General features: G+C 37.7%; 4 protein-coding genes across 4 annotated transcripts; 1 reads left to right on the top strand and 3 right to left on the bottom strand.

The window, feature by feature from the left end:
• Positions 1 to 38,838: 38,838 nt before the first annotated feature.
• LOC145009736 (uncharacterized) lies at positions 38,839 to 39,303 on the bottom strand. Its single transcript, XM_078968376.1, has one exon. It carries the CDS (start codon positions 39,301 to 39,303, stop codon positions 38,839 to 38,841), a length of 465 nt encoding a protein of 154 aa, XP_078824502.1.
• Positions 39,304 to 39,336: 33 nt separating this feature from the next.
• On the bottom strand, positions 39,337 to 40,125 carry LOC145009735 (uncharacterized). Its single transcript, XM_078968375.1, has one exon. The coding sequence runs from the start codon at positions 40,123 to 40,125 to the stop codon at positions 39,337 to 39,339; it is 789 nt and encodes a 262-aa protein (XP_078824501.1).
• Positions 40,126 to 44,208: 4,083 nt separating this feature from the next.
• On the top strand, positions 44,209 to 45,584 carry LOC145011747 (protein LIFEGUARD 2-like). The gene is made up of 4 exons (XM_078970479.1): positions 44,209 to 44,657; positions 44,756 to 44,869; positions 44,962 to 45,119; positions 45,214 to 45,584. The coding sequence occupies exons 1-4, from the start codon at positions 44,399 to 44,401 to the stop codon at positions 45,418 to 45,420; spliced, it is 738 nt and encodes a 245-aa protein (XP_078826605.1). The 5' UTR covers positions 44,209 to 44,398; the 3' UTR covers positions 45,421 to 45,584.
• On the bottom strand, positions 45,473 to 50,890 carry FKD1 (FORKED 1). Its single transcript, XM_078970478.1, has 6 exons — positions 50,458 to 50,890; positions 49,835 to 49,957; positions 46,973 to 47,402; positions 46,629 to 46,844; positions 46,423 to 46,530; positions 45,473 to 45,989 (listed from the first exon to the last, which is right to left on the bottom strand). Exons 1-6 carry the CDS (start codon positions 50,800 to 50,802, stop codon positions 45,775 to 45,777), a joined length of 1,437 nt encoding a protein of 478 aa, XP_078826604.1. The 5' UTR covers positions 50,803 to 50,890; the 3' UTR covers positions 45,473 to 45,774.
• Positions 50,891 to 72,089: the final 21,199 nt, after the last annotated feature.

The following is a 72,089-nucleotide window of genomic DNA, read 5'->3' as shown; positions in this document are numbered from 1 at the left end:
TGCTTTCCGCATTTGAAACAAGTGATCCCTCCATCACACTTCCCAGAGTGCTTCTTCTTACACTTGTCACACCACTTCGCTTCTGATCCTCCTCCTCTCGAACCAGACTTCGAGAATCTACCTTTCTTACCGGACCTCGAGGATCCGTCAAATTTCCTTTTCTCTCCCACTTCCGATCTCTCCAGACCCTTTTCTCGTATCTGGGTCTCCACATTCTTAGCAGCCCAGATGGCAGCTTTCAGTGTGGTATTTTGCTTGACCATTGGACCAAAGTCCGCTGGTAATCCGAGGGAAAATTTGTTAACCTTGGAGAGTTCAGTTGGGATGAGGTGAGGAACAAGCTTCATTTTCTCAGTAAAGCTTCCAGCATATTCAGTAACGCTCATTCTTCCCTTCTTCAGATTCTGGAACTCGTTGTTGATCTCCAGAAGATCCTGCTCAGAGCAGTATTGCATCTTCAACTGTACCAAAAAAATCCTCCCACGACATCTTGCTTACTTCACCTATGGGCATCGAATCAGCTAATAGCTTCCACCAGCTTAGTACTCCATATTTCAACAAAGGAACTGCAAGAGCGGTCTTCTGCCTATTGCTACACTCCCAACTCTCAAACATCGTCTCCATCTCAGAGATCCAGTTCATGACTTCCACCGGCGTCAGGCTTCCAGATAGACTCGGTGGATTGGATGCCACGAAATCCTTGTATTTGCATCCATGTCCATCATTTCCTCCATTCTGGTGGTTTTGCCTAACTATCGGTGGGTTGGCTTGACCAACAGTCCCACTGTAGTTTCCCTCCTCAGTCTGCCCTTCATTCAACTCAGGCTGTTCGATATGTATAGTCGCTTCCTCTCGATTTTGCTAGAGCAAACGCTTGGTTTCCTCCATTTGACGATCCAACATTGTCTGGATCATCGCTTGCACTCTGGCCATCGTTATTGGCCCAGCAGCAGCTTCCACAACTAGTATTTGCTCGATCACTGGGGGTTGGTTTCTGTTCCCATTTGCATTCACGTTTCTGCTACGCGTCCTTGCCATCTTGATCTATACACCGAATAAGGTGAATTTAGATCTTTATTTAGGAATGATGTTCAAATCATCCTTATCTCTCTGAAACATTTACATGCTAGTTCTAATATCGTAGTCGTACATTTAGAATCCTAAACACATAAGGTTTCCAGATCCGGTCAGCAACAGACCATAGATCCGAACAAATAACAGCATATCATGCACAAAGCATTTAGCACATAAAAGCATTTTAGGCACAATTCCTAAAATAAGCTAGTGCTCACACCTCACGATCATCGCTTAGCATTCTAAGTTTAAGTCTATAAATCCTACGAATTCCTAGTTCGCTTAAACTAATGCTCTGATACCAACTGTGACATCCCCAAAATCATGGTCAGAAAAGACCGGTTTTGTTTATACTTTATTTGAAAATCAGAGTAATCTTTTAATAAAAGAGTTGCAGAATTTATCCCAAAACAATAATATGATAAAGAGTTATCAAAAGCATTTCCTTAGAAATGTATTTCATTAAAAGACTCGGGATGTCATGTTCGATACAATACATAAGTATAAACAATACAATATAAGCCTTACTACATTATTTCATATCTACAGGCTTATATCCGTAATCCCTCATCCCAACACATCACAACTATGCTCGAGCGCCACTACCTGTAATACATAAAACTGAGTGGGTCAGGCTTGGGAGCCTGATGAGCACATAGGGTTTTAAACCCACAATAAATAAGTTTATTAATTTCATCGACCAACAATAACCCGATTAACCGTTCCCGTTATCCTCACATTACGTCCCTAAACACCTATCATAAGGGACCTATCCTAAGGATCATCATCGGGATGGACACTACTGCAAAGGGGGTTCCTCAGCAATAAATGTCCTAAAGGCAACCATGAGGGGGATAGAGTACACCAGTGAACACATCGTTCATAAACACCTACAGGTTGCGAGCCTGCCAGCGTTCCACTGGACTGTCTAGAACAGTCCGTGGTCGTCATCTATACTCCGCTAGATGACTGTATCAACAACAACAACATCGAGGCCTCTCGTCATTTTATCACACATCACCTATTGCATCTACCATGTTTTACCCCAACATTTTCGTAGATATAAAATACATATATAGTTTAAATCATTGAAAACATGTATAAAAACGTTCATCCAGCATAGATAGCAAGTATTCAGATAATATGCTCACATAGCACTTAACTTATATAAAATACTTCATATCTATGTGTAAGATGAAAGTAACTATGCACTCACTTGAAACGTGGTGACTCAGCACTCGGACAGCGCTTCGATACTCTCAAAACGATTTTCCTTCGATAAAACCTAATACCAATACCACTAGGGTTTAGTCTAACGATAACCACGATTAATTAATAGTCTAGCTATTATTATTATTATATAAGCATTAAACGATACTTATATAACCCATAATAATAGCCCAAGTACTTATTATAAGGTCCTAATAACATTACTATATTAAAACGTAAGCTAAACTAAAGATAGGTTAGGTGTAGCTCACTTACAACGGGTTTTCTCAAAAATCGGGCTTCGCTGGAGCAGCGTTTCTGAGCCGAAAGACCCTTTTTCTCAGGACTCCAGGAGCCTCAGGGCTTCCTTCGGGTGCTAGGGGGTTTACCTAGGCTTTGGGGGGGGGGGGGGGGTTGGGAGGCTAGAGAGAGAAACTAGAGAGAGAAAGTGAGCTTGGGAGGTGTGAAGAGAAGTGAATGCCCGACACCTCTATTTATAGTGAAAATATATGATGGAATCGCCGAGTAGAGGGACCTACTCACCGAGTTGGTGCATGTGGTGGCCTTCTGGTGGTGCCACGTCACCCCTATCGCGTATCAGCCTTCAAACTTAGAAAAATCATAACTCTCGCATATGAGCTCTGTTTTCGATGTTCTTTATATCCACGCGTAGTTAAAATCAAGATCTACAACTTTCGTTTAGACTCCGTCGGCTAATTCTTGACCGATCTCAAATTTAACAGTAGGAGGCGTTTAGACTGTTAAATGACCGCGAAGAATTCATAACTCCTTCATACGGACTCCGTTTTCGTATGTATTTTTACTGTTGAGTTCCTATTAATGAGATCTTCAACTCTCATTTAGGTCGCGTAATCCAAAAACTGCTCGAACTAAAATTCGAGTTTCGGGTCGTGCACTGCTAAGCCGAATCTTAGAAAAATCATAACTTCTTCATACGAAGTCAGATTTGGGCGTTCTTTTTATGGGTTTTCTCGGTTTAACATATTCTACAACTTTCGTTTAGATCACTAAGGCTAAAAAGTCCTCCATCGTAAATTCACTATTTACGTCTCCTGGTGCTGTGCCGGTTTTGCCGTAAAACTTCGATGGGTCATAACTTCTTCATTATAACTCGGATTTCGGCGTTCTTTATACCCCCAGAATCCTTGTTTGAACCACTACAACTTTATGTAGAGATATAGGGCTTATCTCACACTTTAATTTTGACGCTTATTTTTATTCTTTATTAATTATATATTTATAATTAAATACTAAGCACATAAATACACATAATTCACATAATACTCAAATATTTCATATTTATTACTTCAAAAAGAGTTACAAGAGTTGACCTAGACTATTACATTGTCTAAAATGCTTAGCCCTGAAACCCGGGCGTTACAAGATTGATCTTTAAGAAGGTATACATGAAAGAGTAGCAATAACGCTTACTCGTAAATGAAAACAAGATATGAGTAGTGCATGCCCTACTCACGGTGGGTGGTCCCTTACGGTCCCTGAGATGAAGTCGAGGCGTTCTGTATCTCTTCTAACTAATGCTCTGTTGCAATCACTATTTTTTCAAGAACCGTTTGCCTCTCCTGGTACTCTCTCACTTCTGCTCGAGCAGTGGTAGGGACGTAAGGTCCTCGTGAAGGATGTCAATGAGGTGGCATGTCCGATGGTAGTCCCGCTCCATCCATCGGGTTCGGGCGTCTGTGGCCTCAACAGTTGCCCCTAGTTCCACGATGTGGTTTGCTGATGCCCCCGTCTAGTCCCCGAGGTGCGAGATTCGTTGTACCATGACAGGAAGGGCCCTGTCAGCCGGACCCCCGTGGTGGAGGTTATAGTAACCTCACTCCATCCCATAAGAAGAATGACGATGCTGTTGCCAGCTCCACCTCTCCAGGTCTTCTGCCCAACAAGGCGTGGGCCCCTAGTATCCGATTTGGTGCGCGGGAATCCTAGCAATGTAAGGAGGATTTATGACTTCGGACTCCACGTTCGATTCCTCCCCTTCCTTTCCCTTGTTTTCCTATCCCTCCACTATTGGATCCTCTTCAGGTTCCTCCTCCATTATTTCCTTAGGATCCTCCTCGAGATCCTCTTCGATCCATCCACCATTTCCCTGGTTAGCGAAGTAAGGGTCTCCAGGCATGTGAAATCCTGGCATGTTGTCTGTGCGAGAATGGAGATGTGAGAAATACATGAAAGACTTAAGTGTATGGTTTTGTAGTATGCTAAAATACTCCTATAGTATTTTAATATTTATGTTTGATTTTAAGGTCTCTTAGTATTTAGGGTTGGTAAGTTTTATGATTCATTACCCACTACGACCATTTCTAAACACCTGATGATCATATCTTGTAAAAATATAGTTGATCAGACTATATTTATCCCATATATGATTACATAACTGCTCAGGCTTAATCACAGTGTTTAACATATCTAAATACTTTTGTATGTTTTCTTATTACGACACTGCCCTAGTATGTATGTGTAACACCCGCAGATTCAAGCTAGTCAATTAAGATATAATAAGCATTAAAAATGATTTTTTGATTATTATCTAGGATAAATAATCTTAACCAAAGTAATAGTTAGGGTTAACAGTTGTAACCTATTTGACGTAATAAAGAAGAATTATTGAATATTATATGTTACATGATTATTATACTATAATAAAATAGGAAATATTAGTTGAATCGTCCGTAAATCGTAAAAAATAAGTGCGCTAAAACATAAATTTTGTCGTCCCGATCCCGAAAATATAAATTTCGTCGAAATCCAAATCGTATGAATGAGATATGATTTTGATAAGATATAAAAGTCAGTCGCACACAACAAATGTATGATGTAAAAAACTACGAAGAGAATGGTTGACTTTTAGCTAATGCGACCAAAATGAAAACCGTAGTGCTCCTTAAAATATGAATTTTGAGAAAAAGAATGCCAAAAACGGAGTCCGTACAAGGGAGTTATGATCTTAGCAAAATTATTTAATTTTATAAAAATATGGACAAAAATAAATTCAAAATTAGCTGATGGAGTCTAAACGAAAGTTGTAGATCTCGTCGATAGCTAAGCGTAGATATAAAGAACATCAAAAATGGAGTTCGTATGAACGATTTATAATTTTTAATAGCACATTTATATATTAAAATAAAGTGTAATATATATATATATATATATACACACACACACACACACATGTATATATCATTAGAAAGGTATCGACGATGCGGTCGTTATAAGACTAGTGTTGAGTACTTTTGACATCAGTTTAGTACAAATATCAATGAATCTATTTAAATTAGTATTATAAATAAGTGTTTAGTCATTTAAGTAAATATAGAGGGTGGTTTTTGAAAATTTAATTACTATAAATAAGAGCCTATAGACTCTCATATTTCTTGCACCGTTCTCTTGATTCAAGAATGTTTCTCTTCTTATCCCTGTAACTGTAACATCCCGAGTTCAGGAGTGCAAGTTCAGGGTTCAAAGTGTAAATATGAAAGGGCAACTCGGCGAGTCCAGGAATGGACTCGGCGAGTAGGGTCGCGACTCTGGTCGAGGGTTAAGTGGCCAATGATGTGTGTAAAACCAACTAGTTTTAATCCTACTAACTTAAACACAAAGACAAACACACGAAAGACAATGTACCTATCGATTAGCAGTTTAGTTCAGGTAAGTAGGGTATCGAACACAGGGAACGGTAAACAATTAAAATAAATGCTAATATTATCTAAATAAAACAAGTAAAAAAAGGGTTTTCTCTAGTTTTGCAAGACTAGAAACTTAAATACTTTACTAACACGCAAACTAAGCAACTAATAGCTAAGAAAACAAAGATCAACTAAATTCAATGATTAAAAAGGCCTTCTGTTTAGGTTCAAATCATTTGTTCCCATGGATGATTTTATGGTAAATATATCGGATTAATTCTTCATTGGTTACCGACTAAAGTGATTAGATTCACATTCGCTATAGCTAATCCTTAGAAAACATATTAATTCAAGCAATGGCCAGTTGTCTAAATTAATGAATTTCCTAGTTTGTTGATTCGGGTTTAGAAAGACTTGTAAATAGCTGATCAAATTGGTGATTCAATTAACCTCTTGTTGATGGTGTATTACACAAGCTCACACATTAACTTACCTATCTTCAAGTTAATTCTAGTTTCACATTCGTTATTCCTAGACATACAACTATGTGGTCACGTAAATCATATGAAATTAGTAACTAAGAGATGTTCATACAACTTAATTACTGATTTATTAACAAAAGAATAGTTATTGTTAACACATAAGGTTCTTTAACAAGCTTAATAAAACATAATCACCAATTAAAATTAATCCTAATCAAATAATCAATCCATGTTCACAAATTCATCTACTTAAACCGAAGTTATGAGTTTTTAGCTCATAATTACAGCAGAAACAAGCTCAAAAACGAAATCAATTGGTGAAAACATAGTTCAAACAAGATATTAGGTAAGAGTAAACTTGATTTTGACTTGATTCTCCTTAAAATTGAATGTAGGGTTGATTCCCTTGCTTCCCACGCTCCAGCAGCACCTTTAGTCGACAATTGGCCTCCAAGGGTTCATCTATATGCTATGGTATCGATCTGAAAGTCCCTTTATATAGATTTTCACAAAACAGAGGCTACTCGGCTAGTCCAGTGACCTACTCGGCGAGTCCGTCACTTAAAACCCGTGTGCGGCAAGTCAGCGCGTCCAGAATCGCGAAACTTCTGACCAACTCGGCGAGTTGATGGCCTACTCGCCAAGTACGTTTGGAATCAGCATTTTCTCAAAACACGAAAGTCGTCCAAAATTGTGTCTAGTTTTCAGAACATTTTGAGTCTCATCAATCGGAGTTAACGTTCATGAGATATGGCCAAAACACTGACGAGGGGTCAAGCTGTCCAGCAACGTCCTTCTTTCTTCAAAATCCAAGATCCATGCGTCCAATCGCCAGTTCCGCTTCCTTTTCCATCCGAGCATGTCTTTGTTACTGAAAATGAAATATTTAAGCTAATTAAGCACCTTTGGTTCATTATTTGAGATAAAATTAACATAAAGTATTAAGATAATGCATGAATTTTATAACTAAATATACTCATATCAGCCAACTCGGCGAGTCGGAGGCTGGACTCGGTGAGTAGACGCTAAGTGGAGAAAACCCTAATTTCGAAGGATGAGCCCTATATCAAGGACATTATACCCTCTCCCCAGACTCTTTACCCTCTCTTGAAGTCCAGAAAACCCTAAGACGCGATTGTGAGGGATTTGAGTGCATTTGAACCTTGGAGAAGAGATTTTTGGAGGAGATCTTGGAGAGAAAGGAGGCTTGGAGCAAGGGGCTTTGCTAAGATTCAGATTTATCTTCTGTTGGGGCTTCCTCTTGAGGTATTACTTCGTTTCTTGGCCTGTTATTCATCTAGGTTCATCATATTGGAATGGGTGGAAAGTTTAGCTTATGGTATTTCGGGTTTGAAGGTTAGATCTGAGGTTGCTACCTCTGATCTGGAATGGAAAAGGTCTAGAGTGCATTAAAGTCCCTGTTCTTGAGTGTTTGGTGAAGTCATCTTGTCCCAAACCCTAGCCCTAGAGTGTAAAATGCCTAGATCTCTTTGGATTCACGTAAAGATTTCCACTTTACGTGATGGATGGGTTGTATATGGGTAGATCTATGTTTTGGATCAACTGTATGGCCTGGAAACCTTCTGCATGGGTTAAGATCTAGAGGCACTCAGCGAGTCACAAAGGTGTACTCGGCGAGTTGCTTGAAGATGGACTGGAACTCGGTGAGTTGGAAGAACAACTCGGCAAGTAGGTTGAAGATAGCCTCGGACTCGGCGAGTCTGTTCTTGGACTCAGTGAGTCTGGTCATGAGGTCCTAATCTTCTTCTGGTTGAGCCATGAATCGGCGAGTCAAGGGAGGACTCAATGAGTTGAGTGCGAGGGGACTCAGAGTTGTGAGACTCAGCGAGTTAAGTCGCGAATTGGGGAAGTTCTGAGCATAGGGACTCGACGAGTCATTAGGTTGACTTGGCGAGTAGAGTCAGTCAGGAGGTTGACTTTGAATTTGACTTTGACCAATGGTTGACCAGTTGACTTCCAGGGGCATTTTGGTAATTGTTGACTTTTGTTTTGAGTTCACTGTTGGTGTTGGCCAGTGGTGGAGATCGTGTCGGTGGTCGGAGCATCTCGGTCTTATCTTTTCAGTCAGCAGTTGTGAGGTGAGTTATCCTCACTATATCAACAGGGTCTAAGGAACCAAGGCCGACCCTTTATCGGATTGTAACCCGGGTATTGTTGTTATGTTGCTGTTTTACTATGTTTGCATCCTGGTAGTTAGGATGGTATATGTTAGAGACCTGGTTAAGGTCGGTATCCTGGTATATAGGATGATACTATGCTAGTGACTGGTTAGGTAGGTATCCTGCTTAGAGTATGTCATGTTATGTGATCTGCTAGATCAGTTTGATTGAATGTGAATTGTTATATGGTTGTATGTTGATGTGCACATGGTTGTTTAACTGGGGTTGGGTTGAGGCGGGTCACGCTTTGTGCTGTAGGCCAACATACCCAGGGCGGACCGGTTGTCCCGAAGGCCCAACGAGCGGTCCAGATAGGCTGTAGGCCCCAAGAGGGCGGACCAGACGTGCCGAGGCTCGGAGAGTGGACCAGGCCGACTGAAGGCCCAATGCGGGCGGACCAGTCATATTGTAGATTCAGAGAGTGGACCAGGTAGGTTGAAGGCCCGGTGCAGGCGGACCAACCATACTGCAGACTCCATGGATAAGGCTAGACTCGGAGGGTGGACTAGGTGGACTGAAGGCCCGGTGCGGCGGACCAGTTACACAGTAGACCCGAAGTGCATGGCTGTTCTATGTTCTGTTCATTTATGATATGTTATGCGTGGTATATGATGGGTTTTGAGCATTCTAACACTTCCTAAGTGTACATGCAACCCTAATAACCTTGGATCTATGTTTGTCTAATTTGTCATGCAAAGTTGATTTCCAAGGTTATATTCCTATCTAGCATACATGGGGAACAATTTTAACATAAAGTATAGATAGAATATCTTACCTTGTTGTTTCTTGTGTTCCTTGAAACCTTGTGAGCCTAGCACCCCAAGTGTGATGCCTCAAATGCTTCACACAACACCAAATGCTCTTGGAAGAACTTATGAGAGAATACTCACTTCTTCAAAATCGGCCAAGCCCTCTTGATTCTTAGTGTGTATGTGTAACCGATTTGGGAGGAGATCATATTACTTATATAGTGTTGACACATCTAGGGTTAAACCCTAATGTGTCATGACTCTTCATTTCCATGACCTATGGGTTTGTAACTCCCATGGAGCATCCATGGAGCATCCTATGGGTGGAACCCAACTTGATGATCCATGGAGCCTTTTAGCCCACTATACAAGATATGGATGATTTACTTAATCAACCCATATATTTAATTAGTTATCTTTTGATCACTTAATTAATTCTAAATTAATTCTTGATCAAACTAATCAAATAATATTATTATTAATATATTAGAACTTATAATATATTAATAATCTCCAAGCGTTATTTCTCTCATTTAGTCTATCCAATTGCATGGTGCCATGCAACCCAAATGGACCATGCCGGGTCGGGTCAAGTACATACCAGAAATAGTTATGGACTTAGACACCTTATCCAACAGTCTCCCACTTGGATAAGTCTAGTAACTATTACTGCAAGTATGACTTCAGGAACCGATCGGCAATCGTAGCTCTTTACAAGGTTTCTCGAAACTTGAGAAGACGATGGTACGCCATTTAAGATAAGTGATCATATAATCCTCTGTTCTAGATATCAGTCGGACAAATACATGGAACAATGTCTTACTTATTGTCCAACATTTGTTTCCCGATTTCCGATTTGTTTGACAAAGAACTTCATTGAACACATCAATTTAGTTCTGACCGGGCCTGGTACATAGGTCAAAACAAAATCATCGAGGGGCCCAGATATCAGCTTCTAATCCAAGAAGGAACAGATAAACTTCGACTCATATGTTTGTTCTACTACTCATTGAATTACACATAAGAGCACGATTTTATAACATCGAGTTACCAATGCGTTTTTCGTACAATCAATGCCTAACCAACTTGTAAGTAACAAATCATATCTCTAGGTTTAAAGACTTATATGATATTACCGTCTCACGATCACTCGAGATAGAATTCCATGAAGTGATTCCAGTGAGCGTGGGTTGAGTCCAATGCTCAGAACTTATGAGCACTCATGATTGTTGTAGCCTTGTCCCAGACCTTCTACAACCAAACATGACAGTCTTGATTCATACCTACTTCCGACATATGACCGACTGTGGAGGTTTGAATAATGTGTTATTCCAAACAAAATTATTCTGGAAGTCAAAACATGCAAAAGAAATATAGTAAACGATCGACAAGAGATAGCAACACTTTACTCATAAATAAAACACTTTTATTCATCATCAAATGTCAATTACACTTTACAAATTTCGAGATTATCTAACTACTAAATCTAATATCATCCTTCAACCCTATGCTCCGAGCATGCTGGAGATGCTTAATCCGAGTCAGTCCCTTCGTGAGAGGATCTGCCGGATTCTCATCTGATGATACCCTCTTTGCCACGAGGATTCCTTCTTCGATCCGATGTCTGATGAAATGGTATTTTCTGTCGATGTGTCTGGATCTCCCGTGATCCCTTGGTTCCTTGGCTAAGGCAACAGCACTTTCACTATCACAGAAAATTTCCATCGGCTCTTTAATAGCTGGTACAACTCCAAGGTCTCCAATGAAGTTCCTCAGCCATAACGCCTCCTTTGCCGCTTCGCTAGCTGCAATATACTCTGATTCACAAGTAGAATCTGCCACTGTCTCTTGCTTGGAACTCTTCCAAGAAATTGCTCCTCCATTTAGGGTAAAGACCCAGCCCGACTAAGAGCGGAAGTTATCCCTATCAGTCTGGAAGCTAGCATCACTATACCCTACAACTCTCAAGTCATCACTCCCACCGAGGGTAAGGACCCAGTCCTTAGTCCTTCGTAGGTACTTGAGAATATTCTTTACCGCAATCCAGTGTGCCTTGCCAGGGTTCCCCTGAAACCTGCTAACCATGCTCAAGGCAAAGGCTACATCAGGTCGAGTACACGTCATAGCATACATGATCGAACCTACAGCCGAAGCATAAGGTATTCGACTCATTTCTGCTATCTCAGCCTCAGTGCTAGGGCTTTGTGTCTTACTCAGCTTGGCGCTACTCTGGATGGGCAACTCTCCTTTCTTGGAGTCTTGCATTCTGAATCTCTTCAGAATCTTCTCCAAGTAGGTACTTTGACTAAGTCCAATTAGTCTTTTACTCCGATCTCTCAAGATTCTTATCCCCAAAATATAGGCAGCTTCACCAAGGTCCTTCATAGCGAAACACTTTCCAAGCCAGGACTTTACTTCCTGCAAGGTTGGAATGTCGTTTCCTATGAGTAGTATGTCATCCACATACAATACCAAAAAGCTAACTATACTCCCACTAGCCTTGACATATACACAAGATTCATCTTCACTCCTAGAAAAGCCAAATTCCTTGACCTTTTCATCAAAGCAAAGATTCCATCTGCGAGGTGCTTGCTTTAATCCATAAATGGATTTCTCAAGCTTACACACTCTATTAGGGTACTTGTTGCTGACAAAACCCTCTGGCTGACTCATGTAAACATCTTCAGCCAACTTCCCATTAAGGAAAGCGGTTTTGACATCCATTTGCCAAATTTCATAGTCATGAAATGCGGCTATGGCTAACAGAACCCGAATAGACTTAATCTTGGCTACCGGAGAAAAGGTCTCATCATAGTCCACTCCAGGAATTTGAGAGAAACCCTTTGCAACCAGTCTAGCCTTATAAGTGTGTACTTTACCATCCATGTCGGTCTTCTTCTTGAAAACCCATTTGCACCCTACAGTCTTTCGACCTGGTACATTTTCAACCAAGTTCCAAACTTGATTGTCATACATGGATTGTATCTCGCTATCCATAGCCTCTTTCCATTTGGCAGACTCGGGGCCCGCCATGGCTTCCTCGTAGCTGTTAGGGTCATCTTGACTTACTAGTGTCTCATCACTAATAAGTGTCTCACCTTCTGCAGTAATATGGAATCCATAGTAATGCTCAGGTGCACTCCTAACTCTCGTGGAACGCCTCAGAGGTACAGATTCGTCAATTGGCTCAACAGGAGTTTCCTCCTCAAGTTGAGGGCTAGAGTTTGAAGTTCCTTCACCACTTGATTCTTGAATTTCTTCAAGATCAACTTGCCTCCCACTGTCTCCTTGGCTTATAAACTCTCTTTCTCGAAAGACTCATCTTCTTGCTACAAAGACCACATTGTCACTAGGTCTGTAGAAGAGGTAACCAAAGGATTGCTGTGGGTAGCCGATGAAAATACACCTCTCGCTTCGGGGTTCGAGCTTATCATGAGTCTCGCGTCTCACGAAAGCCTCGCATCCCCAAATCTTGATGTGGTCTAGTTTAGGTACTTTACCAGTCCACATCTCGTGAGGAGTTTTGGCAACTTTCTTTGTAGGGACTAGATTAAGGATATGGGCGGCAGTCTCTAAGGCATACCCCCAGAATGAGATTGGTAGCGAAGCTCGACTCATCATGGAACGAACCATGTCCAACAAGGTTCGATTACGCCTCTCAGCCACACCATTCAACTGCGGTGTCCTGGGAGGTGTCAATTGTGAGACAATCCTACATTCCTTTAGATAGTCGAGGAACTCTGAACTAAGATACTCACCACCTCGATCGGATCGAAGCATCTTAATGTTCTTGCCCAATTGATTCTCGACTTCCTGTTTAAATTCCTTAAACTTCTCGAAAGTCTCTGACTTATGCTTGATTAGGTAGACATATCCATATCTACTGTAATCATCGGTAAAAGTCAAATAATAACGATTAGCATCCCTTGTGGCATGTTTGAATGGTCCACACACATCCGTGTGTATAAGGTCCAACAAACCTTCACCCCTTTCACATGAGCCTGTGAAGGGTGACTTTGTTATTTTTCCAAGTAAGCATGATTCGCAACTATCATTTGACTTTAGGTCAAACGACTCCAAGACTCCATCCTTTTGGAGTTGGCCTATGCGTTTCTTGCTTATATGTCCAAGACGACAATGCCATAATGATGCTTTATCCAAGTTATTATTATTAGTAGAATCAATACACAAAACATTATTTCCTAAGTTATCTACAATAGATACAGCTTCATACACACCATCACAAGGTAATGCTTTAAAATAAAGTACATTATTAAAGAAAGCATTAATCGAACCAACTTCATTATCAAACGAAAAGGTGAAACCTTGTTTGTACAATGCATGAAAGGAAATAATATTTCTTGCCATTTCTGGCGAATAACAACATTTATTCAAATCTAAATTTAACCCACTACTTAGCGATAAAGTATAAACTCCAATCTTGGTGACAGGTGTAACTTTCCTATTCCCCATGATTAAGTTTATTCTTCCTTGCTCCACATTCTCACTTCTTCCTAGTCCCTGCAAGTCACAACAAATATGAATACCACAACCGGTATCAAGGACCCAAGATTTCGATTGGGGTGAGTTATTAGAAATGATAGTGTAAATACCTGCATGGTTGGGTTTGACTTTCCCATCCTTCACATCTTGCTGGTACTTTGGGCAGTTCCGCTTCCAATGAGCTTTTTCGTGGCAATAGAAGCATTCAGCCTCTTTTGGGTCAGAAGAAGGAGTAATGAAACCTTTCTTGGTTCCACTTGAAGAAGAGCCATCAAGGGTCCGAGCCTTGGTACCCTTTGAAGATCTCTTTCTCTTCCTCCCTCGACTTTGCCCGATTGCCAAGACTGGAGTTGAGTCTGGAGTAGGAGTGATAGCAACCGACTTCCCCTTAAGACCTGTTTCTGCGGTCTTGAGAAGTCCCTGAAGTTTGCTGAGGGTGACCTCTTCCTTGTTCATGTGATATGTCATGCGGAATTGATCATAGCACGATGGTAAGGAGTGCAAAATGATATCTATTGCAAGCTCCTCAGGGAAGTTCACATTGAGCTTCAGCAACCGATCCACATACCTTTGCATTTTCTGCATGTGGCTCGTGACGGACTCTCCGTCCTTCATCATGGTCGTTATCATGGAGCAGATGACTTCGTACCTCTCTTGTCGTGCACTTTGATGGTATCTTTCCATCAAATCTTGGTGCATTTCATAAGGGTAGAAGTCTTCATAAGACTTTTGGAGTTCAGCTGTCATAGTGGCTAACATGATGCAAGCCACCTTGGTTGCATCTCTTTCATGAGTATGAAAGTCAGCGATCTCCTGGGGAGTTGCAGTGGACTCGTCAATTTCCTTAAGCTCCTTGTCAAGGACATATTCTTTGTCCTCGTAGCGGGTAATCATCCTGATGTTTCTGATCCATTTGTTGAAGTTGGATCCATCAAAGGTGACTTTCCCACACAGACTCATAAGAGTAAAGGAGCCATTAGGATTCGAGCCAGAAGCATTAGTTGAAGACATCTGAAAAAGAAGGACAAGTTTAGTTTAGATTTAAGAGAGTCCTTAATAAAACACCCAAATGTAATATTAAGGCTAGGATCCAATCACAACATAATATAACTTAGAAGAGGTATGCCGTAATCTAAGCTATATCATATTTGAAAGGTAGGTGAATGACGATTCACCAATTTCCACCATGAAAACCGAAATAATAAATATTTAGTTTTTATTGGTTTTAGAAATTCCTAGATTCTTTGAGATCCAATGAACTTTTTCAAAGGCATGTTTCAATCTCGGGAGTGCCCTCCAGGTTTTGTGACTGGGATGCCGAGGATCACAAAACGAGGTGTGAAGTAACCATGCAAATCACTTGGTACCTTTAAAGTTTATCACTCAATCGATGTGCCGGTAAACCACACACGCTCCACCGATACTATAATAAACCTTAAGTCACCCTTTACCTACCTTGTTAAGTCCAAGTTAGTGTGCCGGTTAACCACACACGCTCCACCAACGACTCAGACAAAGTGTAAAGTGTAATTTCATGGATTAGCACCTTATTCACATTTTTCCTAAAGTAACTAAGATTGGGAATTTAATAAACATTTAGTTACTTTATTTATTCATCATACTTTGAATGAGAATTTATAAGTCCTTGTCTTACCCGTTCGGCTAACGACCCTCCACCAGTCAAGCAAGCGGTGGGTGAGAATATTCACCCATTAAGTCACCATTTTATAGGCAACAACCTTATACCCACCTTATAGATCGGCTTCGTGAATGAGGCGTACTAGCGGTAAGACGGCTTTATTCTTATACATATATATATATATATATATATATATATATATATATATATAATTATTAAATTATCATAATATAAGTATAAGGGTTGAATTTTAACTTTTTAAAATTCTAGGGGTTGGAACTAAAGTTTTAACTTAACTTTACTTGTTCCAAAACTTGAGGGCAAGTTTTGTAACTTTCAAAACTTTTCATTTCTTGTAACTTATGAGTTTAATAGAGTCATAAAATGAAGACTCTTCATTTTTATAACTCTTGTGTTTTCTTAATGGTTTTAACTCAAGTGTGACTCTTGGTTTTCCATAACTTAAGGATAAGTTATGGACTCCATTAAAACACATTATGATCAAGAATTAAACTACCAAATAGGTTACAAATAATTCCTATGATCATCTAAAACATCATAAGAACAAGAACATGAATATGAACACAATCAAAAAATTACATAAAACTTTGTAATTTTTGATAACTAGTTGTTGTAAATGAATTAGCAAGACATTACACCACCAAAAACAAGTTTACATTTACTAAAACAGTTTAGGGTAATGTTTCTAATTCATTTTCCAGCAACTGAATCGAAATTCTGCACTCATTCGACCCTACTCGCCGAGTGCAAGAACATGACTCGCCGAGTTGGTTGAAGATACACATGGACTCGACGAGTCCCCCCTATGGACTCGACGAGTCTGTTCGCAGACAGCAAATTTTCGATTCTGTTTTCAACTTTTAAGCACAAATAAGAACAAACAAGCCTAGGCTCTGATACCACTGATGGGTTTTGAGCATTCTAACACTTCCTAAGTGTACATGCAACCCTAATAACCTTGGATCTATGTTTGTCTAATTTGTCATGCAAAGTTGATTTCCAAGGTTATATTCCTATCTAGCATACATGGGGAACAATTTTAACATAAAGTATAGATAGAATATCTTACCTTGTTGTTGCTTGTGTTTCTTGAAACCTTGTGAGCCTAGCACCCCAAGTGTGATGCCTCAAATGCTTCACACAACACCAAATGCTCTTGGAAGAACTTATGAGAGAATACTCACTTCTTCAAAATCGGCCAAGCCCTCTTGATTCTTAGTGTGTATGTGTAACCGATTTGGGAGGAGATCATATTACTTATATAGTGTTGACACATCTAGGGTTAAACCCTAATGTGTCATGACTCTTCATTTCCATGACCCATGGGTTTGTAACTCCCATGGAGCATCCATGGAGCATCCTATGGGTGGAACCCAACTTGATGATCCATGGAGCCTTTTAGCCCACTATACAAGATATGGATGATTTACTTAATCAACCCATATATTTAATTAGTTATCTTTTGATCACTTAATTAATTCTAAATTAATTCTTGATCAAACTAATCAAATAATATTATTATTAATATATTAGAACTTATAATATATTAATAATCTCCAAGCGTTATTTCTCTCATTTAGTCTATCTAATTGCATGGTGCCATGCAACCCAAATGGACCATGCCGGGTCGGGTCAAGTACATACCAGAAATAGTTATGGACTTAGACACCTTATCCAATAGTATATGTGGTTGGTATTTTAGGGGTATCTCACTAAGCTTTCGGGCTTACAGTTGTGGTTTAATGTTTTTCAGGTTCTTCAGGAGACCGTGGCAAGGTAAAGGTGTGATCGTACCGCTCCTCATGATTATGTTTTATGATGTGGTTCTAGGAAGACTCTGATAATAATTGTATTGAAAACCTTTTTGTAATAACATTATGAAAATGGGTTGTTTTTGAAAAGTTAAAATTGGTTGAAATTTTTATGGTCGTTATAGTAACACCCCAAATTCCAAAGTTGTAGGGTTTAAATTGTAAATTAAGGAAAGGGACTCGACGAGTAGGCATGCTTACTCGCCAAGTCAGAGTGGGATTTGTTGCGGGTTTAAGCGGCCAACTCGCCGAGTCGGCGGCTTGTACTCGATGAGTTGGTACTGAAGGGAGAAAACCCTAATCCCGGGGGTTGTGCCCTATATAAAGCACATTATAACCCACCATCAGCCTCTTTGTTACCCTTTTGGGATCTAGAAGCCCTAATTTCATTTGTGAGAAGACTTGGAAGCAAATTGGTGTGATTTGTGAAGGGATCTTGAAGATCAAGAAGCTTGGATCAAGGAGACTTGAAGAGACCCGGATTATACTATAGTGGGAGGTCATTTTGGAGGTAAGGAATCGTTATCCTTGGCTTTCTCCTTTCTAGTTCCATTTTCATGGTGTTTTAGGGTTTGGTTGGAGAAATATTGTTGAGATCTTGAAGCATAAGTTAGATCTGGAATTGAAACTCTAGATCTGAGTTCTATATGGATCATTGATGCAAAAAGCCCTTCTAGCTGTTATGAAAAAGCCTTTCCCCAAGAGTTAAGTCCTTTTCTAGCTTGGCTTTTGGTATTATGAGGCAAGAAGCACGTAAAGCTAGCAACTTTATGTTGCTAATGGACCTTAGAGACCCAGATCTATTGTTTGGAGCAAAGGAGTAGCTCTGTGACTCGAGATTATGGGAATACACGTATGGACTCGGCGATTCGGGATAGAGATCAGACATTGAGTTGTGTAGTAACTCGACGAGTCGCATGGGTGACTCGACGAGTCTTATGATGATGAGCTTGGACTCGACGACTTGGAAGAACAACTCGGCGAGTCTGCTCGCAGAACCTAACCTCTTTCAGTTAAAGCCTTGGATTAGTGATTCGGTTGGGGACTCAGTGATTTGGTCAGTATGAAACTCATAAATCGTTGGACTCGACGAGTCTTGGGGCGACTCGGCGAGTTAAGTCGTGCTATGAGACTTTTCTGAATATGAGAACTCGGCGAGTCGGCGGGCTGACTCGGCGAGTAGAGTCAATCAAGAAGGTTGACTTTGATTGAGGACTTTGACTTTGACCATCAGGGGTATTATGGTAAATTGGATATTTATGTCAATGGTTATTGATGGATATAGGTGTTGGAGTTTGAGTCAGTGCTTCGGGATTATGCTCTTGTGATTCGGTTCGGCAGTCGCAAGGTGAGTTATCCTCACTATATCGATAGGGTCTACGGCACCAAGGCTGACCCTTTATCGGATGGAAATCCGGGTATTGTTTGTCATGTTATTGCCTTTCTAGATCTGCATCCTGGTATTTAGGATGGTGTTATGTTAGTGACATGGTTAAGGTTGGTACCCGGTATATAGGGTAATGTTATGCTAGTGACCGGTTAGGTCGGAATCCTGGTTAGGATGTTGATATGCTATGTGATCTATTAGACTGTTTGTCTGGTTAAGGCTTTGTTATGTAATTAATTCTTTTATGTACACGTGGTTGTTTGACGGGGGTTGGGTTGAGTCGGGTCCTGCTTTGTGCTGTAGGCCAACATACCCAGGGCAGACCGGATATTTTGAAGGACTAGCGAGCGGTCCGGATAGGCTGAAGGCCCCAAGTGGGCAGACCAAACGTACCGAGGCTCGGAGAGTGGACCAGGGGGACTGAAGGCCCGATGCGGGCGGACGAGTCACACAGTGGACCCGATGTACATGGCTATTCTATTTGTGTTATGTTATGAGTATGTTTTTGTGTGGTTGGTATTTTAGGGGTAACTCACTAAGCTTTCGGGCTTACAGTTCAGTGTTTTGTTTCAGGTGCTTCAGGAGATCGTGGCAAGACGAACGCGTGATCGTACCGCTCCTCATGTTTTATGATTTATGTGATATGGTTCTGGGGAATACTCTGACGTTTAAAATATTTTGAAAACAAGATGTATGAACTTAATGGTTTTTGAATGGATTAAAATGTTTTAATTTGGCTCGAATTTTATGGTCGTTACTAGTTGGTATCAGAGCCTTGGTTTGAGTGAATTGGAGGAGCATTCGTGTGAATCCAGTCTCAAATCATGGAGGGATTTTCAAAATGGTTTTCAAAAGGTTTTTCGAAATAAGTAAAGGAGGATGCAGAGGGTACGATCAGCCAGAGACAGTAAGTAGACCCCAAAATACCATACGAGTTATTTGATAATGTGATATGTTAGAACAACATGCTAGTACTAGGCTAGGGATCTTCAGGAACTGCATGATACAATTGCCTGATTATATGATTCCTACTAGCCTAAGGTTTCCTTTGTATAAAATTGACATCATTACTATAGTTATTTAGTGTGTGCATCATGGTTATACATAATTAAGATCTTATAGCCTAAGAATGTTTGATTTAGCCTTATGTTCTGTTCTTGTATATTTGGGAGCTTATGGTAGGATTAGATATTCGAAAGTCTATAGGGTCCAGCGTTATGTATGACTAGTGTTGCAGGGTTGGTGGAAGTTTCATGGATGGGAGAGTTGCGTGAGAACAGTAGGTCGGTTATGGGATAGTGGTGCTCCTTTAGGAGTAGGGATTGAGTGTTCGGTATGTGTATGCTATTGTTAGGGTGTTGTGGTGATACTTGATACAAATATGGGTAGGTGTGGAAGGTAGTATGGGCCCGTACTACTAAAAGCACAGGACCCATACGCGTATCAAGGAAGTCACAACCCCTAGGATTTTGTTGGGAGATAGTTCTCGGGGTCATTATGAGGAACGCCTAATATCTTGTGGTGTATTTTCTGTATGGCGATTACGAGACGTATCGGGGTAGGATCTGGTTTGGGATCGGGATCAGGATAGGGTGATCAGGATGGATCAGTACCACCCGGGGTCATTGGTCAGATGAGTACGGATGAGTTGGATGCCAGGATTCGTAAGGTCCTACATGATAAGGTTGCTGCTATGTTTTGGGCTGAGTTGCCGGAGATGTTTGGGTCGATCAAGATTGCCATGGTTGAGTACCTTAATGAGCACTACGCAGCTCTTATGGAGGTGGCTGTCACGGCAACTACAGCGGCTGTAACAACGACAGGGGGAGGAACCGGCCGAGGTTTTCAGTATCGGGACTTCGATAATACGAAGCCCCTACTTTTGATGGAGTTCAGGATCCGATCGTTTATATGAGAGGGTTGTTAGATGTGGAGGGCTGTTTATTCACGTGTTCATGCCCTGCCGATCAGAGGGTGAGGTGTGCTCTGAACCTTTTGAGGATCGGGGCGAAGGATTTGTGGAGGTTGACTACGGGATCTTATTCTAATGCGCAACGGGCTGTAGTTACTTGGGATCAGTTCCTGGAGATGTTCAACGCTCGTTATGTTCCATGGGTTGAGAGAGAGAGAGAGGTTGGATCAGGAATTCCTGGAGCTAAAGCAGTATTCAGAGTCGGTGATAGAGATCACCAGGATGTTCATTAAGAGGGTTATGTTTTGCCTGGAGTTTACTTCGAGCAGGCTCAGATGTCTTGATATCTAAGTACGCTCAAGAGGGACATCAGGCAGTTTGTGTCCATGCAGAGGTGTGATACCTTGATAGAGCTGCAGAAGGCCGCCAAGCGGCGGGAGTTACAAATGGAGTTGCAGTTACGAGAGCAGATGCAGGCCCCGATGGAGTCGCAGTCGGCGCTAAAACGTTCCAAAACCATTGACTCTAGGGTTGGAGGTCAGAGAAGCCGCACATGTGAGAAGTGCGGGAAGGGTCATGCCGGAGTTTGTAGGTCCGATGGTGTGTGTCGCAAATCTGGGAAACAAGGGCACTATGCGAGGGATTACCGTCAGTCGGTCCCGGCTCAGGATATGCAGATATGTTATCATTGTCATCAGGTTGGACACTTGAGGGTCAACTGTCCACAACTTCTTGCAAGACCGGTGTAGGCTTCGGCACCGGCCACTTTGAGGACTACGAGAGGAGGTCACGGTGGATCGGAACCTCTAAGGGCTCAGGGACACTGGAAAGGAGTAATGATTATGTTCAGCTGGGGTTTTGCAGCTGGACGTGAAATGGCTAATTGATGAATTGGATTGACTGTGCCCTCTCAGTTTCTCGAGTTCGAAGGAGTGAAAAGAGTTGTGACCCGGGGGCAGGTTGCTCTCCAGCTTGGGTTCAGTTGGTTATAGAGGGTGGCAACAATATTCCAGCGCTGGTAAGTGCAGGTGGGTCCACTTGGCATAAGGAAATATAGAGTCCGGTTTGCCTTGGATCTCTTGCATTGGATGGTAAGGATTGATTGTACAATCTATTGCACATTGGGAGTGTAGATTATGTCTTAGGAGTAGTTGTAGCCCAGTTTAGGGCAGAGGTTGTTTCAGCTGCTGTAGTTCGGCTATGGAAGTTTGAGCTGATAATTGGGTCAGGGTGCGAATCCTGAAGAGACTAATTATGGTGTCTGGGAGCGGGAAGTTTATTGGAACACCTTTGGAAAAAGGGGTATTATGGGGGAAGTCTGCGGGTAGGGTTTCTCAGGATGGTTATTCAGCATTGTCGGGACTCAGTGGTATTAGCAACCGTTTGTGATTGATGGATGAAAGCGCCAATGGAAAGGGGTCCATTGATGAGGTATTAGTCGTAGCATTTATCTCTTGGCCTTCAGGGCATGAGTGGGGGTCGCTCAAGCATTAGTGGGTGACGGGTTCTCTGGAGTTCAGCAAGTTCTCATCTGGTTCTTGGAGGTGTGTGATCATTCGGAATGGGCTAGTAATGGAACACTAGTGGGAAAGAGTTGGTCGGCCTTGGATCGGTCGTCGGGAAGAGAGAAGGATTGAGAATCCTCGAGTTTTCATGTATTATGAAGGCTTAGTTGAATCTAAGTGGGGGAGTGTTACCCCGTGATGCGGAAGTGGGAAATGTTTTGAAACGGGGATAAGTTTCATAACCCGATAGGGAGAATGGAGGCCTTAGTGGCTGCTTGGTTGAGGGTTGTGTGAGTTAGGGGTTCGGTAAGACTCCCCATTATGTGTATCACGTGTTCTCGGTAGTTGATAACAGAATTTGGGGAATCAGGTTGGAAGTTTGGTTATGAATGAGTTAAGTTTGAGTATTCCCTCGAGGGTGTGCCTAACTCTGAGGGTTTGTGGATTGATAGATTAAAGGTTTTGTTAGCTGCTAGGGCCCGACAGCATTGCAGCATGGGTATACGGGTTATTTAGCGTATGTGATAGACGCGTGGGGCAGGGAACATACCATGGTATTGGATGACGTAGTTGGTCGATGTGGGGCCTGGGATTAGGCTGGGGAAAATTTCAAGTGGCGGATTCGGAGTTCGGAACCCCTAGAGGGATAGAACAGATTGAATGGGAGAGATTTCCGGGAAGAATGGTTCATGGTGATTTACAACGGTTTTTGAGCGGTTTGGATAGACTGAAGGCCGGAAGGCGTACCAGTCAGGCCGAAGGCTCGGGGAACGTTCCAGATAGGTTGAAGGCCTAGGAGGGCGGTCCATACATGCTGAAGGTTCTGAGAGTGGTCCAGATAGGCTGAAGGCCTAGAAAGGCGGTCCAGTCATGTTGAAGACTCTGTATGTGCTAGTGGATGAGTATGAGGAGAATAAGTGAATATGTCGCCATGCAATGGTAATCGATATGGTCTGGCCCCAAGCATTGATCATGACGATGGAGTTGGCTGGAGGTCGTGCGTGGGCTTAGTTAGTATGTGACCGGATTCATAATATATGGGAGTTCGAGAATAGCAGTTGATCTATATGGATAGTGTGGATTGAAGTTAACACAATGGCACTTGCAGGTGTGGCAAGGGTTGTAGAGTAGATTTCCTGGAAAGGAAAGGTATATAGCTCCGAAAGGAGTATAGGTCCTCTAAAAGGAAAGCAACAGTGTAAATAGATTATCGAAAGTAATTCATTTATTGATAGTAAGCACTGGGTTTGTACCAAATATATGGAAGCGCTTACGGGTAGGATGTGTTGGATTAATGTCTAAGTCCATAACTATAATTGGTAAGACTTGACCCGACCCGACATGGTCCATTTGGGTTGCATACCATCATGCACTTGGATAGACTATAATGAGAGAAATAAGACACTTATGGTTATTAATATATTATAAGTTCTAGTATATTAATAATAAGAATAATAAGATTATTTAATTAGTATTGATCAAGAATTAATCTAGGATTAACTAAGTGATCAAAAGAAGACTAATTAAATATATGGGTTGATTGTGTAAATCATCCATACTTATATAGTGGGCTAATGCTCCATGGATAATCAAGTTGGGCTAAAACCCATAGGATGGTCCATGGATGCTCCATGGTGTATTTGAACCCATGGATCCAAGGAAATGGAAAGCCATGACAATTAAGGATTTACCCTAATTGTAACACTATATAAAGATCTTATTCTTGACAAAAATCGGCCACTAGAATCACATTAGAAAGTGAAGAAAAGGGCTAGCCGATTTCATGAAGTGTAGAACTCTCTCAAGTTATTCTAAGTGTTTTGATGATTGTGATTCCATTTGAGGCTTCCACACTATTGGGGCTAGGCACTCAAGCTTCATGAAGACTTTCTACATCAAAGAGGTATGTATTCTATCTTGTTACACTCATTGTTTTGTATGCTAGATTAGGATAATACCTTGGATGTTCTTATTTGCATGTATAATAGAGAAAACATAGATCCAAGGTATTTAGGGTTGCATGTACACTTAGGAGTGTTAGAATGCTCAAAACCCAACAGTGGTATCAGAGCCTAGGCTTGTTTTCTTGTTATACCTGCAAAACTGCTTAAAAAATCGAAAGTGTTGCTGTTTGATCATCAGACTCGGCGAGTCCATCAAGGGACTCGGCGAGTCCATGCCTAAAAATTGATCAAAACGATCCAACTCGCCGAGTCGGTTCATGCACTCGACGAGTTGGACCCCCAGACAGCATATTTTCGAGGTTTTTGGCTAGAAATGGACTAGGAACAATACCCTAAGTTGTTTTTGAACTTATAAAGTTGTTTTTAATGTGGTAATGTTCATGATAATCCATTTTCAAAGATAATTGTCAATAGATTCATGTTTTGTATTAGTTTAAGGTTTAAGACTAATTACATGAGAAAGTTTGATTTGAATTATCTTGTTCTTATGAGTTGCTTAGATTAATGGAAAAGTTAATTGAAATAGTTGTTTTCAATCCATTTTAATCTAAGAGTTGAGTATAAAATGTGTTTGTGTAACTTGTCCTCAAGTTACATGAAGAGTCACATTAAAGACTCATAAAACTCATAAAAGTTGGTAATGGTTACAAAATGAAGAGTCTTGTGTCGTTGAATTTTTTTTTATGACTCCATAACTTGTCCTCAAGTTATGGTAGTTCAAGAGTCACTTCATTAAAGAGTAAAAGTGTAACCTTAATTAATTACATAAGTTATAAAAATAAAGAAAAGTTAATTCTTTTATTAGTTTAAAGTCTTCCATAAGTTATGGAACTTGAAGAGTTTTTTGGATTAAAACTACTTTAAACACATAAGTTATGGAATTAATTAGTTTTGAATAGTTTCAAAACTTGCCCTCAAGTTTTGGAATTTGAAAAGTTTTCACTTATGAATACTTTAATTCCAAGTTAGCCCTTAGAATTCTAAAGAATTAAAATTCAACACTTATACTATTTATAACATTAATGGTTAATTATTATATATATGTATAAGAACAAGTCGTTTTACCGTTAGTAGGCCTCATTCACGAAACCGGTTTATAAGGTGGGTATAAGGTTGTTGCCTATAAAATGGCGACTTAATGGATGTATACTCTCACCCACCGCTTGCTTGATCGGTGGAGGGTCGTTAGCCGAACGGGTAGGACAATGACTTTAAATTCTCATTAAAAGTATAATGAATATTATAAAGTAACTAAATGTTTTATTTAATTCCCAATCTTAGTTATTTTAGGAAAAATGTGAATTTGGTGCTAGCCCATGGAATTCACACTTTGTACCTTACCAAGTCGTTAGTGGAGCGTGTGTGGTTAACCGGCACACTAACTTGGACTAGTAAGGACCACGAAGGGTGACTTAATGTTTGTCATAGATCAATGGAGCGTGTGTAGTTAACCGGCACATTGATTAGGTGATAATATTAAGGGTACCAAGTGAATTGGTATGGTTATTCACACCTTGTTTTGTGATCCTCGGCATCCCAGTCACAAAATTTGAGAGGGCACACTTGAGGTTGAAACATGCCATTGAAAAGTTCAATGAATCTCAAAAGATCTAGGAATTTCAAATCCAATTAAAACCTAATAAATCATTTCGTTTATCTTGGTGGAAATTGGTGAATCGTCATTCACCTACCTTCAAATATTTTATAGCTTGGATTACGGCATACCTCTTCTAAGTTATAAAATAGTTAGTTGGGTCCTAGCCTTAATATTTCATATTGGGTGTCATATTAAGGACTTTAAATCAACTATCTTGAATATCTCCCAAAACATGTCTGGTTTAGACATTTCTGATCTTCCCAAATCTCTTGAAGATGATGTTCCTCAACATCATGCTTCACTTCCTCTATCTCCTCTAATTATTCTCCCTCACCCACAAGTTCTTGAAAAGTTTAAAGTCACTCAATCCCTATTGGCAAGCATAGTCTATGTGTGCTCACATCTTGGAGATAAAGACACATATTGACAAGCCGGGAGAGTTGGGTGTCAAAGTCTCATGAAAGTTAGATGTTCAATCACTTTCTTAGTAACATAGTGAGTCTCTTTGGGACTACTATGAGATAGACTATGACATGACCCTTAATGATTTTATCTATTTGTTAAGATCAACTTCCTCAAAACTTGAATGACATTGACAATAGTGACACAGGAAATCCAGAAAAGCATTCTCTTCCCAATGGAAAGGGACCGGCCATAGTCAACTCGGTTGACCAAATGGTAAAGAGAAAAACTAAGTCTGTGATAGTCCCGTGTACCATTATCAAAGCGTCCATATGTTTATATTGCCAAAGAAAGGGGCATTGGTTGTAAAGCTGCCATAATTTACCTAAGGATGTTAAAGTCGATAAGTTTGAGTCTACTTTAGGTAAAGTCCACTATCTAACTCAGCTAAGTTTCTATTATGAGATTCTTGATACATGATGTGACTGGGTCACATGGTGATGTTTTAAGAATCAAAGAAAAGGTAAACAAACTTAAAGAAAGAATATGTTGAATCTGATCGCGTAGATTGATTTCTATCGCGTAGTTTGAAGATCGGATTCTTGAGCTACTTCTTAGGAGTTATGAGATGTTGCTTAGGAATAGATAACAACAAGTTTTTCATATGGATTGTAAGGATAAGTTTTTCCGCTAAGTTTTAAAATAAAATTTTGATTTTATTTATTTTAAAAAATATCCTTACAATGGCATCTGTGGAAAATTGTTGCTTATATGTTTCCAGTAATAGCAATATTGGAAAGTGGATTTGATTCTTTCATTTGTGGTAGTGTCTGAATTTACCAAATGAAGAAAGTTTTTCATCACCCAAGTTTCAATTGGACAGAAACTTGGAATCATACAAGTTGTATTGTATGATGAATGAGAATTTTCATCTTTGAAAATTAAGACTATTTCTTTGATCACATGTATATGTGAGTCAATTGAAGGACTAAGGAATTAGGCACACTGGTGTGCACTGGTCAAGGTCCACCACAAAGATTGATTTGTCATGATTTACTAAAGATTAGTAAATATGATTATACTTATAAGGTTAAGTATAATTATGTAACATTGGAAAGGTTCCAATGTATGGCAGAGCGAATAAGAAGAATCAAATTAGGCAGAAGGATAAAAGTTTCTCAAATCTGAAAAGATGGGAGAGTACTTTAGTATCAGTTTTATGATCATCTTAATGATTTAGAAACCATATCACAAATTCATACTCTAAGGACGTCTTAGTGCATTGTTATGGCTAAGAAGAGAGGTCATGAATTGTTGGATTGGTTAAGATCAAGGAGATGAGTCATACTTCGTTCCAAAACAATTCTTAGAGTCATACTCCAAGATTGTAACATTGAGTTACATAAAGTAAGGTTTAAAACACTTATCAAATGTAGTGTGAAATGTTTCTACTCTTGTACATTTGAGATTGGTAAGTTGTGATGTCTTGGATGAGATAAAGACCAACTAAGACCAATTGTGTGAAGTGTTAGTCTTGATAAGAATCCGCACTATCCCTTGAATATTTGTTTTGTCAAGGAATGGTTCTTGACTAGGAAAACTTATATGTCAAGGGGACACTGGGAGCCTTAAAGATCCTGAAAGAGTTTCAAGATTTAATCAAGAGTGAAACCTGTAATTTATCACTAGCACACGACTTAAGGTTTGCAACCTATCGTGTTGACATAATTCTTATTTCTGTACCTACTTCAAATAAATTGGATTTGCATGTGAGTTATCATAGTTCAACTTGGAAGCATTGGTGGGCCTTGTGCTACCAAGGTGACAAGAAAGTAAGATTGAACAAGTTTAATCCATGTAAGGCTGAATTTGTCACTAACCTTATCTTGTGATTATGGTTTTGACAAATTCGCATGGATAGGAACTCATACACTATAAAATCTAAGTGTCATAAGGTTTCTCTCCGATTCATGAAAATGATGGTAAGGAAACGCTTTCACTAAGTAGATTTTACGTAGATAGCAATTGTGTTATTTGCATTTCAAAAGTCGTTAGTGGAGCGCGTGTGGTTAACCGGCACACTAACATGGACTTGTGAGAAATGGAAAATTCCTAAGCAATTGAGACTATGATCACGACATTCCTTTTCATAGTTCTGAAAATTGTTTAGACACACATGTGAGCTATCTAAGAAAGGGTGTATGAATCTAAATTTCAGAAGTCCAGCAGATTTCTGAAAATATGTCAGAGCTAGTAGGAGCATAAGTGTTATGCTGATAATCATCATGTTAGTGGGAGCATGATTATTATGATTAGTATTGCAAGCTAGCAATGTTAATTATAGAAAACAAAGTTTCAATTCGTGAAGTTGCAGGGGTTGAAAAGTTGTTTTGCTATAATTAAGGGAGAGAAAATTATACTTCATGTCAATTCTAAAGCTTAGATTGAGATTTTAATCATCTTTAGTCAAGAATATATATGAATTTTATGTTGGAATGGTTCAACTTGAAGAGATTCTATATATATATATATATATATATATATATATATATATATATATATATATATATATATATATATATATATATTGCATTTTCAAAATTCGATTATGATTACGGCATCCCTCTTCATAGTTAAATTTTGAAAACATGACAAATAAAAAAATATTGTAGCAAAAGACTGGTCTGGTATCATGTCTTTATGTGAGACATCATGAATCGTGTCCCATATGCTTCGGATATAGGATCGATTACATGTGCTATATTCATCCTTTCTAAATTTTCCAAATGCTTAAGGCATTTAGAAGGGAAAAGTCTAGAACTGGATATGACTAAAGTGATTAAGCAATTATCGAGGACAAATCTGAGGTTCACCAAAGATTGGTTGCTCAGGGAAAGTTGGAAGTATGATGTAAGTTGTCGGAAAGGACCGTATTAACATGTTCTGAAAAGAAGTAACTCTTGTTCGGAAGTGATAGTCAAAATGGGACTATGGAAATGTCTCCATAGGAGGAAGTTATTCAATCTGTGTAACATTAGAAAAACTTAATGCAAGAAGGATGTTCAAAGCAATGTACTTTGAATATGAGACTTCGTTTCCATAGAGTTGATCTCCTTTGGAATCCTCTGTAATGACTGATGACAAGGTTTTGGTGACCTTACGCATAATCATTTTGAGAAGAACATTGCATAAAAGTTTAAAATCTAACAGATTTTGGGTAAATGGTAGAAATTAGAAATTCTTACATTTACAATAAGGATTTGGGATTGTGAAATGAGTATCAATGGAATCATGTTCAATTGATCTACATCACAATGTAAGGATCATAGACAAACATAGTGTGCATACTTGGAGTATGGCATAACTATTGTTTAGAAAACAAAGTGTACATGCTAGGAGCATGGGATAACTATTGTTTTATTCAAGTCTTAAGTTGATTGTTTGAAAAATTATACAATGAATAATGTGTAATCAATATGGTGATAAATAAAAGGTGGTTCTATTTATATTCAAAAGGGTTCTGAAACCATATTGGATTCGATTATTATTGTGGTTCACTTTGCATGTTTTGACTTCCAAAATAGCTAGGTTATTCTTTCTGAATGACTAAGTTATTTAAACACTCCACAGTCATTCATATGTTGGAAGTAAGTATGAATCAAGACTGTCATGAATCGGGTTTGTAGATGGCTAAATGGGTTTAGTCATGGCAATGGTTGCTACAACGTTCATGAGTGCTCATAAGTTATGAGTATTGGAATAAACCCACGCTCACTTGTATCACTTCACGGAATTTATCTCGAGTGATCGTGAGACGGTAATATCATATAAATCTGAAACCTAGAGATATGAGTTGTTACCTATGAGTTGGTTGTGCATTGATTGCACGTAAACGCATCAGTAACCTGATGTTATAAAACGTGCCTTTGTGTACAATTCAACAAGTAGTAGAACAAGCATATGAGTCGAAGTTTATCTGTTCCTTCTAGAAATAGAAGCGATATCTGGGCCCCTCGATGATTTTGTTGTGACCTATGTACCGGCCGGTCAGAACTGAATTGATGTGTTTGATTAAGTTCTTTGTCAAACAAATCGAAAATTGGGAAACAAACTGCTGGACAATAAGTACGACGTTGTTCCATGTATTTGTCCGGCTGATATCATGAGAACAGAGGATTATATGATCCCTTATCTAATGGACAAGTCATTGACAAGGTCAGAGTTCATCTACAAGGTCAGAGTTCGACAGAAGCTTTTGAGAGCTACGATTGCCGGTTGGTTCCTGAAGTCATACGCAATAATAGTTTTAGACTTATCCAAGTGGGAGATTGTTGGATTAATGTCTAAGTCCATAACTATAATTGGTAAGACTTGACCCGACCCGGCATGGTCCATTTGGGTTGCATACCATCATGCACCTGGATAGACTATAATGAGAGAAATAAGACACTTATGGTTATTAATATATTATAAGTTCTAGTATATTAATAATAAGAATAATAAGATTATTTAATTAGTATTGATCAAGAATTAATCTAGGATTAACTAAGTGATCAAAAGAAGACTAATTAAATATATGGGTTGATTGTGTAAATCATCCATACTTATATAGTGGGCTAATGCTCCATGGATAATCAAGTTGGGCTAAAACCCATAGGATGGTCCATGGATGCTCCATGGTGTATTTGAACCCATGGATCCAAGGAAATGGAAAGCCATAACAATTAAGGATTTACCCTAATTGTAACACTATATAAAGATCTTATTCTTGACAAAAATCGACCACTAGAATCACATTAGAAAGTGAAGAAAAGGGCTAGCCGATTTCATGAAGTGTAGAACTCTCTCAAGTTATTCTAAGTGTTTTGATGATTGTGATTCCATTTGAGGCTTCCACACTATTGGGGCTAGGCACTCAAGCTTCATGAAGACTTTCTACATCAAAGAGGTATGTATTCTATCTTGTTACACTCATTGTTTTGTATGCTAGATTAGGATAATACCTTGGATGTTCTTATTTGCATGTATAATAGAGAAAACATAGATCCAAGGTATTTAGGGTTGCATGTACACTTAGGAGTGTTAGAATTCTCAAAACCCAACAGGATGCCCGTTGAGGTTGTGGCAATGTTGGATGATGCGCAGGCATGTTTTCAGTCTCCTTGGAAGAGGATGAGGATAGTGGTTCCAGATTGGAGATCTGGACAGAGGAAGGTGAGAACACAGGTTATCAGACTCAGGAGTAGTCTCGACCCGTAATAGGCGTGCCTAGTATTCCAACTCGAGGCTGATTGGTCCAGGTACAAGTGGTTGCGTGAGATGTTTGGTTGATGGGTTATGGGGGCTGAAGGATGTAGTGTCCTGTCAGCGCGCGAGGTATAGAATCAGAAGGGAAAACAGGGTTCGTTCCAAGTTGCAAGTTATCAGGTTTATCGCCAATCTTGGGCGAAGTAAGATGGATTAGCGTCTTAACAGAGCTTAGTGGGTGTTTGTGGTATCTAGCGTTCGCAGGGCGCGAAGGTGTGTTCCTGATTTGAAGGGATGGTATCATCGGGTGATATGTGACTGATAAGTGGTACTATTGAGTTGAAAGACCGATGTTTGGCTTGGAGTAGTCGCAAGGATACCACGTGCGAATAAGCCATTTAAATAGAGATATATAAGTGAGGTTTCTAAGAGCATGAGTTGATTGAGAAATCGGAGTCTGCAGTGCAAGGGGTTTATTTTGAAGCTTATACTGCAGTAGGCTTCGAGGACGAAGCCTAATTTAAGCGGGGGATAGTTGTAACACCCCAAATTCCAGAGGTGTTGTTGAAGGGCTTAAATTGTAAATTAAGGAAAGGGACTCAATGAGTAGGCATGCTTACTCGCCGAGTCAGAGCGGGATTTGTCGCGGGTTTAAACTATTTTGAAAACAAGATGTATGAACTTAATGGTTTTTGAATGGATTAAAATGTTTTAATTTAGCTCGAATTTTATGGTCGTTACAATCCCTCGAGCATTTCGGTCCCTCTTGATTCGACTTCTCTTTATGTAGTTTTTAGTATAGTAAACTGAGCACTAAAGCGCTACAAGAATCTTTCTTAGAAAGATTCAGCGACGAAGTTCTACCCCTGCAGAGCCCGACTCCTAGCTAAGTAAGTTATGCTACCCTACTTTAAATATAGCTTATAATATCGTTATTCTAAACCTATAAATAAACTTTATCAGTGATTCAAAGTCGTTATACTGATTGATCTACTTACGGGGATGATGTCTAGGTTGTGATTTAGTGAGGTGCTTAAAGTGGAATTTCCAAACATTATACTTCGTATACCAAATGGACCCTACCACCGATATTATCCTACCTGGCTGTTCCTTACTTGATAGATCATGAAGTAGACTTTGAGTTAATGATGAATCTAGACTAATAATTAGTCGCAATAAAGATTAGACAAAAACTTAGCGATAATAATGCTAGGTTTCGTCGAAGGAAAATAGAATCGTTAAAAGCGAAGCGTTGCCCGAGTTTGGAATAATCACTTTAACAAGTGAGTGCATACTTACTTTCATCTTACACATAGTTATTAAGTAATTTATATAAATTACGTTCTATGTGTGCATATTATTATCTATATACTTGTTATCTATGCCGGATGAGCACTATTATACATGTTTTAAATGATTTAAATTGTATACGTATTTTATACCTATAAATTACAAGGGGTAAAGATGGGTAGATGAAAGATGAGTTGGATGATGAAATGAAAGGTGAAATAGATCATGAGATGAGGATGAGAGGTGAAAAATGAGAGAAGCCTTTACCCAAGCGTTGGCCCCGTCATCTAGCAGAGTATGGATGATAACGTCAGGCTTGGGGGCCTGGTGAGCATATAGGGTTTTCAACCCACAATAAATAATTATATTTAATTTCAACAATCAACAATAAACCTGATTACCCATTCCCGTTATCCTCACTTTATGTTCCTAAAAATGACATCTAATATAAGGAACCTGATTCAGGATTTTCATCGGGACGGACATTACTACAGAGGGGCTTCCTCAACAATAAGTGTCATGAAGGAAACCATGTGGGGGATATAGTACACCGGTGAACACGTCTTTCACAACACCTACAGGTTATGAGCCTGCTAGTGTTCCATAGGACTGTCTAGAATAGTCTGCGGTTGTCATCCATACTCTGTTGAATGGCTAGAATAACACCAACAACGAGGCCTCTCATCAATTTATTTCATTGCACACCAACTGTCTACCCATGTTCTACCCAACATATTAGTAGATAAAAATATACATGTTTTATACATAATTTTTAAAAGAAAAACTGTATAGCATGCTCTTTCAATACTCCATCCAAATAGCAAGTAACACGTAAACACATAACAAGAAATTTCAAGGAGATTCATATAAGTCTATGTGTTAGAAGGTAATAATAATACCCTCACACAACCTGTATTTTTAAATACATTCAACGATTACTTGTATAATATCGTGTATCGAAAGGGGCTATACACTCACCTGATCAGAAGATGATCGGGTAGCACTACAGCTTGCAGAAATAGTGTTTCTCTGTAGATCCGGAAGATCTTCACAAAAAACCGGGCTCCTCGCTGGCAGAACTTTGGCTCGGGAATAACGCTCTTCGGGATACTTGGGGCTTCGGATCTTGCTTCGGGGCTCGGGAATATTACCGGGGCTTCGGGGTACAAATGGCACGCAAATCGAGGAAGAAACTAGAGAGAAAAGAAGAAGTTTGTAAAGGAATAAGGCTGCCCTCGCATCCCCTTTTATAGGGTCTGATCCTCGAAAGTACGCTGGGCGTATGAGGGTCTTACGCTGGGCGTACTCCTCCGAAGGCGTCACTGCGTGCGTCATCGGCTCCTCTACGTCATCGCATACGAACTTGGAGCACTCGAGTGTTACGCTGGGCGTACTTCAGATGAGTCCGGTGACTCCTCTTCAGATAATACCAAGATTTAGAAGTAAATTTAAATATTAAATATTTAATAAACTTTGAAATTCATATCTTCTTCATATGAACACCGTTTTCGACGTTCTTTATATTCACGCGTAGGTGAGACTACGCTCTACAACTTTCGTTTAGACTCCGTCGGCTAATTTTGACTTTATTTTTTTATTATTTATTTTTAGTAGGCCGGGACAGAAAAACTTCGTTATAAATTCATAACTTCTTCGTCCGACGTCCGTTCTCGCCTAACTTTTCATCGTTTTTCTACTAATAACGAGATCTTCGAATCTCGTTTAGATTGTTTCGGCTAAAAACCGCTCGATCTCAAATCGAGTATTCGGGCTGCAAACTGCCAAGTTGAAACTTCAGAAAATCATAACTTCCTCACACGAAGTCAGATTTGGGCGTTCTATATATATTCGGAAACCTCGTTTCAACTACTACAACCTTATCCAAAGATATCGAGTTTATTTTACACTTCAATTTTGATGCTCATTTTATTGTTAATTAATCAAATCACATAATTAAGAAAATAAACACATAATTCACATAATTAACAAATAATATATTTTTATTATTTCAAATTGGGTTACAAAAGTTAACCTAGACTATTACATTGCTAAAAATGGCAAGCCCAGAAACACGGGCGTTACATCTCTCGAAAATAATACTATCAATAAACAAGATAAACCCTGGCGACTATGGACTTAGTGTTTGTTATATAAACCCTGACAACTATAGACTTAGTGCCTATTATATAAACCCTGGCGATGATGGACTTCGTGCCTATTTCTTAGGACAATCCTTTGGAATAATAACGAGGAGTAGATGATTCATAGATAAGATACTTAAGAATAAAGAAGATAATGGGGATGGGTAAATGGATTAATTGTTTGATGATGAAACATAATAACTATATTATTATGAGTTGAAAATCCTAAGTACTCACCAGGTTTCCCAACCTGACCCACTCAGTTTATTTGTATCACAGGTGTCGCTATGAAGCTACATTACACCGAAAGATTAAGGAGATGTAGATAACTAGTGTAAATGAATGTAAGGTTTGTTTATGCTTATGTTTCTGTATTGACGATGACATCCCAAGGTTTTAAAATGAATAAATACATTTCTTAGGAAATGATTTGATAACATATTTATCATATTTTTCGGGGAACAAATTCTGCAACACTTTTCTTTAAAAGGCTACTCTAAATTTAAAATAATCATAAATAAAATTTTAAAATGACAGTGAATTTGAGGATGTCACAGTATGTATGTATGTATACTCTTACAAAAATACTTATATTTTAAAAGTATACTTTTAGTCAGAGTTTTTTAGCCCCATTGTATTTATAGTCGTATATCTTACATGGTTTGATATACTTAGTTCACTATAAACAATGCTCTGATAACGATCTGTCACATCCCCAAACCAGAACGACAGAAACGTCTGGGGTGGATGACTTTCATGTACAATATTATAACAATTGAATATAAATGAAACAAGCATCACAACCATTACATTGAATAGTAAATAAGTTTACATTGTACTCAAATGTTGTTTACATGACACCATATGCATGTGACAAAAATGAATGAAATGATGTGAAGATGTCCCATCCTCCAAAAACTCTTGTGGTTACCTGTTTACTAGTTTCCTGAGAATACAAGTGATTTTGAAAAGCGTCAACAATTAAGTTGGTGAGTTAATAAGTATTGTTGTATGCAAGGAAGATTGTAACTATTTCGTGTAAAAAGATAGTGTATACTTCCAGAAAATCCAATATTTTCTTATAAATGAAACCTAAGTCTCAATCCAAAGACTAAAAATGTAGGTAATGTTGTACTGAAAGGTAGTGTTATGTAATTTTATCTTTATATAAAACTACTTGAATGTATGTTAACCCGTAAGTCCAATGTATCATCGATACTCTATGTGAGTTATTATAACCATACTAATACGACTAGTGGCCTGAACGACGTTCTTCAGGCGTTGGAATTGTTACGCCATTTGTCACCCCATACCTGCCGGTCTAACTGCAGCTAACAATTTAGGTGCAGGGTTGTCAATCTCATATAGATCTATACACAAGTGGCGTGCTCTCCCTACAAGAGATTCTGATTATAATTCAGGATTTTAGTGGGTACTCTGGTGGGTACAATGAAGTAGTGTCTCACAAGTTTGTATCAACTGGTTTATGCCCATACTGTTGAAAATTCGTTATCTTGTAAGTAAAATACTTATACATTTAATAATTATTTATTTCTTCTAAAATGATAGTGTAGTGTTTGTAACTCTCAAACTATACCAATTATAGTTTATCATGTCTGTTTGTTAAGAACATTTATATAAACACACAATGAATATTTTATCTAGTTTCAAAATGTAGAGTAAACATCATAATTTTTGGGTTGTAACCTGCAAAATAGGGAAATACTAAAAAGTACTCATTTTTGTTATAAAATTTATATTTTAGTAAAAAGCTTCATAAACCAAGGAGTTTTGCAAATCATAAATTTTCTTATGATCTTATGACAGAGATTATATTTGTTTTGTTAGTTTTGTATTTTAAAACTAATAAATCACAAATATTTGGGGAAAGCTAGTGATAACCACATCTTATGCAAACAATATCTTATATTTTAACATAAAGATGAAACATGCAAATATTTGTATGATAAACAAAATTTGACTTGTATTCCCCCCCCCCCCCCCCCCCCCCCCAAAAAAAAAAAAAAACATGAAAAAGCTTGAAATGTGAGGGTACGAACTCACCTTGAGTGGATTTGTACGTTGTTTGAAGTGATGAAATGGAGATCTTCAAGTCTAACCACTTGAATGTGGTTGATGATCTCTTTTGGAATGATCTTATCCTAAGAGTTTTAATGCATAATAATGTATGTAAATATAATGAAACTAATATGAAAGTGTATAAATACACTAGGTTAACAAGGAAATCTTACCAAAATTCTAAGGATGGACTTGGGAATTTTGAACTTTGAAACTTGGAGTTGATTTTCTTGAGAGGGAATGGAGAAATATTTAGAGGGAAATGGAATGGGTGGGGTTTGTGGAGTGATATGTCGTAGTTAAGGAAGAAGAGATGAAATGATGCTTGCCTTATTATCTGCTGGACAATTACTTTGATACATGTTATGTATTGTTCTGCATGGGAAAAGTGGATAAGCATCTAAATCACAAAGTCAATTTTTATTGTAACAAATCACGTTATGAATTTACTGATATACGGTTAGAATTTAGACATTCCTTGTCTATGCAGTTATCGCAGTCAAAATTTCAATAGCGGTCACATGCCGTTATTTGAGATCGCGGTTATCGCGGTGGTATAGCGGTGATATAGCGCTTTTTTAATATTACGTATAATTTATAATTTTATATTATATTTATATAGAAGTTATATACATTTGAGTATTAATACTATAAATCTATATAGAATTGATATCATAAACCTAAAAAGTCATATAAAAACACAACATAATATTCTATTATGGTAATAAGGAAACTACGTAGTGTCAAAGTGTCAAATAGAGATTAATTGTAGTGCCCATGTTCAATATCGTATTAGTAGGTCATGGTTGATATAATAAGTTAAGTCCCAATTTGTAGCCTCATAGGTGTGTTTCGATTAACAAAAAGCATTAATGGAGTCTGACCATAGCAGCTGAAGTCGTCGTGAGTACAGAAAAAGATGAGAAAGAGAGTTGTCGGTAGACATAGTTGCTTTGAATGTTTTTAATTATGTTAGTTGTTTGGGCATTTTAAAATGAAAGTGTAGTGAGCTCATTAAAACTAGTTTTTCATTGACAAAGTAACAAAATGACCCTAAATGTGAACGAAAATGGAATAGCGCCCATAGCGCCGCTATAGCGGTTATTGAAATAGCGGTGAATAGCGCCGCTAATAGCGGTACCGCGAAATGAAAACGCTAAGTTGAAAATAGCGGTTCCTGACCTCCGCAAAACGCTATAACGTCGCTATAGCACCGCTATAGCGTGCAATTGATAGCTTAGTTCCTTGTTCCAAATTTTTTTTGTTGTCACATTTATGGTTACCTTACTTTAAGTATAACTTATGTTTAAGTTCATTATCCTTATTATGAACCTATAAACAACATATATGCTAAGTGTTATAAATTATACAAAGTGTTATTATAATACATTTTAACTACTCATGATACGAGGGATCTGGTTTGAAGGGCCGCATAGGGTTGTTGGATTTCAGAACAACTTAAATACCAAAATGGTTATGCCCTCCGGTGTTTCATGTCTGGCCTGTGTCTGTACTTAGTTGTTGAAAAGTATTATTTAACACTTATATAATACAAGAAAAACAATATTGCATAGACTAATAATTAGTCGCAATAAATATTAGACTAAGATCTAGTGATAAAAATATTAGGTTTTGTCGAAGGAAAATAAAATTATTAGAAGCGAAGCGATACCCGAGTTTGGAGTCATCACTTTAACAAGTGAGTGTATAGTTACTTTCATCTTACACATAGATATAAAATATTTAATATAAATTATGTGCTATGTGTACATATTATATATGTTGATATCTATGTTAGATGAACAAAAGACACATGTTTTCAGGGGCGGACGCAGGAATCAGTGGTAGGGGTTGCACAATTTTTTTTTCCGGTCAAACATAATATAAACCATTAAAAATAAAATTCGGTCAAACATAATATAAAACATCTAATACAATTTTTTTTCTGGTTAAACATAATATAACAACAATCTATTAGAATTTAAATTTGTCCTCTTCGTGCGGACATCTTTTGAAACCGCTCCATTACTTTTTCGTTCTCAACTTTTGCAAGTGCTTTGGTATCGACATTACAAAGCAATGTGTCATTCAAAAATTCATCGTAAATTTTGTTACGCAAGTCGGTCTTCAAGAGCTTCATCTTTGAAAAACATCTTTCTACACTTGCGGTTGCTACGGGTAATATCAAAGCCAACTTTAAAAGGTTATAAACCAAATGATAAGACCGATGCTTCCTCGTGCTAACCATAAAACGAGAAAGGTCGAAAATTCCTTTCAAACTAGTGAAGCGCTCATCTTTGATGCAAGAGTGATAAAATATCTCAAGTTGTCCTTCAAAGTCTATCATATCTGAATCATCAAAGTCATACTTGTATAACTTACCCAACTTCAATAACTTCGATTTGTCAAATTGTGCAAATGAATCACAAGGGCTCAAAGCACCCATGTATTCTAGTAATTGGGTGTTTATTTCACTAAATCAATCCTGATATTCTATAAGTTGCATATCTACCACCGTGTTGAAGATTTCTACCTCAAAATTAAACCTATTAGTCTTTGTAGTCCTATGTTTTCTCGCACCAATATACAACTCTTCCATATCTAAAGTATCAATTTCGTGTGTTTGACAAAAAGATGATACTTTTGACAAAATGCCAGCAAACCCTATGTTTCTAAAAGATTGCAATGCCTCCATTGTCTCTCTAACCATCGAAGCCGCTTCTAAAATGTCTAAAGCTTTTCTTTGAAGTTGCTTTGACAATGTACCCGTGAGGTGTAAAATGTCATACATCATATGTAAGTAAAAAACGAACTCATATGATTTAAAATATACTAAGATTCCAGATGCTTGTTGACGGTTTGCCAATGACCCTCCATCCTCTTTCACAAAATCTAAAACTACAAGAACATCCGCAAACAACTTCATCAAACTTGTGAGTGTGTTGAAATGTGAACCCCATCTTGTTTCTACCGCTCGAATAAGTGTTGTCTCTTGATTTAACCCTCTTTCGGTTTCAAATTCACCACTACACAAGCCTTTTTGCACCCTTTCTCTTGCTTGCTCTCGTAGTAAGTCTTTTCTTTTACACAAGGCACAAACAACATTAACCACCAACGATATTTGCTCAAAAAAGTCAGTAACACCATCATGCTTCTTTGCTACAGCCACAACCACTAATTGAAGTTGGTTTGCAAAGCAATGTACATAAAAAGTCGTGTTATTCTCTTGTAATATCAAAGCTTTCAAACCATTGAATTCCCCCCGCATATTGCTAGCCCCATCGTAACCTTGTCCTCTTATCGATTAAAATTTAAAACAATTAATATATATATATATATATATATATATATATATATATATAATTAAATTGAAATAACAAAAAAGTAAAGAATAAATTACCTGACTAAAACTCAACTTATTACTTGTAAGTACTTCATTTATGGCATTTTTTAGTGTCAAAGAAGATGTATCCTTCACGTGCACTAGTCCTATGAATCTTTCTTTCACAAAGCCAAGTCTATCAACATAACGCAAAACAATAGCCATTTGTTCCTTTTTGGAAACATCACTAGATTCATCAACCAGTAAAGCAAAAACATCTTGACCAATCTCTTCACGAATACTCAAAAGTACTTCTTGTGCAAAACATTACACAAGTTCTTTTTGAATTATAGGGGAAATAAGTTGATTGTTCTTAGGAGCATTTTCTAAAGTATTGTTGAAAATATCTTCACTAGTCTCTCGAATGCCTTTTAACACTTCAATGTAAAGCCCTCTATTTTCCGAGTTAACTGACTCGTCATGACCACGAAACGGTAAACCGGTTTTCAATAAAAGTCTAACAACAATAATAGAAACACGTAATCGAGCTTTATATTTATGGTACTCTGCTTCGGTTTGCCTCCTCAAGACTACATTAATAACTTGTTTTTCCCTCATTAAAAACTCACACTTTTCTTTTGCTTTATTGTAAAAACTATCAACACCACCCACATGAGTCCGAATGCATCTTTTTTATTCCAAGTATCAAAACTTTGGGAAACAAATGCATCTCTCCCTCCTTTTTGTCCCATGAGGTCCCCACACAAATAACAATATAAACAATATGCATTATTCTTTTTCACACTATATTCCAACCAATCAAAGTCATCAAACCATGAAGGAACGAATCTTCTAAATCTATCACCTATTTTTTTAGGAAACTTATGTGCCCTTACTTGACACGGTCCTTGAAGCAAATATGCTCTTCTTACATCATCTCTTATATTTCGTTTGTAACTTGTAATCAATGGCCTATCCACCAGGTCCTTTGGAAGATCTTTCAAGTCAAGATTATCATTAGGTTGGTTAGAGCATGGTGTTTGTGGAGTTGCATTAGAAGCCGAAGGGATTGATTGATTGGTGATTGGTGTTTGTGGAGTTGCATTAGGATTAGAAACGGAAGGGATTGATTGATGGGTGATTGGTATTTGGGAACAAACTTCACCACTTTCATTTGGATTAGGTCTTTATCTTTTGGTAAAAAAAACCACTTAGTTTAACCTATAAAAACATAACAATTACACCTAATCAAACAATGAATTCAATAAAAACATAACAATTAGTCAATTACACCTAATCAAACAATAACTTCAATAAAACAAGTTGCTTTCACCTAATCAAACAATAAATTCAATAAAAACATAACAATTACACATAATCAAACAATGACTTCAATAAAACAAGTTGCTTTCACCTAATTAAACAATAAATTCAATAAAAAAAATATCAATTTCACCTAATCAAACAATCAATTCAATAAAAAAATATAGCTATTGCACCTAAGCAAAAAATATAACTTCAATAAAACAAATCAATTTCACCCAAGTCAATCAATAACTTCTAAAAACATATCAATTTCAAATATCTTAATGAATTGGTAGTAGAACTTACTTGTTTCATTGTAGTGTAGAAATTGAAAAAAGACAGAAAAGGCCAAAGGGTCGATTAGTCGATACTTGCTTCAATGCTTCAAGTCTTCAAGACAATTGTTGAAATCGATCAAGGAGACAAGGATTGTGATCGATCCAACAATCAAAACGATCAAGTCATGAACGCTTGTGAGGTCACGATGCCGACTGCCAAGCCACGATCGAAGGTCGATTGGTCGAACGTTTTTTGGACGCAATCACGCAAATCAGGAAGTCGAGTAGACGAGTAGTCGAATTTTGGATTCTGTAATCGTCATTTTTTTTCTACCGATAAAACTCAAGTTAACACTCAATTAATTAAGATTGGACTATTTTTTAAAAGCAGTTAGCCCAATTGCTAATTTATCCAATTAAGTTTTATTTTGGGCTTTGGGTAATTGGACTATTAGACAATAATTGATTAAAACATTGGACATTTGGGCTTGTTATTATTTTTTTTTTGTTTGGTAATTCCCGATACAGTGACGATATTTTTTTTATGTAGTTGGCTAGTTACACAAAAAAAAAATTAGTAGTTGCACGATTTTTTTTTACGTAATGGCACAATAGGTAAAATTAAAAAAAAAATAAAAAAAAAATAAAAATAAGAATCTACTACGTGTGCGGAAGCTAGGTGTTGCTGGTGCCACACCGGACACCTAGCTAGGACCACCCATGCATGTTTTATTTGATTTAAATTGTATATGTATTTTATATCTATAATTATGATGGGTAAAGATGTGTAGATGATATGGATGATGAAATAAATGATGCTAGGTCTCGATGTTTAAGCTAATTTAGTCATCTAGCGGAGTATAAATGACGATCATAAACTATTCTTGACAGTTTAATGGAACGCTGACAGACTCGCAACCTATAGATATTTTTGAACTAAGTATTCACTAGCTTTACTCCATCATTACCTAAAACTAACCAAGTTGTAATAAAAAAAAAATAGAGAATAAGGTGCATTTTATCTTTTTTGGTTAAATATAAACAAAAAAGGAATCAAAAATAAAATGTCATTACCTAACAATAACAATATATATATATATATATATATATATATATATATATATATATATATATATATATATATATATATATATATATATATATATATATATATATATATATATATATATATATATAGGGAATTGTTATTTGGAAAACAAAAAAAAACCTATAAATCATAAAATACATAAAAAAAAAAAACTTAGAGATTATAAAATTTTTCTTATAAAAAAACCATAGGTTTTTTTAATAAATTCGCTGAAAAAAAAATAAAAAATCAATTTTTTTATAAAAGAAAATTTTTTTAAAATTCAAAAAAAATCAGCGAATTTATTTAAAAACCTGCGATTTTTTCATAAAAAAATAAATAAAAAGATTTGTGATATCTAAGTATTTTTATGCATTTTTATGATTTTTAGGATTTTTATTAGAGTTATATATATATATATATATATATATATATATATATATATATATATATATATATATATATATATATATATCCGGTAAGAATTTTTTTTTGTAGGAAGGTAAGAAGTTTCTTTTGTACATATTTTTTTTACGAACAAAATAAATGAATCACCAGATGATTTATTTGTAAGATGATTCACAAGAAAAAAAATTTCAAAAAAACATCTTCATGATTTATTTTTAAGTAAATTAAGAAAATATTCATTTTTATGATAATTTTAGTGAATAACAACAAATTCAATGTATAAATGAATCATTAACATATTTTTTTGAGAGAATTTTTTCTTGTGAATCATCTTACAAATAAATCATGTGATGATTCATTTTGTTTGTTCGCTAAAAAAATATGTAGAAAAAAAAACATCTTATCTTCCTATTAAAATTTTTTCTTCTTATTTGATCTTGAATATATATATATATATATATATATATATATATATATATATATATATATATATATATATATATATATATATATATCACATGGAATAAAATAATAAAAATCCATAAAAGAAGTTAAACAAGAGATAAATAGTCATACACAAGGTTTTAAATAGCGTAAGACGTGACTTCTCAAGTTTTTCCGAACCTTGGCGAATCATGACGTTTGTAAGGCGTGACTTAAGGCAACAATTTTTTATATAATTGATATTTTTATATGTATTTTCAACTATTATTCATTTTTATACACATATATGAGTTAAGGCAGTGTTCTGGTAATGTTTGACGGCGGTGCAAACCTTAGAGTCGTGGCGCGCCATGATGAGATTTTTAGAACCTTCGTCATACAAGACATTTAAATAAAACAAAAATTATATAAAAAAATTATTCTTTTTAAACCTACACTAACAAAAAATAGTAAACAAGGACCAAATTTGTAACATAATCTTATAATTTTCAATTTTAATTGCGTCGTACTTGACTTGAGGCGGCCATTCGAGCAGCCAGAAACTTCTAGCTCCATTTCAGAAGCCTTCTTCGCAAATCGTACCTACCCCTTCCCTTCCAGTCTTCGTCTTTATTTCAGTACATTTGAAACAGGAACTGCTCATTTTATGTTGTGATTTTGAATCAAACTGAAGAAATTTGATACGCAGTTGCTCAAGATGTGGAACCGAACTTTCGGGAAAACCGAAACCGACGTGGAGTCAGGGTCAAGTGAACCGTTGTATCCGACGATGGTGGAGTCACCGGATCTCCGGTGGTCTTTCATCCGCAAGATATACTCGATTGTCGCCATACAACTACTCCTTACAGCCGTTGTTGGTGCTATTGTCGTCTCTTATCATCCGATCGTCACTTTCCTCACTACCACGAGAGGAGGATTCGCTTGTTACATTCTTATCATAATTACTCCTTTCATAAGTAAGTTCAAAGCAAAGTGGTTTAATTACTTCACTTTTTGTTTTCATTTGATTTTTGGAGTAATCGATTGAAGAGTTTTGCGTTGCTGTGTTGTGCAGCTCTGTGTCCTTTGTCTTGCTATTATCAGCGGCATCCTGTGAATTATGTGCTGCTAGGGATCTTCACCATCGCCCTTGCTTTTGGTATCGGCTTGTCATGTGCTTTCACTAGCGGTGAGTTGAAATCAAACACTTGAATTTCTTTTTACCAGTTGATATGTTGTAGTAGATACACATACACTCAAAATCATGTGAAACAATTGCAGGGAAGGTTATTCTGGAATCAGTGATTCTAACAGCTGTGGTGGTTGTGAGTCTAACTTTATTCACATTTTGGGCGGCAAAGAGAGGATCCGACTTCAATTTCTTGGGTCCTTTCTTATTTGGTGCTCTTATGGTGCTTATCGTATTCTCCATCATTCAGGTCTGTAACTCCTCCCTCCCCCTCATGTTAAACGTACACACTTTTGGGTTTTACTTCTAATTAAAAACATGGTTTACCATTAATTATTATGCAGATATTTTTCCCAATGGGAAAGATTGGAGTGATGATATATGCAGGTGTTTCTGCTATAGTCTTTTGTGGTTACATAGTATATGACACCGATAATTTGATTAAACGATACTCATATGATGAATATATCTGGGCTGCTGTGGCTTTGTACCTCGACATCATCAATCTTTTCCTTTCCTTGCTTACTATACTCAGAGCCGTTGATAGATAAAGTACATACACATTTGGTATGAACTTGTTGAAAAAGACTTGCTTCATTGTAATAGGAGGAATAGAATATTATAATATATATATATATATATATATTGTAGCCAAGGGCCCAAGGCCAATGTATGTTTGGTTTATGAAAATGTATCGATAACTATCAACTACCAACACCAACCAAACGTATATCATTAAATTCATTACACACCCCTATCAGATAAGCCTATAACTATCATTACAAACTCCCTAAACCTTGCAGCCATTCCATTCCACACACATAGACCTTTACAATGTTTGTCGTCCAAAGCAGCAAAACTAAGTAGTAGGACAGTGTCCCTAACTAACCTCAAAGGCTTAAACCTTATGGCCGTCGAGAGAGCTTCTTTTCAGCCACAATTGACAAAAGACGTGACACACCCTGAGTCCACATGTCGTATTCTCTTTGGTTCCTGCACTCAAACTCCACTACTCCACGAATGGTTGTCCTCAGCCCAAAGTAACGCCGTTGCTCACTGCCTTCAAATAGGTGCCTCCCTGGCCACGCTGGCATGTTTTTGCAAACCTCCAAAACAACATCTACGAGATTTCACACATCACAAAATCAGTAATAAGTTTCTTGTTTCTTTTTTATTCCCTATTAAGTCATGTATGGCTAAACTGGATATTCGTATACATACAAATCTGTTTCTTTTCTAGACTACATAAATGTATACCTTTGCATCCCAACAAACAATTTTAACATTAGATGGGTTTGGTGGAAAGAAATTGGACAAATAGGTAAAGGGTTGGTGTCTCAATACACTAAGAGTAATTCTTTCTCTATTAAGTAAAAAGAAACAACCATTGATATAATTACTCAGATTTTTTAAACTACAATGTTGTAAACTAAATAAATGAAAGTAAGCATACTTTCCTTTTTCACCCCTAATTACCTTTTACAAACTTGAAACATTTATTTTTTCCCTCTATTCATAAATATCAGTTATCCAGAAAAGTTAAAATCACTTACTTTTCTTCTTTTTCGTGATCGTAGAGCCAACGTGTTTGCTCTTCATCTTTAGCATTACTTCACCCGTTCGATGGATATAAACAGATACAATTTTCCAATGAAGATCACCTACATTAAAATTTGTTAATACATTAATGATTTATTTAAAATTCATGGAAAAACACATATATAATTTGACATGTGTAAAGACAGTTTTCAATTATTACCATTACGTGTACGTTTAAGAAGCTCGCTACCACGAGCAAGAAGTTCTTGGTTACAAATGCCTAGAAAATTTTCTTCCGGAAGAAGCTCTTCACAGTATCCACTACTCTTTCCATGGCTTTTGCTTTCTTTCACTCCTCTATCAACCGGAATAACCGCTGCTATATTCCATACTTCCTTCAACGCACGTGCCTTCAAAGTCGCCGCACCACGTAAAGCTACAAATACACAAGTTTTCAATTCCTTAGCGGTTTGTACATTACAACTAAAACTCACACTGACAAATTGTATTGTGTTTGACATCCATTAAACTGACACTGTCAGTGTGAGAGGATTGTTTGTTTACCTGTGGCAGCTGCGGCAGTGAGGGTTAATATATCACCATGGGACTTGACATTAACAGCGGAATTAACAGCCGCGATAAGATGTTCACGTTCAGCTCCCATGGCTTCGGCGGCCTCCACGCATTGGGCAGCAACCAAGGTGGCGGCAGAGGCCACCGCCATGTCTGTTTTCGCCATTTGCTCATCTTTCCTGGAGGCAGAAGCTGCGGCGGTGGCAGCTGCGATGGTGGCCACAGCTGCCGCCACGCCGGCAACAGAAACCGCTGCGTGAAGTTGCGCGTTGTGAGCTCTGGTCTCTTCCTTTTTCTTCTCTCGCCGCTCTTTTAACCACCTTCCGACTGTTTTCCCGGCAGGGGTGCTGCTGCCGCCTGTGTAACCACCGCTACGTGCGTTGGCAAACAGGGGTTGTAACGAGTTGTTTGCTCGAAGATACTGCAATGAGATTGATGTTTAGAAATAATTATTTTATTTTTTAAACCTGTTTATATTATTTTAATTTGTATTATGAATAGTTGTGTTTATTATTATATATGGAAAAGGAAAGTATTAAATTAGATTTGACATTCGAAACTCATTTTGTACTGTAGTTTGGAATGGCGATTGGCGAGGGACCCCATGAGTGACTTAAAGAACTGTTGAGAAAACAGAGGACAACAAGACAACTGTGATAGATAACCCACAGTACATAAACAGAGATAACTGTAAGAACAAAGCTAGAGGGTGACCTAGGTTAAAATAAGTAGGTCGTAGATTTCAGAGGGTTATTTTCTATAGTAAAATTTACCATATCCATAAAATTACTTCTATAAAACTCGTACATCGCATAAAAAAATTGTACATTGTTGACTATCTATTTATTTATTTGCGGAATCATTTGGGAACAATAAATTCTTGTTGATAAAAGAAGCATGAAAAAGAATCATGTTTCACCACATTTTTTACCAGCTGTGAAATTACTAAAAATCCAGACAATTAAAGATTATATGAAAGACTTGTACTTCAAGCTCGTAAAACCGTACTTTTTCCCCAAATACAATTTCTATGTCAAATAGATTGCTATATATAGCTTTTTCACCAAAGGCAAGCTAAATTACCATTTTAGACATTTAGTGGTCATCGACATTGATTTGGACCTACGATACATATTTTTTTTTTATATATTTTGTTAAATAATAATTTAGATATTATACAATGGTACCAAAGAAATGCACCCTTGTCTAATTTATCTTTCCATGTAACATCTTTTTAACAATTTGATGTCAAGCAAAAGTTATCGTTTTTTACAGTTTCAGTTTTATGTAAATCTTAAATAGAATAGTAAAATTATAATTAACTTGTTATAAATCAACTGTTAAAAATTTACTTAAAAAAAGCATATTATACAGAATGGTAAAATAGTTAAAGTATCTTGAAGTGTTTTTCAGTTTAATCTCAACAAATAATCAAAAACACCATTCACATTTGAAAATTTACTCTTTGGGCATATCTGTAATTACATCGTTTGAAAATTTACTTTTGGACATATCTGTAACTACATCACTAAAATAAGATTTCACCAAATAGGAAAAGGGTACTTGCATTTATTTATCACTAAAACGATAAAAACCTATAAAAAGAAATTAAAGCCAACACCAAAAACACGAAGGGTAGTCTAAACTTGACCCTCACAGTTGGCTATTACTGGTGTCTTTTCGGGCCTTTATTAATCAAGATTCGCAAATCTTCTTATATTTCATTTTTGATGTCTTTCATCATTCGTTAAAAGAAGTTATTGTCTTTTCCAAAGTAGAAAAAATTAAATCCATGTACAACTTTCGCTGCATGAGTTATTAACTCTTGGTATTATTATTCATGCTACTTCAGTATTTCTACTCTATTTACACTATTTAGTATTTACCTTTAAAAAAAAGGAAAGAACCGATTAATGATTGGGATAAGTTTTCAGTCCTTTTTTCTTGGATCCAACATGAGTTGCAAGTCATGCATTATAAATTGTACACTCTGAAAAAGAGCAAAAAAGGCTTAAGTTTCCTCTTTGCGTTATCTATGCTTTAGTGCTTTACTACTTTACAGTTTACATACACATGTACCCCAAGCATTAAAGCTTATACGAATACAGCCTTGAGAAAGAAAAAGTAGGCAGATTCTTTGTTTATTTAAGTGAAGTATTCTACTATGTATCTTTTACACAAAAAAAAAAGTGAGATAAATCACTATATTGCTAATCCCCAGATCTTATATGCTTCCATTGTTCTTGTTTTTGTCTTAATTAACTTAATTTAATGACAAAAAAGACAAATTAATCTAGAACATCAACATCCGAGTATCTCACAGAAATAATTAATCTTTTTTTTTTGTTACTATTGTATATACTTTATCAGAAAGATTGTCCAAGAATTATAAATAAACTGTAACTTTCGTTAACATGAAGGTAAAAAGAAAAGCTGGGCAAAAGGGTTGTCGAGTAACGATAAGAAAGTTAAAGTTTAAAGCAATAGCCGGCGATCGGAGGTCCCTAGACCTAGACTTACAGAGGGAGGGGGGGCTCACGTCATCCGGCGCCTCACTCTCTGAATTTTGTTCAGATTGGAAAGAAACCATCAGATCACAATAATTGTCTTGTCTTCCGTATTACACTATTTAACAAAAGAAATTCCAAACAATTTTTGGATTTTCAAATAAAAAAGCAAAAACCGAGACAAGGGTTAAATTGAGAAATAGTAACCCAACAGATGAAAACACAAGTACTCAGTCGTCACTCTTACTCGTACACACTACACACTATTTTAAGTTTAAACATTTTTTTTGGTGCCCTAAATTTCATAAATTGAAGGTAAATAGAAAAGATTGGAGGAGTTCTTTACCTTGACGACATCGTCGTAGTCATCGGAAGGGGAGATCGGAGGGCTATCGGTTTCCTCCGTCAACGTCGCATTTAAAGGTCCACTGCTGTGTGACAGCCTCCCTGATGCTAATGGCGATATATCCTGTTATCCCCACATACCCCATCAATATTAATTACTCAACAATTCCTTAAAAATACAGTAGCTTCTAAACATATACCAATGCTTCTTAGTAAACCAGTTTTATAATCATTCTGTCTACAATTTAAACGTAAAAGTAACAATTAAAATCGCCAAAATATAAACAGTTTTTCAAAAATAAACTAATACTAGACACCTCCTACTGGTTTTTTAGGGGAACTGCAGGGAAATCATATATGTCCAGTTGCATTTATATTTCAGTAGACCAACATTTTTCTTTGACGTACAGAATAAAATGATAATGACAATGGATCCTTTAACAACATAAACACAAATTGCGTTAAAAAAAAAAAAAATTAATCGCTATTATTTTACGAAATCATAATCAGAAAATGATGTCCTATATTGTTTACTAGTTGATTACACATTTCCGCCTTAAACAACAAGATAAGAACACTCAGTTTGATTTGTAAACGTTTGAAATACAGTAAGAGAGAACTCACGGACTGAGACATGATGCGTTCGAGCACTAGCTGCGAAGTGGCGGAGGACGCAAACGAGAACGTGTTTCCAGACAGTAATGCGGCTGCAGCTGACTCCTCCGCTGCCTCGACACCGGAGAAACGGTTGTTGTTTTCCGCCGCGGCGGCAACAGAATTTGCACCGGTATTATCAGTATTGATACCAGATTTTGGAATCAATGGAGAGAGCGGAGAGTGTAGAGTTTTAGAGACCTGGAGAGCAGCAGCACTCCATGATCTCGACAAGAACTCCATCGGCCTCCTAGGACTCTCCGGCAGCTGAAAACCGCCGCCACCATGATTCTGTTCCTGCCAAATAGTATCCATTTTTTAAGCAAAAGACAAAGGTTGATGATGAGGGGTTTTTTTGTTAATATTTGATTTTGGGCGTTTTTGCGCTCTTACCCTTTTACTCTTTTAGGAATTTATATAGAAGGCGCTTAAAGAAGCGGGTTGGATGTAGTCGGGTCGGATCAAATGTTATTGGTCTTTTTAATTTTTTTAGTCAACATTTTCTTCCGTTTGAAAACCGAGCTTTCCCTTTCCGCAATTCGTTTTCATTGGTTAATGCAATGGGCCAACAAATTCAATGCACTTTGGAAGAAATATCGACGTGTAATTCCTCGTGTTTTTATTAATTAAAATAGCAACTGTTATTTTATTTAAAATAACTATTATCATACTTCCGTTCGAAAAAGTTATGACAATATTATTTTTGGATTTGTCAATTATCAAAGATATCTCTTTGGATGAAAACAAATCTCCTATTGCCCATGAAATAATGAGACCTCAGTCGAACTGGAACGACTTAGACCAATCAGAATAATTTTGTCTTCGTTATATATGTTATTACTACCAAAATTGATTAATACAACCGGAGTGTGCCAAAGCAGCAAAGGGAAGACACAAATTTAATGTCACTAACCACTAACACTGACAATAAAAGCTTTTGATCTCGATCATATATGGATATACTAAAAGGTGACCAGTGTTGGGGGTGATATATAAACAGTTTGCAGATTAAACCAAACAATGAAAACAAAAATAATATAATAAAAGTTTAATCTTCAATAAATTATGGATCTAATTAGAAAAATTCATATCAACAGCTACAACCATATTTTGTTTTAGAATGACATTTCATTTTAAGGACTTAATTTTGATAACAACTACTAGACATCCAACTAATAAACAACACACAACTCTCATTTGGCTTCCCTTGAGATTGATGATCATACAGTTATCAGTGACAGTGGGTGCGAGGGCCCTCACGAGGTTTTGCGGGAGCTTTTAAGGGTTAGACAATATCATTTTCAGATGTGCATAGTGACCACTCTTCAAAGCTTTTTTAATTCTATGACAAATTGAATTTCTTAAAATATTTACTTATCATTAGCAAAGTGTCTGCAAGTCGTTTTTAAGGAGAAAGTTGAAACAAAGGAAAAAAAATAATGATTTTCCAGTTTTTTATTGGAAGGAGGTGGGAAAAAAAATAATGATTTTCCAGTTTGGAGAGAAAGTAAGCATGTCTCAAATAGAATCTCAATTACATTGATTTAATACCCTCAAACATTTGGACGAAACACATGCATATTTTTCAACTCTTAATACCGTTACACTATAAGTATTCGGACTTTGGTAAATAAGTTTTAGATTTCGGGTCTAAGAATATTAATAATAACTTGGATAATTTTAAGATCTTGTTTTGTATATATAAACTTTTCAAAATTTGTGATTTTGACTCTATTATCTGAGGTATCATGAAATCTGATTTGAGATTAATCCAAGAATAATCAATTTGAACTTCCAGCTTCTTCCAAATATAAAACACAAAATATATATGGTGTATTGTGTTTTTTAGATAGATTGTTTGCTTGCAAAGAGAAGAATATGAATTCTAATTATAAACTTGTTGACATTTGCATGCAAAGACATCTTCCATTTTATACTTGGAAGTTGGCAATTTTTAGAAGTGGTTATAAGGCAAAATGGTGGTTAATAGTAGTAACTAAGAGAATAACTATCGTGAGGGCTCTACCTCTTGGAATCCTATACCTAAAGGTGCTGCCATCGAACCATCGTATTTCCGAGTCATATTTATCATTTCGAATGTGCACCCTACACCCGACTAGTTAACTGAACTCGGTCTGTCTCATTAACAATAATAACTACATTAAAATATGTTAATAACATTAAAATCACCAACATAAAACTTAAAATGATTAATTACCTATAAATATTACAAATATTATATATGTGCATTGCAAACCTATTTTATGATACAAAAATATGAATTTTATTTAACTTTACGGTAATTCTCGAAATACGTTTAATTACACTTTTTGAAATTACATTATCACAAACAAAAATTATATATTATTTTTTAAAAATAAAGTAAGTTCCTTATCATAGTTTGATCCAATGATTACGTTGATATTTTAAAGTGGCACATTAGTGTTATTGGACACTCAAATCTAAAGTTTAGGTCTCGTTCCAAAATCATCATGGGAAGGACCCATACGGTTTAACAGTATCAATAAATATACTACAATATGGATAAGAACTTATCTAACTCATACTATACATTAATCTAGTAGTTCTTGTTAAAGTGGTTTCTTAAGAAAAAAAAAATCCATTGTAATAAATTTGTAATTTTATTATTATTATTATTATTTTAGTACTAAAAGTTTAAAACACAAATCTGGGTATAAAGTTAATTTGAAAAGATTATTATATCAATTCAGTGCTGTAAAATATGGTTGAATATAGTCTAATAATACATATATTAAAATGCAGTTGGACCGTGTAACTAGTTTCTTGACAAACATATATCTTCCCCTTATAATTCTATTGTATTCTTCCCAAAGATAGGAATTTCGTAACTTTCAAAATATATGCAATTTTTTTTGACAAAATTATCATAGAGAAATAACTTTTTATTGTTTTTAATTGTTTTTTTAAACGGCAAATATATATTAATCCACTTCTAAATTATTCCACTTATATCCACATCGGAATCGTAAATTAAACTTTCGACCTCTTTCGCAAGACCGGATATATATTATATAATTATTAATAGAAGTTTCAACAATAATGATGGGAATCTTTGTCTTAATATGACCCTATAATAAGCAATTACTTTCCAAAAGAGTATTATTCTCTTTAACTGTAAATAATAATAAAAATGATCCTTAAATAGATACTCAAAATACCTTTTCTATTAAGTGAATAAAGTGAACAATCATAAAAAATATTTAAAAAAAAGGTGGATGAAAAAAAAAAATCTATTTAGCAAAAGGTTATTCATTATCAAAAGGATGTAAGAGTAAATATGTCATAAAATCAAAATCTCATTATTGTTATGTACAACTTTATTATATGTAATAATAATATAATAATTATTTTACAAGAAAGTACTATTGAAAATTATCTTGCATTAATCCTTAACGATTTATTTTAGTTTGCCATATAAAAAAAATAGAGAATACTTAAAAAAGATAAAGAATTTAGATTTTATTTTTATGTATCCGTTTAAAAGGGTGACTAAAAGCCCTACCCTCGGAGGCGGAGCGGCCGCTTTTGATTATATTTAATCACCCTCATCATTTTCTTAATCAACCTCCTGTACTCAAATCATCACCTTCTTAATCTAGATTCCCTATAGAACTTGATGGATTCGATAATTTTGATCTTTTTATTAGCTGGATAAGGTGTTTTTATATTTAATTGATTGCATTAGTACCAAAAAGTGTCAAATGGCTTGAAGGAGTTGAAGTTGGTCCAGTGTTTACAACATCTAAAATTATGTTAAGAAAATTTATATTATTACCTTAATAGTATCCTTGAACAATAATGTTTAACATATACTAATCATCTATGAATTTTAAAACAGAAATAAAATTATAATTGAGTTGAAGCAACATGAATTCATTACACATATATATTGTGAACTTACTAACAAGAGATCAAAAGTTCAAACTTTGGTACACCTATAATATTATTAGTGTTCTTAGGGATGTTATTTGGGCCGGAACCGAAACGAACCGTACCGTATCCGAATACTCCAAACCTAAATTGGAAGAAAAGTTGGAACCAAACCCGAAACCGATTATGCTAATATGGGACCGGTTCGATTCAGGTAATATGAGTTTCGGTTCGGTTATTAACCTGAAAGGACCGAAAAACATGTATACTATGTTTTTGAATCAAAATGACCCAAGTAACCAAAATAAACTCATTTCCTCTATTGTTGAAGTTTTTGTTGAGTGATTTTGAGAGGTCTTGAAGGAAGAAGCAAGAAGGAGAAAGCTAATGATCAGCTAGAGAGTCCTTATCTCCCTTCCTAGATTAATTTTGGACCCTTGTAAGTGTTCAAGTTTCCACCTTTTTTATTATAGAGTGTCAGATCTTGTATTTTGTCACATTTTCTTCTTGATCTTGTTAGATGGGATGGTAAGAATTCATAAATGTTGCAACTTTATGAATTCCTGGAACGTTTGGAGTAGTTCATGGTTTGGATCTGAAGTTTGGTGGTTTATTTGTGCCATGTATAGGGTTTTGGTCATAAAACCCCTATTTTGACCTAAGTTGAGTCCAAGACTTGCATTGGACATGCAAGTCTAAAAAGCATCAATCTTTAGGATATTTTAGTGTATTAAGCTTATATGGAACAAATGGACTCAAGATGTAACACCCGATTTTGAAAGTACTTGGTTGTGGCTTCGGAGGCCAAGGGTATAGGCGTAATGTGACGATTCAGCCTTTTATGGGTCTCGGGTCTTATTCAGAAGGTTTTAGTCTTGGGGGTGTGGCTAGGAGTAGGGCTTCCCGCCACCTTTTTGTGGATATAAAATTCGTCGGAAACGGACTTAAAACGAAGAAGTTATAGCACTTTGAAGTTATTGGCAATATTGGTCCCTAATGGAGATGTAACATCCAAAAATTTTACGCCAAAATTTAAACTTTTCAAGCATAAATAAAACCAAATAGTAATTGTTTACAAAAGTGTTTTCAATTCATTATTCAATCAGAGTGTCCTAAAAGCCAAATCATAAGGATGGGGAACGGTATGGTCACGCCTTCAGTTTGCCACGAACTCCTGAGGTACCTGAAACAATAAACTAAAAACTGTAAGCCCGAGGGCTTAGTGAGCTACCCCCAAAATACCAATACCACACTGATAATACCATATCTGTAATAACCAATTAATCAACATGCATACTGGGCCATCGGCCTGACTGGATCGCCTTACAGGGCCTATAGTCCAACTGGATCTACATCGAGCCTTCAGCATGACTGGACCGCCACTTGGGCCTACAGTCTTCCCGGATGGCTCCTAGGGTGTGTTGGCCTTCAGCACAAAGCAGGACCGCCTCAACCCATGTAACAAGAAAATAACCATGTGCGCATAACAAACATTTACTGGCATATACAAAACATCGAACATATCTATCTCACTGATTACCAAACATAGCAATCTCTCATAACTAGAGCACTAACCTAGCAGGTCACTAACATATCAATCCCTACAGATCATAAGAACATAACATATAGTCGATCCTGATTCTGATCTAACGGATCATATCCACATGTAGCATACCATAACGATAACAACTAAAAGGTTCGGCCTTGGTGCCTTAGAACCTATCGATATAGTGAGGATAACTCACCTTGCAGATGTTGACTCGGAAGATATAAATTCCAATTATCGGGTCACTTGATACAGGCTCCACCACCTATTACCATATTACAATATACTTATAAGTCCTTGACCTTATAAGGTACTCCATAACCCACTAGTAAACCCCCTGGCCAAGGTCAAAGTCCATGTTGACCTTAACTCGCCGAGCACCCTCGGTAACTCACCGAGTTACTTGAAGCACTATCCAACTCGCCGAGTCATCGAGGTGACTCGTCGAGTTCCTCCGATTCTTGATCACACTTTTAACCCACCCATCGAGTTTCCTTCTTGAAACTCGACGGATACATACACATACATATCCTGGAGAAAACTCATCCGACTCGCCAGTTGTTCATACAACTCGTTAAGTCTATGAAAATTTTCATCGGACTCGCCGAGTTACTCATCCAACTCGTTGAGTTCAAGGCCATCTTCATACGAATCGCCGAGTCAACCTTGCGACTCACCGAGTTCCTTCAGCCCTTAAGCCATACAGACTCATTTAAGCCATGCAATGGCTCCAAATTATAGATCCAAGCTTCTAGAGCATGCTTTTCACGTAAAGTTGCAAACTTTACTGTATGCATGGCTAAAAGGGCTCTTAATGGGGTTTTATGCACAAGGAGGGTTTCAATCACCCCCATACCCGCAACTTTATGACTCTACGACTTAGGAAGGGTCCAGATCTAAAGTTACAACTTCAGATCTAGCCCATAGTTCCCCATATCAACTCAAAATCCATAAAACCCTAAAACTCAACCAAAAGAAAAGAGATATAGAAGGAAAGGGAAGTAAAGATTGCAACTTGATACCTCCAGAAGATGCTAGCTGAGGTAAGTTCTGCTTCCCACACCTTCCTTGCTTCAACTTCTTTGCTCTTCAAGCTTTTCCCTCCTAGCCAACCTTCTTTCCAAGGCTTAAATCACACCAAGAAGAGTACCACACGAATTAGGGTTTCATTGAGCTTCTCAAAGACTGTAAAGAGGCCAAATGAGGCTGAGGCTCCTTTAAATAGGGTGCAAAACCCCAAGATTTTGGGTTTCATCTGCCAAATCCTACTCGTCGAGTCCCATCATGGACTCGGTGAGTAGGTTACTAAACATGCGTGTCAAAGCTGTTGCTACTCGGCGAGTAGGGAAACCAACTCGTCGAGTAAGCCTTGAAACCAATTAAATTCTTATTTAAATGATACCTGGGAATCGGGGCGTTACAGGAGAAAAGTGGCAAGAAGGTACCATGCATGCAAGGTGGCCAGCACGGAAGTACACCCAGCGTAGAGGAGTAAGTGGACACAGGTGTTGGAGGTGTACACCCAGCGTACGCTCAGAGTTCCTAAACCCTAATTTTGGGGCTAAGCACTATATAAAGAACATAATGCCTTAGATATCAGCCTCCCTCTCACCCTTAGATAGCCACCATAAAACCTTAATCCTTCTTTGAGTGTTCTTGGAGCTTAGAAGGACATTAGAGAGCATTTTGGTGTTGTAAATCCAATATTCCAAGCAAGTGAAGAGCAAAGTAAGGTGGTGGTTCAAAGGAGAAGTTGTAGATCCAGAATTGTTGCTTCCTTCCAGATCATCTTAAGGTATAAAGTCTTGAACGTGTCTCTTGAATGCTTAGATCTATTATGTTGAGTTTTTGGACCTTTTTGGTCCCAAGAATGGAGATTTATGGTTCAAATATGATTCCTAGACTTAGAGTTGCCACTCTCAGTGCTAAAGGAGTCCCTAAGATAGAAATTTTCCATCTTGCATGTCTTAGTGAGTTCATGCATGGGTTAAGATCACTTTCATGGAAATAGAATACCATTTTTAGAGTTTGAGCTTATGTGGGACATGGAAGTCACCAAGTCCGTGACTTTATGGACTAAGATGATGAAGAGGACTTAGATCTGTGATTATAGCCTTTGGAATAGAGTCTTAAGTGCTTAAGGGGAGAAATGACTTAACAGAGCAATACGTCGGTTGTACATTCATGTATGCGTAGCATACAAGTCATACACTTGTACGCTTAGCGTACAAAGGAGCACGCCCCGCGTACTCAACAAAAGTGGACTTTGTGTGTTTTGGGCCATACATTGGACCTTGTTTTTTGGGCCTTGATGGGCCATCAGAAGTCAGATATTTGGGCCAAGGATATGTTTGGGCCTTAGGTCAAGGCCCATTTAAGGGGTTACGCCCAATTTAGCAAATTAGGCCATTAGTAGGCCACTAGTGGGCATGGGAAGTCTACCTAGTATTGGGCCTTTCATACGATAGTTTTGGGCCTTAGATATGGACCAAGTTGGATTAGGGGTAAAACTGTCATTTTACCCTAAAGAGGATTATTGGTTTTGGACTAAGTGTTATTTTGGCAATGGTAGATCAGGAAGTCAAGAGATCAGCAGTTCGAGGATCTGCCAGCTAGTAGCCAGAGGTTTATCCGTGGGATTTCTGCAGTCAGCTTTGTGAGGTTTGTTTTCCTCCTGTAGGAACGGGTCGAATGCACCGATGTCGGCACGTTTATGTATGTTAGCGTATGTCGGGGCAAGCCCGATGAATGTTTTGCTTATATGTTATGTGTTATAGGTTTTAGGCTTTGGTCCGATGCCGGGGAAAACCCGAGGAAGGTTTAGCTTATATGTTTATGTATGTTAGTATGTTTTCGGACTTCGGTCCGATGCCAGGTGGGGGACCCGAGGAATTTTTATATGTATGTTTCTGAACTACGGTTCGATGTCGGGTGGTACCCGATGAAGGAATGCATGTTTAGTTATACTTATCATCTTTGTGATACTTGTATGTGCCTGGTAGGGAGGTGAGTATGGGCAGGGTCCCGTATCTCATCACTAGCTGAGTGTGTACGGGATTCCATATCTCATTATTAGCATAGTAGGGGCGGGGCCCATGATAAACAGGGCCTTAAGGCTAGCAATTATAGTGTTGTGTATGACTTTTATGTACTAGCATGAATATATGTTATTGTTTGTATGTACATAGTTGGTGGGGCCCAGAGACAAGCAGGTACTGATAGAAACAGATATGTATACCGAGCGGGGCTCGATGTCGGACTTGGGCTGATGTCGGGTGAGGCCCGAGGAAGGGGCGGGGGCCCAATGTGTATTATATGATATGAGTATGGTATGTGGTAGTTTGGGGAGACTCACTAAGATTCATGCTTATAGTTTTCAATTTTGGTTTCAGTTATTTATGGTAGCAAGGGGAAGAGCTCAGAATGACTACATAGCACACACAGTAACGCCCGTAGATTCGGGCTAGTCAATTTAGAGATAATAGGGTTCAAACATGACTTTTTGAAAAAATATTATTTATAATAAATAATCTTAACCAAGTTGTAGAATATGTCTCAAGGGTTTCGTACATATAAAGAACGTCGAAATCCGAGTTATAACGAAGAAGTTATGACCCGTCGAAGTTTCGCGACGTAACCGACACGACACCGAGAATACGTAAATAGTGAATTTATGATAGATTGACTTTTACCCTTAGTAATATAAATGATAATCATAGAATATGTTAACCTGAGAGCGTCCATAAAAAGAACGCCCAAATCTCACTTTGTATGAGGAAGTTATGATTTTTCTAAGATTTGGCTTAGCAGTGCACGACCCGAAACTCGAACTTTAGTTCGAGTGGTTTTTGGCTTACGCGACCTAAATGAGAGTTGAAGATCTCATTAATAGGAACTCAACGGTAAAAATACAGACGAAAACGGAGTCCGTGTAAAGGAGTTACGAATTCTTCGCGGTCATATAACAACCTAAAGTCCTCCTACTGTTAAATTTAAGACCGGTCGAGAATTAGCCGACGGACTTAAAATGAAAGTTGTAGATATTATTTTTACCTATGCGTGGATATAAATAACTTCCAAAAAGGAGCTAGTATGCGAAAGTTATGATTTTTTGAAAATCGGCTGATTTTCACCCTGTGTGTGATGCCACATGTCAGCACCAGGCTATGCCTGGCTGTACCTAGCTGGCCACGACTGATGGGTTTTGGTCATAAGACATCCTATGTGCTCATACAAACCCTAATGCTCGGATCTAGGTTTCTCTATTATACATGCTTTGAATCCAAGACTATAAACCCTAATTCTAGCATACAAGTAATCATATTAATATGTAATTAGGTTTAAGATCATACCTTGATTGTTATGTAGCAACAACAATCCCAATTCCTCCTTGTATTGACTTTGGAAGGCTTAGAGTCACAAGTGTCACTCCTCTAATGGCTTACAAACACCATAAGCAAGAGGATGAAGAGGAGAGAGGATGGAGGCTGCCAAAAACGTGTGTAAACCCTTACAAGAAGCTTAGCCACGTTTTTGAGCCTTAAGGGGTCTTTATATAGTTGGGCTATTAGGGTTATCTAACAAGGAGACCCTAACTTGGATGCTTAAGCCCTAAGCAACCCATAGACTCCTTTTATCAAGCCCATGGACGATTTCCTTATGGGTTTCCCATTAGAATTCGTCCAACCCTTGATACAAGGCAATCCATGGCGCAAATTGCAATTATCCTATAATTACAATTCCAGTCCCTTAAGTTTAATTAATCTCTTTTAGTCACAAAACTAATTACCAATTAATCATTGACTAATATTAATTAAACAATATGATTTCTCCTTTAATATATTATTCTCATAATACATTAATAAATCATATTTAATCCTTACTCTCCATAATTCATCCTATCAAGTTGCTTTGGTGAAGGCAACCCAAAAGGACCATGCACCATCGGGTCAAGTACATACCAAAATAGTTATGGACTTAGACACTAATCCAACAGTCTCCCACTTGGATAAGTCTAACAACTATTCTGCGTATGACTTCAGATCCTGATCTGCAATCGTAGCTTTCCAAAGCCGCTGTCAACTCTGATCACATCAGATACGCGTGTCCTTAGATAAGGGATCATATATTCCTCCATTCTAGATATCGTCTGAGATATGATTTTTAATCATTCTCTTTGTACTACTTCTCGATTTCTGATTTATGACGACAGCCTCTTATAAATGGAGATGCCCCTCTCCTTCATTCTTCACACCTTAACCCTTCATTCCTCTCTCTATACTCTCTCTCTAAGCCCCGAAACTCCCCGAAAAGCCTAGGGAACCCCCTAGCACGAGGCGGAAGCCATGGAGCGCCTGACAGCTCCAAGAAGAAAAGCCTTTCGGTTCAGAAATGATGCTCCAGTGAATCCTGGTTTTGAGAAAAAATCGTTGTAAGTGAACTACATCTAACCTATCTTTAGTATAGCTTATGTTTTAATATAGTAATGTTATTAGGAACTTATAATAAGTACTTGGGCTATTATTATGGGTTATATAAGTATTGTTTAACGCTTATATAATAGTAATAATAGCTAGACTATTAATTAGTCTCGGTGAATATTAAACTAAACCCTAGTGGTAATGATACTAGGTTTTTGTCGAGGGAAATTGTTTTAAGAAGTAACGAAGCGTTGTCTGAATTCAGAATCATCATCTTATCAGGTGAGTGCATAGTTACTTTCATCTTACACATAGATATTAAGTATTTAATATAAATTATGTGTTATGTGTGCATATTGTCTGAATAGTTGCTGTCTATACCGGGTGAAATATTTTTATGCATGTTTTAAATGATTTAAACTGTATATGTATTTTATATCTACAAAATGTGTTGGGTAAAACATGGGTAGATGTAATAGTTGTTGTGTGACCAAATAAAATAATGAGAGGCCTTGATATAGATGTTATTGATGATCCAAGCATCTAGCGGAGTATAGATGACGACCACAGACTATTCTAGACAGTCCAATGGAACGCTAGCAAACTCGCAATTTGTAGGTGTTTATTTGAAATCTGTGCTCACCAGCAGTACTCCATCCCCCATATGGTTGTCTTATTTGACATGAGTTCTTGAGGAACCCCCGAAGCATGTGTTGTCACCCCGATGAAAGTCCTTAGATTAGGTCCCTTGTGTTAGATGTTTTAGGGACGTAAAGTGAGGATAACCGGAACGAGTAATCAGGTTTGTTTGGTTTGATAAAGTTAATAAACTTATTTGTTGTGGGTTGAAAACATTATGTACTCACCATGTTTCCCAACCTGACCCACTCAGTTTATTTATATCACAGGTGTTGATATGAAGTCACATTACACTGAGAGATTAAGGATATATAAATCACTAGTGATAATGAATGTAAGTTATGTTTATGCTTATGTTTCTGTATTGATGATGACATCCCAATTGTTCTAAAATGAATAAAAATACTTTTATTTGGAAATGCTTTGATAACTTATTTATCATGTTTTACTGGGAACAAATTCTGCAACATTTTTATTAAAAGAGGTACTCTGACTTTTATAAAGCATAAACAAAATCGGTTTTTTCTGGCCGTGAAAATGGGGATGTCACAGTTGGTATCAGAGCATTAGTTTAGCGAACTAGGAATTTGTAGGATTTCTAGACTTAAACTTAGAATGCTAAGCGATGATTGTGAGATGTGAGCACTAGCTTATTTTAGGAATTATGCCGAAAAATGCTTTTATGTGCTAAATGCTTTGTGCCTAATATGTTGTTATTTGTTCGGATCTATGGTTTGTTGTCGACCGGATCTGGAAACCTTATGTGTTTAGGATTCTAAACGTACGAATACGATATTAGAACTAACATATAAACGTTTCGGAGGGATAAGGATGATTTAAATGTCTATCCTAAGTAAAGATCTAAATTCACCCTATTCGGTGTAAAGATCAAAATGACAAGAACCCGCAGTGGAGCCAGGAATGCGAATGGAAACAGAAACCAACCTCCAGTAATTGAGCAAATACCAGTTATGGTAGCCGCTCCTGAGCCAATGACGATGGTAGGAGTGCATACAATGATCCAGATGATGTTGGATCGCCAAATGGAGGAAACCAGGCGTTTACTCCAACAAAATCGTGAGGAAGCTACCATACCAATCGTAGAGCCCGAGCTGAATGACGGGTACTCAGAAGGAGGTAACTACAGTGGGATCGTTAGTCAAGCTGATTCGCCAGTAATTAGGAGGAACAAGCAAGATGACGGAGTCGAGAAGAATGGATGCAACTACAAAGATTTTCTGACTTGCAAGCCATCGACTTTCACTGGAAAGGAAGATCCGATCGAAGTCATGGATTGGATCTCGGAGATGGAGTTATCTTTCATGACGTGTGGTTGCAGAGGCAAGTTACAGACCCCCTTTGCAGTATGTCAGTTCCGAGGAAGTGGTGTGCGCTGGTGGAATACCCTAGGGAAGACTCTAATCCCCAATGAGCCCCTACAACTAACATAGGAAAAGTTTTTGGTGCAGTTCAAACGCAAGTACTGCTAAACCCAAAACCAGTTCGAGCTAGAGAACCAGTTCCCGACCTTGAAGAAAAGAAGCATGTTGTAGCACCTGGTTACTGGTACGTAAAATTTATCTAAGTATTTTGCAATTTTAGCCTTGGACTCGGCGAGTTGTAGGCCCGACTCGCCGAGTAGAGACGGGATATGGAACACGTCTAAGTTGGCGACTCGGTGAGTCCCCGCTGTCTGATGAAACCCTAAGTTTCAAGGGTTTGCACCCTATTTAAACCAACCTTAATTGCCCCAAGCTCGCCCCCCTTCACCCTCAGAGCTCCCTATATCGTCTAACCCTTGTTCCTTGTGAGATTGAAGTGTTTTAGTGTGTTTTCTTGAAGATTTTGAGAGAGAAGAAGAGTAGATCAAGAAGAGAAGAAGGAGGCCAAACATCCTTATGTTATTTTAGTGTTTTCTTTGAGGTATAACTCAGCTTCCCTCTGTTTTCATGCTTATATTCCTTTGTAGCTCCATTAAAGTCCTTCTTGAGCCATTCCCAATCTTGTTTTCGAGTTAGGGTTTGTAATAAGTTGATTAACCCTTAGATCTAGGCATGATTGAGTTCCAGGAGCTCAGATCTACTGCCTTTATGAAGCCATATTGAATAAAAGCCCTAAATCTACTCTTTTAGTGCATTTTGAGCCCTAAAACCTTCATTTGTGTTTATTTACACGTAAAGTTGGAAACTTTACATGTTAATCAAGCCCTAAGAACCCATATCTATGTATTACATGAGTTGGTTTCAAGCAAAATCGAGTATATAGTATTTTCATGAGAAAGACTCGGCGAGTCGTTTATCGAACTCGGCGAGTCGAGTCGCGAGTCCCCAAGTTTTCCCCCTTTTTATGTTTGATGGGTGGAGTAGTGAGTCATGGGGTGTGACTCAGTGGGTCAGAAGCCAGACTCACTCATGAAGGAACTCGGCGATTCAATGCCCTGACTCGGCGAGTTCAAGGCAATCTTCTTGTCTTAAGAACAGACTCGACGAGTTGTTCATTCAACTCGGCGAGTCTCAGCATAGATTGTTCTTCGGATGAAGATGAACTCGACAAGTTGTTCATACAACTCGGCAAGTAGGATGAAGGATTATTGGACATCGGTTTAGAAGGAAAACTCGTCGAGTCAATGCCTAACTCGATGAGTAGAGACGGGATTATGGCCAATTGAATGGATAGGGACTCGACGAGTTGGTGAGCCAACTCGGCGAGTCGGGTCAACTGGAAGTTGCCTTTGACTTTGATTCTTGGTTTGGTTAGGGGTAAATTGTCATTTTACCCTAAGGTCAATTAGCCGTATTTGACTGAGTGTTTTGTGGGAATTACAGTCGGAAGATTTCCGGGGCAGCAGCAGAAGAAGACAGTCAGTTCCCACGCAGATCAGCAGCTACTTTGAGGTGAGTTACCTCCCAGTAGCGGTGGGTCTAAGGCCACAATGTCGGCCCACCAGTAGGAGTACGTATGATAGATGATTGTCTTTGTGATATCATCCAGGTTGCTACTACCTGATATGTTATATGCTAGCATGATATGTTGTATGTGATAGTAGTAGAGTTCGACTGTTAGGACCGAAGGGTAGTCATACACCCCAGATACGTCTGATAGTATGTGATGATATGTTTGCATGCTGGCTTGTTATGTTATATGCGATAGAGGTAGTAGGAGGGGACCAATCTCTGAGTTCAGTTGATAGGACCGAAGGGTAGTTCAGGCACCCTAGATATGTATGATAATATGTTATGTTATGATATGTGTGATAGTAGCAGTAGGGGGTGAAATAGTCCCCGAGGATCGGTTGTTAGGGCCGATGGGTAGTCAGCACCCCAGAATGGCTTGACATGGGTAGTCAGCACCCCATAACGGCTTGACACGGGTAGGTCGGCACCCCAAAATGGTCGTACTGGGTAAGTCGGGCACCCCAGAATTGCCCGGCAGAATGTATGATATGTGATTGTTTGGTATGTGGTATGATGGGGGAACTCACTAGGCTTCGTGCTTACAGTTTTCAGTTTTGGTTTCAAGTACCTCTTCTTGGAAGGGGAAGGAGCTGGCGCGGTAGCGGCACATCACACACATGCTTTGTATTCCGCACTATGAGATCTCCCTGGGGATTTGTACTCTGACATTGTTATGTTTTATAAACTGGTTTCCAGACACGCACATCTTTTATGAAATGATATGATCGATGAATGTTTTATTTCTAATGTTTTGCTAAGTATGTGTTTTAAAAATGAAATTTTTGGCTCGTATTTTTGGGACGTTACACATGTCAATTGAGGAATACACCAACAAATTCACAGAGAAGATGGAGTTTGCCTTGCGTCTCGTCCCAGATGAATTGACGAAAATCAACAAGTACGCAAAGGGACTTCCATGAGAGTACGCGGTGCCAGTGTATCAGGCGCCTACTCTGGAGGCAACTATTTAGGCTGCCAGATCTATGGAGGATATGATCAAGGGAAGTTCCACCAGCAAGGTTGAGGTTGGTGAGAAAAGGAAGTTTGAAGGGTCTGCTAAACCCAATAAGAAGAGCAATTATGGTTCAGGAAAGTTCGAAGTAGGAAATGAAGCGAAGTGGTGCGAGAAGTGCAAGAAGAAGCACTTCAGGAAATGTAGTGAGGAGGTGACCTGCTACAAGTATGGGAAGACCAGGTATTATGCCAACGAGTGTACCGCCAAAAAAAGGGTGTGTTATGAATGTCGTGAAGAGGGGCATTTTGCTAAGTATTGACCAAAGAAGAAAGAGGCGGAAGGCCCAACATTAACGTTCCATATGATCCTTGACGAAGCAGATGGCAATGAAATGGATCAGGAATAAGGACCTATGAAGTAGTCGTGTAGATAGTACCACTTGGTATAGCCTATTAGAGGCATAATATAGGTTGAACATGAACACCTATGTAATAGTTTCAAGAAATAATAAAATCTTCGTTTTGTTATCGAGTGTGTTAAACTGTTATGTGATTTTCTTGAACGGTGACTTGGAAAACTGCGAGACAATACTTGGGACGATTATAAGTAGGTGTGAAAGGTAGTAGATGCATATACTACCGGAAGCACAGGACTCACGCTAGGATTAGGGAAAGTCACAAGGTTACCAATAAGCTAGTAATTCATTCCGTTTTATTCAAGTATGTCATTACCATCGTTTCGGTAATGACTAAGAAGATGATTGTTATTCCAAACCTAGTGGTCATATAAAATTGAGACCGACTACGATGAGTATGTTATGTGGTTCAGAGAATAAAGTTCGATGCATCATCTGACTTAAGACGGAAGATTGAAATAAAAAGAAATGAGTAGAGGCTTGTAGCTAGAAATGCTACCTTTTAAGATGTGTTTAGAACATGAAGGAAGGGATAGTCTATTCTGGAATTTGACTCTAAAAGACCTGAGTCCAAGCACTGCATCATATTATGAGAGGTCATTAGAACATGACCTGTCGGTCTATTATGATAATCGAAGGAAGAAACTTATCTCAAGTTTGTTAGAGAAGGAGTCTCCAATAAAGATCGAGATTGCGATATAAAGATCATGATTGGAACTCTAACATGAGATAAAGAGCGGGTCTAAGATCGGGCGCCGCCTGCAGTTAGGAAGTCTTAGAGTTAGATACCCGTTCGAAGAAACGTGAAAGTTACGGTTATTACTTAGGATGGAGATATAACGTATGGAGTCAACATGTAATCAACTCTTGTATAAATTGTAACTTTAAGTTGATATTTTACACTATTCTCAGTCAAAATCAATTATTTGAATCAAAACTCACTCGTGAAGTTCAAAAACCTAATTCAATATATCTCATATACTAAATTGTGAGTTTGAAACCCTAATTTCCCAGTTCAAACCCTTATTAGACTAGAAATCATTTATTGGGCCTAATGAGCCACTAAACTCTCAAATGGCTATTTTGGGCTAAGAATCCTTATTTGGGACCTAATTAGATCCACATTCATTAAACTATAACATTTTGAGCCATAAGATTTTTTATGGCCCTTATTGGACATAAAATGAGTCACTTCATTTTCATGGGCCTTTATGGGCCGTAAACCCTATTCCTTTATAATTTTTGGGCCGTAAAGAGGGCCCAATGAGACGAAAACCTTCATATCGGGCCTATAATCTCAAGAATATTCAATAAAATCCCAAAGCACTCTTTCCTTTCACATTCTCTTTCCCTTTCTCGGTTAAAAAAAAAAGAGAACATGTGATTAATTTACAACTTGACACCCCACTAATACCTTCCATACAACCATGCACAATACCCATAATGTATCTAGACTTTCTCATACTTCTAGGCAACATCTCTTTTCATTCTCACTCTCCTCTTCTTATTCACGGCCAACGCCACCTCCCGCCACCTCTCTTCGTTCAAACTTCTTCAAACAATTTCCCTCTTTAGCATAAGAATTCCTCCACTATTTTTCAAAAAAAAAAGTGAGGTGGTGTGGATTTTCAACAAGCTTTCACCAAAGTTCACCTCTTTAGGTAAGCTACTTACTAATCAAGGTTTTCAACTTCATTTTATGATAGATCCTTCCTCGTAAGCACTCTATTCGTGATTCATGTCCATTAGAAACCTCATAAGTTCGAGATATACTCAAGGAAGCTTTCTAGAGCCGAAAACTCCTCCAAACTTCTTCCAAAACCGATCTCAAACCCCAAAGTTAGTTCATACCCCATATTTTCGGTTTTTACTATGTTTTTGGGGGAGAATACATGTTGTTTTGTGTAGATCTATGAGTATATGCATAATTATGTCTGTTTTCATGATATAATTTGTGGTTATGTGTTATGAACTTCATAAACTTGAAAATATGCTACAATATGTTGATATTTGTAGAACACAACATTTGTTACAACTTATTATGCCAAGAAAAAGTTTAAAACACTTCAAAGTTTTTAAACTTTCAAATGGGCCTCATGTTGGGCTTTCATGGCTTTTTGGGATAACATTTGTAAAATTTTGGGCTTTTGTGGGCTTAAGGGTCATATTAAACAAAGTCGAGCCAAAAATGAAATTTTTTGGTTATAAGGGCTAAAAATGATAATTTTTCCATACATGGTCCAAAAAGGAATAATTTCTATGCTTTTGGGCCAAAAATGATATTTTTGACAAAAGTGGGGTTAAAAACGTTATTTCACTCGAATCAATCCATTAAATGTAAACCTTTGGTTTTAAAGGACCTAAAGTGTCATTTTTACTGAAAATGTGCCTTAATTGCAAATTTTTGGTTTTAAGGACAAAAAATGTCTTTTTACAAAAACTGGGCCTTTATGTCTTTTTGGTAAACAACTAAACATAACAACCAACGTAACAACAAACGGATCAATTACGTCATTTACACTTTTTATTAGGCCTGGAATATAATATACATGTTTTGTGGGCTTTAGTTGTCCCTTGACATGTTTATTGGGCCTGGATGATTCCTTACATGTTTATTGGGCCTTCATGGTCCATCTACATGCTTGATGACTCCACACATTCACTTACATACTCGTTGGGTTGTGAAAACTAAATATATACACGGGAACAATATACACCGTGCAATATCATGTTCGCATAAATTTAGTTAAGGATCTTGTGAGACACTTTGTTTGACACCTATTGAGTGCAAAACCATAGCCTGTATTTATAACCAGAGTCTTCTGGAGAGAGAGAGCGGGAGTTTGTGTATAGATCTATACAGGGGTGACACCCAACACTCGATTTGTTCGCTACTGTAACACCCAAAATTTCAAAACAATTTTTACATTTTCCAAAAACATACTTTCATTTATAAATATTATAAAAATGTCATTGTATCATATAACAACCATAGAAACACAATCCTAAGATGATAATGCATAAAAATTCCTCGTGTGTGTACTGATCATGCCGACGCCTTCCCGCGATCCTCACTGGCACCTGAAACACATAACCCAACATTGTAAGCATAAATGCTTAGTGAGTTCCCCAAAATACCACATATAACACATATTAGCCACTCGAGGCTATAACTCTGTGGACCCTCTGGTCCTAACTCTGTGGACCCTTTGGTCCTAACTCTGTGAACCTTCCGGTTCTAACTCTGTAAACTCTGAAACATACATAACATAAATCACATAGGAATAATGCAATGTATCATATCATATAAATAACATACAAAATACTCTATCACATAACTCTAATTACCACTCTAGGTAAAGTATCATGAGAAAACTCACCTCGGGTATCTCGAATAATCTCGCACTCGATTACACGAATCTAGCCCCTGCCTAAACACAAAACAACACTCTCAAATAAATAATGGCTCTCAAAGTCGAGATTAAATCCACTCTACAATTCCATAGAAGGGTAAAAGACCATTTTACCCCTCCCTGGCCCTAAAAGTCCAAGGGTTGACCAAAACCCTAAAAGTCAACGGAAGTCAATAGAAGGCAGTACGCAGCGTGTACCTTCTCTGTACGCGGGGCGTACACCGGCGAGTCGCAAATGGAGTCTCAACTCCTTACGATGCGCGTACTGAGAGTTACGCCCAACGTAAGTCTCATTTCAACTTTTCCTTGGTTTTTGGTCTTAAACGGTTAAGACACTCATTCAACTTCCAGATCTAACTCTTTCTAGACCTCTTATCCCATAAATTCGGAACCTTTAAGCATGGCTCAATATCCACGTCCTCTAAAGGTCTAGATCTCATGCATGGCTCAATATCCACGTCCAAGATTGCATTTTTATGAACATACAACTCTTATAGTCCTGAAATATGATAGATTTAAGCCAATGGAGACCATTTTCTCATAAAGTCTCCATCTTAGGACTAAAAACCCTAGAAATTGGTCCAAGAAGCACACCACACAAATGACAAGTCAAGTTTTGAGCTTTTTACCTCAGGGAGAAGCTCCAACCTCTGAAAAGCTCGGATCTACTCTTACACACAACTCCTAGCCTCCAAAATGGCCTCTTTTTCTCTTTCACCACCTAGAAATGACACTTTGAAGCTTAGAACACCAACACACTAGCTAGAAGCGAAGGAGGACTCTCTATTAGGGTTTCACTCTCTGAAATGGGGCTGAGGTCAAGGCCATAACATTGCTTTTATAGTGCACAAGCCCCAAATTAGGGTTTACACCTGGGCCCGCTACGCCCAACGTAACCCTGGGTACGCCCAGCGTACCCAGGCGAGTTTGCGTCCAAAATTAAGCACGCGAGTACGCGCAGCGAACCCTTCAGTACGCCCAGCGTACTGACAAGCCTAACAATTCATTTAAGGGTTTACTTTGACAACTTGGGAAAAGGAGAAGGTTTTAAGAGACACACCTGAATTTGGGATGCTACAATTCTCCCCCACTAGAACCAGACTTCACCCTCGAAATCTCATGCTGCAAAAAACTCCGGATGCTGCTTCTGCATCTCTGACTCCGGCTCCCAAGTCAGCTCGGACTCTCTTCGATATTGCCACTGGACCTAAACTAGAGGCACCTCCTTGTTCCTCAGAATCTTGACCTTACGATCCAGAACTGTGATTAGTCTCTCTACATAATTTAAGCTTGCATCTACCTGAATATCCTCTAACGGTACCACTGCCGACTTGTCAGCAATACACTTCCTTAGTTGAGACTGTTGGATTAGTGTCTAAGTCCATAACTATTTTGGTATGTACTTGACCCGATGGTGCATGGTCCTTTTGGGTTGCTTTCACCAAAGCAACTTGATTGGAGAAATGAATAGAGAGAGAGGTTATTATGATTTATTAATATGTTATAAGAATAATATATTAAAGGAGAAATCATATTTGCTTAATTAATATTGGTCAATAATTAACTAGGAATTAATTTTGTGATCAAGTGTAATTAATTAAAGTAGAGGGGTTGAATTGTAATTATGTGATAGTTACAAAATATGGTAATGGTTATCCTAAATATGGGTTGAACGAATTCAAGGAGATAAGGATCCTTGAAATCATCCAAAGGATAAAGGATAAGGGTTTTCAAGGCTTATCTTATGGTTGCTTTGTGGATAAGCAACTAGATAAGGATAATGACTGAAACCCTATCTCTACACCTATATAAAGACCGTAAGGCCTTAGAATTTGAGTACTTGTTCCCAAGAAGTCCTAAGGACGAATTCTAACCTATCTCCTCTTTCTTTCTACCTTCTACATTTACTCTTGGTGTTTGTAAGCCATTAGAGGAGTGACACTTGTGACTCTAAGCATTCCAAAGTCAAATCAAGGAGATTTGGGATTGTTATTGCTACATAACAATCAAGGTAATATCTTAAACCTAATTATATGTTAATATCGATTTCCATATGCTAGAAATAGGGTTTATAGTCTTGGATTCAAAGCATGTACAATAGAGAAACCTAGATCCAAGCATTAGGGTTTGTATGAGCACATAGGATGTCTTATGACCAAAACCCATCAGTGGTATCAGAGTCTAGGATGGTTTCAATTGTATTGATGCATTGTATATCTAAAAAAACTTCGATTTTTGATGTTTTAGAGGCTGGACTCGCCGAGTCCATAGCTGAACTCGCCGAGTCCAGGCTTGACTCGACGAGTCAACTCGTCAGATAATGCTTATCTCGGGATTTCTTGCTGTTT

Source organism: Lactuca saligna, chromosome 8 (genome assembly GCF_052625555.1).
Source record: "Lactuca saligna cultivar CGN05327 chromosome 8, ASM5262555v1, whole genome shotgun sequence".
Taxonomy (NCBI): Eukaryota; Viridiplantae; Streptophyta; class Magnoliopsida; order Asterales; family Asteraceae; genus Lactuca; species Lactuca saligna.
This window is presented reverse-complemented; position numbering and strand designations above follow the sequence as displayed.

What these genes read in the sequence shown, in the direction of transcription:
- LOC145009735 (XM_078968375.1), bottom strand. Translation starts at nt 40,125, where the DNA reads ATGCGGGGGGAATTCAATGGTTTGAAAGCTTTGATATTACAAGAGAAT.
- FKD1 (XM_078970478.1), bottom strand. Translation starts at nt 50,802, where the DNA reads ATGGATACTATTTGGCAGGAACAGAATCATGGTGGCGGCGGTTTTCAG. An exon ending in TCTTAAACGTACACGTAATG is followed by an intron (nt 46,531 to 46,628) that starts GTAATAATTGAA and finishes ATTTTAATGTAG; the next exon opens with GTGATCTTCATTGGAAAATT. An exon ending in GATCACGAAAAAGAAGAAAA is followed by an intron (nt 45,990 to 46,422) that starts GTAAGTGATTTT and finishes GAAATCTCGTAG; the next exon opens with ATGTTGTTTTGGAGGTTTGC.
- LOC145009736 (XM_078968376.1), bottom strand. Translation starts at nt 39,303, where the DNA reads ATGGGTGCTTTGAGCCCTTGTGATTCATTTGCACAATTTGACAAATCG.
- LOC145011747 (XM_078970479.1), top strand. Translation starts at nt 44,399, where the DNA reads ATGTGGAACCGAACTTTCGGGAAAACCGAAACCGACGTGGAGTCAGGG. An exon ending in GTCATGTGCTTTCACTAGCG is followed by an intron (nt 44,870 to 44,961) that starts GTGAGTTGAAAT and finishes AAACAATTGCAG; the next exon opens with GGAAGGTTATTCTGGAATCA. An exon ending in TCGTATTCTCCATCATTCAG is followed by an intron (nt 45,120 to 45,213) that starts GTCTGTAACTCC and finishes ATTATTATGCAG; the next exon opens with ATATTTTTCCCAATGGGAAA.